The sequence below is a fragment of the Phocoena phocoena genome, chromosome X (assembly GCF_963924675.1).
Source record: "Phocoena phocoena chromosome X, mPhoPho1.1, whole genome shotgun sequence".
Taxonomy (NCBI): Eukaryota; Metazoa; Chordata; class Mammalia; order Artiodactyla; family Phocoenidae; genus Phocoena; species Phocoena phocoena.
The window spans coordinates 101509164-101581252 of NC_089240.1; the positions used below are offsets into that span (position 1 = coordinate 101509164).

General features: G+C 41.7%; 1 protein-coding gene across 3 annotated transcripts; it reads right to left on the minus strand.

Annotated features, from left to right (window-relative positions):
* Window positions 1-22709: 22709 nt before the first annotated feature.
* On the minus strand, window positions 22710-56745 carry LAMP2 (lysosomal associated membrane protein 2). Of its 3 annotated transcripts, none has more exons than XM_065900380.1 (9): window positions 56541-56745; window positions 45614-45732; window positions 44711-44924; window positions 39637-39795; window positions 38562-38749; window positions 37641-37763; window positions 34253-34316; window positions 33668-33832; window positions 22710-24112 (listed from the first exon to the last, which is right to left on the minus strand). In XM_065900380.1, exons 1-9 carry the CDS (start codon window positions 56602-56604, stop codon window positions 23973-23975), a joined length of 1236 nt encoding a protein of 411 aa, XP_065756452.1. In that variant the 5' UTR covers window positions 56605-56745; the 3' UTR covers window positions 22710-23972. The 3 variants fall into 3 exon arrangements, with proteins under 3 accessions (XP_065756452.1, XP_065756453.1, XP_065756454.1); XM_065900381.1 differs by lacking the exon at window positions 22710-24112 and adding an exon at window positions 31111-31304 and having other exon boundaries at window positions 56541-56708; XM_065900382.1 differs by lacking the exons at window positions 22710-24112; window positions 56541-56745 and adding an exon at window positions 31111-31304 and having other exon boundaries at window positions 45614-45670.
* Between the last annotated feature and the right edge of the window lie 15344 nt (window positions 56746-72089).

Here is a 72089-nt window from a genome sequence, read left to right on the forward strand (position 1 = left end):
TCTAGAGCGCAGGCTCAGTAGTTGTGGTGCACGGGATTAGTTGCTCTGCAGCATGTGGGATCTTCCCGGACCAGGGCTCGAGCCCGTGTCCCCTGCATTGGCAGGCAGATTCTTAACCACTGCGTCACCAGGGAAGTCCCCATGGTCATTTCTTGCTTGGTCAACTGCAACAGCTTCCAAATTGTTACCCCTGTTTATACACTTGATGCCTTATAGTCTATTCTATGCAACATCTGGAGTAAAACTTTTCAGAACTGAGGACACTGCCCCTAGAAACACTACAGTGTTGCCCTCTCATACCTAGAATAAAATTCAGTCTTCTTAATAATTGCTTCTGAGGTCATGCAAGATGACGCTCTTGTCTATGTTTCCAACATCATGTCGTTCACTCCCTTCCTAACTTATCATGCTCTCGCCACACTGGAATCTTTTCTATTCCTTGAAGGTTTGAAGCTTTTCTACACCAAGCCTTTTGCCTCTGGAGTTCTGGGTCTCAGTTCAAATGTCACTTTCTCATAGAGACCTTCCCTAAATTCCTTATTTATAGGGGACAACCTTAAACCCCTGTGTAGTCCCTACCTCCCACATCAACTATATATATATATATATATATATATATATATATATATATATTTTTTTTTTTTTTTTTTTTTTTTGCGATACGTGGGCCTCTCACTGTTGTGGCCTCTCCCGTTGCGGAGCACAGGCTCCGGACGCGCAGGCTCAGCGGCCATGGCTCATGGGCGCAGCCGCTCCGCGGCATGTGGGATCTTCCCGGACCAGGGCACGAACCCATGTCCCCTGCATCAGCAGGTGGACTCTCAACCACTGCACCACCGGGGGAGCCCCAACTTATATATTAACTTGATAGCACATATCAATTTATAATTACCTTGCTTATTTTTTTTTTCATTTAATATTTCATCAATGGGATACTTTTCAATATTTTTTTCACTGCTTTTTGTCAAGTGACTCTACTCTGTGTTCAATAGCTACATATGAAAGGAATAAAAACGTATGTATCTGATGTTTACGAGAGATGTCTAAGTTGGAAATACTTAGACTTGTGATAGAGGTAGTATTTAAAATTACAGGAGTGGGGGACTTCCCTGGTGGCACAATGGTTAAGAATCCACCTGCCAGTGCAGGGGACATGGGTTCGATCCCTGGTCTGGGAAGATCCCACATGCCACGGAGCAATTAAGCCCGTGAGCCACAACTACTGAGCCCACGTGCCACAACCATGGAAGTCTGTGCGCCTAGAGCCTGCGGTCCACAACAAAAGAAGCCACCACAATGAGAAGCCCACACACTGCAATGAGGAGTAGCCCCCGCTGGCTGCAACTAGAGAAAGCCCGTGCGCAGCATTGAAGACCCAACGTAGCCAAAAATAATAAAATAAAATAAAATTACGGGGGTGGGATCGGGCCAACTCACCCCTTCTCACGGGCACATCAAAATTACAATGATTTACAGGACACCTATCAATGAAAAAGACCAGAACCTACAAGAAAACATCTTCTACAACTAAAGATATAAATAAGAAACCACAAGATGGGTAGGAGGGGCAGAATCACAATATAATCAAGTCCCATACCCCCGGGTGGGTGACACACAAAAGGGAGAATAATTACAACTGCAGAGGTTCTCCCCAAGGAGCAAGAGGTCTGAGCCCCAAATTGGGCTCCCCAGCCCAGGGGTCCTGCACCAGGAAGATGAACCCCCAGAACATTTGGCTTTGAAGCCCAGTGGGGCTTACTTTCAGGAGAGCCAGAGGGCTGTGGGAAATAGAGACTCCACTCTTAAAAGGTGCACACAAAATCTCACATGCTCCAGGACCCAGGGCAGAAGCAGTAATTTGAAAGGAGCCTGGGTCAGACCTACCTGCTGATCTGAAGAATCTCCTGGAGAGGCAAGAGGCAACTACAGCTCACCCTGGGGACATAGACACTGGTGGCAGCCATTCCTGAGAGCTCTTTCTACCATGTTGACACTGGTGCTGGCAAGCACCATTTTGGAATCCTCCCTCTAGCTTATTAGCCTCAGGACCCAGTCCCGCCCATGCCCACCAGCCTGTAGGCCCAGTACTGGGACACCTCAGGCCAAGCAACTAACTGGGAGGGGACACAGCCCTACCAACTAGCAGACAGGTTGCCTTAAGATGCCCTAAGCCGACAACCACCCCTAGACAAGGCCCTGCCCACTAGAGGGCCCAGAAGCAGGCCCCACACACCAGTGCATGCAGCAGATCTGGAACCACCAGGTTCCTGTGGCCAGAGACCCTGGGACCAAGCTCCACCCAACAGTGGGCAGACACCAGCCTCAGAATCCCAGGCCCCGCCCACCAGCAAGCATGCTCTAGCCCAGGGAACAGCCTCACCCACCAGCAAGAGGACACCAGCCCCACTAAAACCAAAGCCCCACAACCTGTATACCCAAGTCACTCACCAGCAGGCCAGCTCCAGCCCTAGTACTAGCTGGGCCCTGGCCCTGCCCACTAGCAAACTTCCTCTAGCCTCAAGATAAGCCTCACCCTCCAGCAGGTGGACACTAGCCCCAGGAAAACCACAGCCCTGCAGCCTGCAGACCCAGACCAACCACCAGCAGGACAACACCAGCCCTGGGACCAGCTGGGCCCTGGTCCCACCCACAAGCAGGTCAATACAAGCTTCAGGGCACCCTGGGACCTGCTGCCAGCTCTGTCAGGAACCAGCTCTGGGACCTGAGGCCCTGCAGCCAGATGCCGGGACCTGGCTTTACCCACCAATGGGCTGGCACTAGCTCCAGGACCTTGCTTCATGCACTGGTGGGTGGGCACCAGCCCCAGGATCTCCTGGACCCCAACTCCACCCACCAGTGAGCCAGCACTAGCCCCAGGGGCCCCCAGGGTTCTGCAGCCAGCCACCTTGTGACCTAGCCCCACCAAGCAATGTCCAGCAGCCTCTACAAAAGGCAGGGTCTGGCGACCAACTGGATCAGGGGCCAGCCAAGCCTATTGGACCACCCACAGTAGCCACAACAGAAGGACCCAAGCAGCCCCACATAGGGGGCGCCCCTAGAACATATAGCTCTAGTGACCAGAGGGAAGTGTGCTGCTGGGATGCATAAGACATCTCCTATAAAAGGCCACTTCTCCAAGGTAAGGAAACATAACCAACGTAACAGGCACATAGAAATAAAAATGCAAGTTAGGCAAAATAAAGCAACAGAGGAACATGTCCCAAATGAAGGAACAAGATAAAACCCCAGAAGAAGAACTAAGTGAAGTGGAGACAGCCAATCTACCTGAGAAAGAGTTCAAGGTAATGATCATATAGATGATCAAAGAACTCAGAAGGATGGATGCACAGAGTGAGAAGTTAGAAGTTTTTAACAAAGAGTTAGAAAATATAAAGAACAACCAAACAGAGATGAAGAATACAATAACTGAAATGAAAAATACACTAGAAGGAATCAACAGTAGACTAAATGATACAGAGGAACAGATCAGCGAGCTGGAAGAGGGAGTAGTGGAAATCACTGAAGATGAACAGAAAAAAGAAAAAAAAAGAATCAAAGGAAATGAGGAGAGTTTAAGAGACCTCTGAGACAATGAGACAACATCTCTGTTTGCAGATGACATGATACTACACGTATAAAATCCTAAAGATGCCACCAAAAAATTACTAGAGCTAACCAATGAATTCAGTAAAGTTGCAGGATACAAAACTAATATACAGAAATCTGTTTCATCTCTATACACTAACAACAAACTATCAGAAAGAGAAATTAAGGAAACAATCCCATTTACAATTGCATCAAAAAGAATAAAATACCTAGGAATAAACCTACCTAAGGAGGTAAAAGACCTGTACTCAGAAAACTATAAGACACTGATGAAAAAAATTGAAGATGACACAAACAGATGGAAAGATACTATGTTCTTAGATTGGGAGAATTAATACTGTTAAAATAACCATACTACCCAAGACAATCTACAGATTCAATGTAATCCCTATCAAAATACCAAGGGCATTTTTCACAGAAAAAGAACAAAGAATTTCAAAATTTGTATGGAAACACAAAAGACCTCAAATAGCCAAAACAACCTTGAGAAAGAAGAACAGAACTGGAGGTATCATGCTCCCTGACTTCAGACTATACTACAAAGCTACAGTAATCAAAACAGCATGGTACTGGCACAAAAACAGATACCTAGATCAATGGAACAGAATAGAGAGCTCAGAAACAAACCCACAAACTTATGGCCAATTAATCTACAACAAAGGAGGCAAGAATATACAATAGAGAAAAGACAGTCTCTTCAGTAAGTGGTGCTGGGAAAACTAGACAGCTACATCTAAAACAATGAGATTAGAACATTTTCTCACACATATATAAAAATAAACTCAAAATGGATTAAAGACCTAAATGCAAGACCTACAACCATAAAACTCCTAGAAGAAAACATAGGTGGAACACTCTTTGACATAAATCATAGCATTATTTTGGATCTGTCTCCTAATGCAAAAGAACAAAAAGCAAAATAAATAAATGGGACCTAATTAAACTTAAAAGCTTTTTCACAGCAAAGGAAACCATTAACAAAATGAAAAGACAACCTACTGAATGGGAGAAAATATTTGCAAATGATATGACTGATAAGGGGTTAATACCCAAAATATATAAATAGCTCATACAACTCAATATCAAAAAAACAAACAACTTGATTTAAAAATGGGCAGAAGACCTGAACAGACATTTTTCCAGAGGAGACATACAGATGGCAAACAGGCACATGAAAAGATGTTCAACAGCACTCATCATCAGAGAAATGCAAATCAGAACAACAATGAGATATCACCTCACACCTGTCAGAATGGCCATCATCAAAAAGGCCACAAATAACAAGTGTTGGTGAGGATGTGGAGCAAAAGGAACCCTTGTACACTGTTGGTGGGAATGTAAATTGGTGCAGCCACTGTGGTAAACAGTATAGAGGTTTCTCAACTAAAAATGGAACTGCCATATGATCCAGCAACTCCACTCATTGGTATATATCTGAAGAAAATGAAAACTCTAATTTGAAAAGATACATGCACCTCAATGTTCACAGCAGCATTATTTAAAATTATTTACAATAGCCAAGATACTGTAGCAATGTAAGTGTCCATCAACAGACAAATGGATAAAGAAAATCTGAGATGGACTTCCCTGGCGGTCCAGTGGTTAAGACTTTGCCTTCCAATGCAGGGGGTGCAGGTTCAACTCCTGGTCAGGGAGCTAAGATCCCACATGCCTCGGGGCCAAAAAACCAAAACATAAAACAGAAGCAATACTGTAACTAATTCAGTAAAGACTTTAAAAATGGTCCACATCAAACAAACAAACAAAATCTTAAAAAATAAAGAAGATCTGAGATACACATACACACACACACACACACACACACACAGGAATATGAGTCACTTATAAAAAAGAATGAAATTTTGTCATCTGCAACAACATAGGTGGACCTGGAGGGTATCACGCTTAGTGAAATAAGTCAGACAGAGAAAGGCAAATACTGCATATTATCACTTATATGTGGAATCTAAAAAATAAGACAAACTAGTGAATATAACAATAAAGAAACAGACTCACAGATATAGACCACAAACTAGTGTTTACCAGTGGGGAGAGGGAAGGGGGAAAGGCAAGATACGAGTAGGGGATCAAGAGGTACAAACTACTATGTATAAAATAAGCTACAAGGATATATTGTACAGTACAGAGAACATAGCCAATATTTTATAACTATAAATGGAGTATAATCTGTAGAAATTTTGAATCACTATGTTGTATACCTGAAACTAATGTAGTTTTGTAAATTAACTCTCTCTCTACATATGTGTGTGTGTGTGTGTGTGTGTGTGTGTGTATAATATAACCAGACAGGATCTGGGGCTGTGATTGGGCACAGACTGTTAGAACTATGACTCCACACCACCACTATTATGACTTCTCTTAGCAGCAACTATCTAATCATTGCAATAAGAATTAACATATTCTAGGGCTTCCCTGGTGGTGCAGCGGTTGAGAGTCCGCCTGCCAATGCAGGGGACACGGGTTCGTGCCCTGGTCCGGGAAGATCCCACATGCCACGGAGCGGCTAGGCCCGTGAGCCATGGCCACTGAACCTGTGCGTCCGCAGCCTCTGCTCCGCAACAGGAGAGGCCACAACAGTGAAAGGCCGGTGTACAGCAAAAAAAAAAAAAAAAAAAAAGAATTAACATATTCTAAACACTTTATATAGATTACCATATTTAATCTTCACAACCCTATAAGGTAGGTCCTATATTCCCATTTTACAGCTGATGGAATTGAAGCCCAGAGGAAAAAAGTAAAAGTAAAATAAAATTATAGGAGTGAATAAGCTCATCCAAGGAGAACATATAGAATGAAAAGAGGAGAGGTCTGAAGACAAAACTGGGAAAATACTAACTTTGGAGCTGTGGGAAGAAGAAGAATAAATAGTTCAAAGAAACAGAAAGATAAGCCAGAGGAATAGGAGGAACATCAGAAGAATTTGATGTCACAGAAACCAAGACAGTATTGAGTGTCAAGGACGGAATGGGAAAGAGAATCAAACCCTACTGAAAAATCACGTGAAAACTAACTTTCAAAGTATCCACTCGCTTTTGTTCTGAGGTAGGGACTGCTGGTGACCTTATCAGAGAATTTTCACAAAAGTTTTGGGGGATGAAAACCAAAGTGCAGCAGGTTGAAGGGTTAAGGGAGCACAGTGAAGTGGACATAGTGTAGACTATTCTCTAATGAGAAAAGAGAAAGGCCAGGACTTGGGTTAGAGGGAGGAAATTATTCCAAGTACAGAGGGAACTTGAACAGGTTTACCCTCTGGGAGAAAAATATCCAGTAGCACAGGAGGGGGGAGGGGCGGCGGAGAGGCAGGAAATACAGGGGAAATAAGATGTAGTGAAGTCCCTGAGGAAATGGAATAGGAGGGACTGGGATCTAGAGCATGAAGGTAGGGTTTAGCAAGGAAAACCGAGGGGCTTCATGGCTCAGCCACTTGATTTTCTTGATGAGACGAACTCCAAGGTTGTCTGCCTCAGGATGAGGTAAGAGAGCAGACAGCTTGAGACCATATAGAAAGTTTGAGATAGCAGCTGACAGTTAAGCGAGAGGGAGCTGAACCAAAAGAACCCCCCCACGCCCACTCACCTGACTTCCGGGTTTGAAATTTGTTGCGCCGTATCCAGGTGCCGTCCTTCAGAAGCTCTTGGAAATGAGAATCATTGTGAGGTGCACTGCGGTCCCTGGGAGCACAGTCACCAGCCAGCCTGCCCTGTAGGAGGTGCTGTGCCAAGGAGAGCGCGTCCCAGGTGGACCCTGGAGCAGTCACCCAACTTGCCTGCCCAACAGGGGCTGCTGGGTAGAGTACAGCGGTTCCCAACATGCTTTGCGGCGTGAGTCGGAGCCCACATCTCAGAAGTGCTAGCTCGTCGCCCTGAGGGGGTTTGGTATGGCGAGTGGGTGGCTTCACTCTTTGTTAGGAGAACGCACGGATGAGAGGGGAAGGAGGCTGAGGAGGAGGCCAGGACGGAGCTAGGGCTGAAGGAGGACTGAGTGAGGAGCGGAGAGGCGGATCGGTTGAGGGCCACCGCTCACCACAGAGGCAGTGGCTCTGCCGACGAGGCCGCGGCGGCCATGGCCATGGACTTCAGAGACCCCAGCAGCGGTTTCCGCCACTACGAGGTAGTTATGTTCATCAACGAAGAGGTGCTCAGTAATGGAGGCTGCCCAGACTTCTACTTGACCTTCCGCTCACGGCCCTGGAACGAGATCGAGGACGAGCTGCAGTCCATCCTGGCCAACCTGTAGGTACCACTGGCCATCAAGAGGGCCTGCGCCTGGAGTGTGCTGGCCTTGAGCGTGTGTGTGGCCACGAGGCACCAGGACCAGCAGGCCCGCCAGGTCCAGCGGCTGCAGGAGCAGGTGAGGCAGCAGGAGACGGCCACCTGGGCTCTGACCTCGCAGCTGCAGCGCCTGCGCGAGGAGCGCGAGGAGCGCGAGGAGATTGTCAGGCGGTTGCGTTGCACCCGCAACTACCTGCAGCAGGTGCTGAAAGAGCACGAGGCCCTGCGTAAGCAGCTGCTCCAGGCCGAGATGCAGTCTCAGGAGTTCATATCCCGATCTGAAGCCCAGCAGCTCTGGGCTGACATGTGGCCCCTGACCCCAGAGGAGCGAAACACGTTGCTGGTCTCGACGTCGCAGCGCAGGCAGATGGAGGAGGCCCAGAATGCCTCGGTAGGCGGTGTGCTTTACGTGCCGCTACCCCCGAGTTCCTGGCCCCACGTTGTTCAACCCCCTCCTCCCATGCCGTTACACATGCCATTTCCATACCCACCGCCTCCCGCACCTAGGGTAGTCTCAAAAGCAGAAGCAGCAGCCGCAGCAGCAGCATTCCCACCCCAGATGCCTGCTGGGGGGATCTACCAACCTGGCATGCAGCCTGCAGTCGTGTCCCAGGAGGAGGTAACCCTGCAGTGGGACCCGAGGATCCAAGGCCAAGAGGAAGGTCCTGTGAGGCCCCCACTTCGTAAATCCCTCGGGGCACAGCTGGAGCCAAGAAGACCCAATGAAGCAACAACCTCAGGAACAGACGCCCAGGCCACCAGAGGTAAGAAAGCCTTTAAACCCCAGCAAGAGGAGAAACCTGCCCCAGACCTCAGGAGGAGGGATTGGGACTGCCTAAGGTATAGAGTGGGATTAATTTTTCCTGATACTTGCCTTGCAATAAATGCCAGAAAATCTAGATACTAAGTGAGGTGGAAAGTCTTGGCCAAAACAAGCTCCTCATTAAATTCAGGGATGGGATGTAGAAAAAGAATGGACACATAGTCTAAAGAGAAATCAATTTCTGGAGGCCCTCTTCTGCTCAAAAACTAACTCTTTTATTTACATCATAAAAAATTTGAAAATCCATCAAACAAAAATTTTCATTATCCTACCATCAAGCAATAACAGATATAACATATCTGTTTTTACATATGGATCTCTTTCTCCCACTTTCATATTATACATGTATATGTATACGTGTGTATACAATGTGTATTGTTTTAAAGGAAGATGAGATTCTATTGAATATGTTAATCCTTTAAAGGAAAATTTCTCCAATTGCATTTAAGTTCACAGGTTGGTGGACTTTGGATGGCTGCTACCGATTGGTTGACACCCTCGAGAGGCTGATGTGATTAAACCTCTTTTTCTCCTTTCTGTATTCTTCTAACTTCCTCTCTCCCATAATACCAGGTCTTTGGCTGAGAATAACCATGCTCTTAGAACATAAGATACACTTTATTCTAGGAACACTGCTTTTCCTTGAGAATGCTATTGTTATGCTGTATTCTGCGGCAGTGTTCATATTTGTTTCTTGATTTGTTTTTATAACATTCATTGGTTTGGGCCTGTTCTTTGTGTCTCTAAGCTCCAGGAACTTCGTGTGAAGCTGAAGGAGGTCCAGCTCCCAGTGTGTGAATCCTTAGGAAATACCCTTCTGGCTCTCAGCAACCTTCACCTCAGTGAGATCTCAACTGGCTGGAGGTGAAGAGTATCAGAGAAAAGGAAACATTCTGGCACACATCTTGCAACAAGGGAGGGCAGACAAATTTTGTTAAACTTAATGCTTCTGTTGGGGACAAGAGATAGACATAGCAGAGTTTCAAAGGGGCGGGAGGGTAGTATTAAACTGTAGGGGTTACAGAAAATTTGTCAAATTGCATTCATTAATTCATTGAACAAATAGTGATTGATTGTCTATTATGTGCTAGGAACTACTATTGTATGTTATTATCTGGTACACACATTTTAACTCAATTGGATAAGTTTGGTTAGATGACAGGAGAGAGCCTACTTTGGTGTACAAATTATATCAGGAGTGACTTCTTTGCCTTACACATAGTATGGCTTTAGGGTAAACCCAATTGAAATAAAGTCAAGATCCATTTCTACGATTCTGGGGGCAATGTCAAAGAGACTTTCATGGAAGGATTTGAATGACTGAACTGCTCATCACATTAATCCCAGTGGAAATGAATAAGCAGGGGCATATATTGGGAATGTAGCCTCACAAAAGTACAGGCAGGACTTTTCTCATACTCCTGCTGATTTTCCCCCTTGAGAGGGACAGCTATTTTCCCAGTTGTCTGAAAGACGACTGCATTGTCTTTAAGAAAGACAATGCTTTGGGAGAGTGTTGGCTACACACTCGAACCCTCAGCTTCAGGCTGCCTCCATCCCGAGCCCCTTTCCAATCAAGAGTAGATGAAGAATAAAATGGATTCCAAGGACAGGCATTATTCTATGGATGGTGCTTCCCTTGGGAGTACCTACTGGATTAAAAATAGAACTGGACTGGGATAAGCACCCTAAGTCTTGACAATGCCCCTGGGCCTTTCTCTTCCACTTGGTGTGTTCTCTGCAGGCTCTCTGCTCCCCTGAGGCAGCTGCTGCAAGCCACGGGGAGCCAGGGTCGAGCCCAGGGGCTGGGAAGTTAGGTCAGTCTCCAGTCTGAGCAAAACGTGTCCTCGAGTTCCCCCAGGAGATTCCAGCTCACCAAGCTCAACCTTTGTCAGAGGTTTCCTGATTCTAGCTAGTAATAAAGAGTGTGCACTTACTTGCTGTGTCTTCTGTGTAGTGTGTACCTCGGGGCAGGTTTGCTCAGAAACGGCAGTTTGAATATGCATCTTCCCTCTATCCCACTGAGGTGACAGAAAATCCAATCTCATTCACTATTGAAGGGGCCCTCCTCTTCCTGTGAGTTACTCAAGAATGGGAGGGCAGAGGGTATTCTGCAGGGTCTTCAATCCATTGTGATTGTCCCTGCTCCGCTCACTGTCCAAGTCCCCACGGTTCCTTGAAGGTGGGCATCTCTGCTACTCCTGGGCCCGTGGGGCACGAGAGGTGAGGTGAGGAGGGGGCTTCTGCCTAGGCTGGGAGCCCTAATGCCTGGTGTCCAGCCTCCCTACAGGCACCGAGAAGCCATTTCCCTGAGGCCCTGTATCCCAGAGGTCCCTTGAGCAGAAATTTCCCCCCTGCATTTCTGCCCTGCAAGGCACTGCCCCCTCCCTCCTATGCATAATCCCATCAAGGTGCTCAGGATTCTGGAGAACAGCCAGGCTTAGACAGTCAGCTAACAAGACAAATGTTCCCTGAGGCAAAGGGGGGTAGAGTCTGGCTACCTGCTTGGTGTAGAGACAGGGAAGGGGCAGAGAACAGACGTGAACCTGACCCACCAGCATTCTCTCTTCCCTCGGAGTCCTGATTACCAGGAGGCCTGGGTAACTCGGGAGGGCGCTGGGGAGGAAGGGGACCATCAGGGACTTCAACCCAAAGCTAGGCTTTCTGGGTTGGAGAATGGCTTTGTGATACACTTGTGTATGCTGATAGCTCCCTGGAATTTTGGGAGGATGGGACACAGATGAGACTTGGGAATATTATAGTACATTTTAATCTGGCAGTTCTCAATGCATGGTTTCTGAGCCAGCAGCATCAGGATCACCTGGAAACTTATTACAAATGCAAATTCTCAAGCTCCACCTCAGACCTCCTGACTCGGGAAGTTGTGGGAGGTGAGGCCTAACAGGTGTTTCTGGTGCTTACTAAAGTTTGAGAACCTTTGTAACCCCTAGTGTAGTGTGAACAAATCACCCTGGATCTCGTTATGGTTGGTTCATTTAGGGCTTCACAACACACTCTGATGTCCATTGGAACGTCTGTAGACCTGTATGAAAGCAGACAGCCCAGGCACAACTCTTCCATAGCTCAGTGTGATCACCTAGTATTTCAGGGCTGACTTTTTTCATAGCAACCTGCATGAATGGCCAGAATCACTGAGGTTGGCTGTCAGTCAGTCATCCCTTTGTTCTAGGCTGGGCACATGCAGGTAAAGGCAGCAAGTTGTTTAAGAGCCTGGGCTTTGGAGCCAGAGAGACTGGCTTCATACATCTGCTCTACCATTCACTAGCTGTGTGACCGAAAACAAACTAGTGAATTTCTCGGATTCCCCAAAAGTATTGGCTCCCTTCCCCCACCGTTAGGGTTCTTCTCTGTGATGATGGGGTAATGGGTATAAAGGATGCCCACTGTGTGCCTTCTCATACCACTGAGTATGTACTATGTGACACTGTATGGCCATTATCCCATTGGTGACCATCACAGCTCCGGAAAGTATAATAGATAGCTCTATCAATAGTTCTTCAAGGAGGATATTTTACTCCCATTTTTACAAATGTGGCAACTCAATAAGTTACCCAGAGTCATTCAGTTGGGAGTTGGTGAAGCCTGGGTTCTAACCCCAGTCTGCCTGGCACCAAACTCCATGCCCTTTCTACTATATCACAGAGCCTCAACCTTGTACCCTTACCAATTAATAGCAGTTAACAGGGTCTGTCAATACCTTGATGGATATAATTGATGATGATGGAAGGACTCTGAATCATAGGCCGTCTGGCGGAGAGGGAAGTGAGTGGAGATGGCAAAAGAGTCAGGCTTGGTCGCTGTGGAGTGTTGGTGCTAGAAAAGAAGGTGCTGGAAGGAGTGTGGACATGGCTTCTAGGGGTGTCAGCCTGGTGAAAGCTGCAGAGACAGAGATGCAGAAGGCTGAGGCAGCATGCGGTGGCTGCCACGTTCCCTGCCCCACCTCCACCGAGCCCCTTGCCATCAACACTTCCACTCGCATTTGTCTCACTCAGCTGCAGAAGTAGTGGGCTCCAAGCTGACCCTTCCTGCGGGGGCCTCTGCAGGCAGCAAGTGTAAAGTTTAGGGATTGGGAGAAGCACCTCAGGTGTCACAGGAGGCAACAAAAGACCGATCGATAATAGGTGTGCCTCTGCATCCCTCTGTGGGTGAGAGAGCTGTGCCTGATGCATGGCAAAGGGCAGCTAACCAGACTAATGAGCAGTGTCAAATAAAAAGTTTTCTTTGATAAAAACAAGTTTCAAATGAGGGCAGAGCCCTGATATATGGTAGGAGTGGAGGCTTTGTCTTCTCACAGAGCCAACTCTTATTTATAAGCAGGATGCAAGAGAGAACCAAGGAGATTAAAACCCACTCTCTTGGGAAATCATTTTCCTGAGGGTCTTTCTGACAAAGTAAACTAGATTCACCAAAACAAGAAGTAGGAAAAGCAATTAAAACCATGCACAATCCCAAAACCTGGAGGCGACTGCTGTTTATATTTTAATGTATTTACTTTATACACACACATATGCATATATATACCCACATACATATATACCAAGACACGATATGGTACATACTTTTTTGTAGCCTCCTCAACTGTGAAAGTAATGGCTCAAATCTGGATCCTTTCTGTGGTGGGCTCCGCACCCCGCATGGGGGAAAGTATAGGGATTGGGAGAAGCACTTCTTGGATGGCAGAGGAGCAGTTATAGATACAGATACATAGATATAGATTTATTTACCAAAACAGAAAAATGGTACATACTTCTTTCCTACATTTGTTTCTCACTTAACAGTAAGACACGAACATTGTCTCATATTTGAATTATTTGAGAATGTGACTTTAAATGGCCATGTAACGTGCTGTCATGTCAATGTTTCAATTTATTTAAGCTGTTCTATCTCATTGGGCATTTAGATTGTTTCCAAATTTTCATTTCACTCTCAACACTGGGTTAGTGTGCAGAGTTTTCTGTACTGTGCCCAAGAGTAAATATAATCATTTAAAATATCTTTAACCAATTTGAAAGATATCTTGTTTTGATTTATATCTCTTTGATTATTAGAAAGATGGAGTATTTTTTCAAATTGCTTATCCATTTGTATTTCTTCTGTCATGACTTAGCTATTCATGTCCTTATTCCAGTGTACTCATGGAATATTCATCTTCTTTTGTATTTATTTGATAGTAACGATATTAACCTAACCCTTTGTCATACTTAAGATGCAAGTATTTTCCCTTGTTTGTTGTTTATCTTTAAATTTGTGTGTGGTGGCACTTTGATAGTCAGAAGTATTAACTTCTTATATATTGAAATATTTTCCCTGTCATTTCTTCTTTTTCTTTTATTAGGAAGGCCTTTATTCTGAGATAAGATACAACCATCTATATTTGATTCTGTGTCTTTTACAGTTTTTAAAAATTTAACTCCTTAATCATCCTTGAATTTATTTTGGTACTTATGAGGTAGGTCTCAATGTATTTTTTCCCCTAAATAATCAACCTAGTATCTCAGCATCATTTTTCAATGTTCCATTCTTTCCCCATTGATCTGAAAAGAACATCTTTATCAAATACCAAATACACACACAGTGTGTGTGTGTGTGTGTGTGTTGTCCATTAAATTGTTGGTCTATTATTATATCCATCCAACATTTGATCCTAGCTTTATAGCACATCTTAATAAATGCAGTACAAGTTATCACTCATTTATTTTTTTCTAAACTTTCTTGGTAGTTTTCACCTGTGTATTCTCAGTTGAAGCTTTATAATTTAACTCTACTCCTTTGAGTCCCAGGTGTACTTCCTTCAGTTGGATTCTGTGAGGCTTATCCAATCACTTCATAATTCATTCCTTTTTTTAAAATAAATTTACTTATTTATTTTTGGCTGCATTGGGTCTTCGTTGCTGCACGCGGGCTTTCTCTAATTGTGGCGAGCGAGGGCTACTCTTCGTTGCGGTGCACAGGCTCCTCATTGCGGTGGCTTCTCTTGTGAGCACCGGCTCCTGGCACGCGGCTTCAGCAGTTGTGGCACGTGGGCTCAGTAGTTGTGGCTCTCGGGCTCTAGAGCGCAGGCTCAGTAGTTGTGGCGCACGGGCTTAGTTGCTCTGTGGCATGTGGGATCTTCCCGGACCAGGGATCAAACCCATGTCCCCTGCATTGGCAGGTGGATTCTTAACCACTGTGCCACCAGGGAAGTCCCATTCCTCTTTTTTATTTTAACCTACTTTGAGTAGGTTTCTGTTCCTTAAGTCTTTAATCTCAGCCCCATTCTTTCTCTTCACTTCCTCCTTCCATGATCTTATCTAAACATTTGACACCTATCATCTTTAGGAAGAAGATTCCAATCTATATAATAAAAAAAAGCTCACGCTTATTGCTTACTATGTATATTTGGTGGCATTATCTTATTTAATTCCCTTTAAAACCCTACAAGATAGGTAGTAGTACCACCTTCATCTTACAGATGTAGAAACCTAGACTTAGAGAAGTTAAGTAACTTGTGCTGCGTGTTAAGAGCCAGGATTCAAATTCTTTTCTGATATACCTGCCATCCTAAGCTATGTAGCATTTAAAAGAAGGAAACATGAATATTAAAAATTCTGTCTGCTTTAAAACTGAAAATCATAGCCACCACAGATACAGACTTCTGTTTTTGGAATTGAAAATGACACAAGAAGCAGTATGTCATACTAAAAGGAGGTTGTAATGGTAGCGTGCTGAAAGGCATTGGCTCTGACCACTTGGGTCTGAATCCCAGATGCATTCCATGGATTAATGGTGTTATAATCCACATACAGCACTCTCCACAGTGCCTGGTACATATCAACTCTAAGACGTACATTTTTGGGAGTTCCCTGGTGGCCTAGTGGTTAGGATTCCGGGCTTTCACTGCTGTGGCCCGGGTTCAATCCCTGGCTGGGGAACTGAGATGCTGCGTGGTGTGGCCAAAAAAGAAAAAAAAAAAAAGATGTACTTTTTTCACATTTTTGAAACCAGTAGGTCTCTCACAGTTTAATTGGCAGTATTTATCTTACAACTGATGGCATCTTAGATTTGATGAAATAAGGTAGAAAGTGCTTAATAAGTGTTTAGCTATTACACAAGATGACCACTCATCCATCAGCAAATATTTCTTCAGTGTGAACTATGTGCCAGGCACTGTTCTACGGACTGGGACGGACTAGTAAACACAGCAAAGATTCTTGCTCTCATGAAGTTTACCTTCTAGTGGGAGACAAACATGAAATACAGATTAACAAGTATATAGTATGTCAGATGGTAAGAGGTGGTAAGTAACAGAAGTGAAACAGAGTAAGGGGGATGGGAAGTGGCGGGGGCAGGGAATGCTCTATTAGACAGAGTGCACAGGGAATGCTGCCCTGACTAGGTGACATTTGAAGAGACCTGCATGGGATTAGAGGGTGAGCCATGAGGATAGCTGGGGGAATATCTTTCCAGGTAGAAGGCAGAGCAAGCGCAAGGGCCTTGAAGTGAGGGCACCCTTAGGGTCTTTGAGGGGTAGCAAGAGGGCCATTATGGCTGGAGAGAAGTGAGTACAGGAGGGTAAATGAGGTGGGAGGGGGAAGTGCTGCAGATTATAGTTGGAAACTTTAAGTATGTGGATAAAGATTTCTTGAAATCCTCTCAAAAAGGCTCTAGATCTAAGAGTAGGAACTGCGTATTGGGGCTCACAACCACCTAGCAAGGATTGCCGAGTGTCATGGCTACAATGCACTTAAGGCTGGGGGACGGCTGGGTGGTAGAGATGGCATTAATTTAGGTAAAGTGAGGAGAGAGAGAGTTCCATTTAGTCTCTTAAACACACTAATGCACAGTCAAAATGATTCATGGTGCAGAACAGTTTGAGGGCAGAATGATAATGATACGTGATCAGAATAACTAGATGAAGCTACTCTGAAAAAAAAAGTGACATTCAGGGCTTAACATTACTAATGAGGTACAGCACAAACTGGCCTTGGTTTGATCTTTCAAAAGGCATGCTGCCACAGCATCCATCCTTGCTTCAAGTGGGCTGGACAAAACTAAAGTTATTTTAAGAATACGGAAGAACATTTACAGGGTAACTACACGTAGGACAGAAGAGTACAGAAGTCAGATTTCTGTAACCATTTAATGTAAGGTACACGGTTTTTTAAAAATCTTTTGCTTCTTAGCAGCCAGGATGCATAGTGGTTAAGAGTATGGTCTTTGAAGGCAGACGGAGCTGGGCTCAAATGTCAGTTTTGTTACTCTTTGTGGGACTTTTGTTAAGTAACCAACTCAAGCCTCAGTTACCTCCTCTGTAAACTGGGAATGATACTGCCCAACCTCAGAGAGTTGCTATGAGGATTAAATGAAATGTGTGTAAAGTGCACAGCATTGTAACTGCTCAATAAAACTATAGGGCTTCCCTGGTGGCACAGTGGTTAAGAATCCGCCTGCCAATGCAGGGGACAAGGGTTCGAGCCCTGGTCCGGGAAGATCCCTCAAGCTGCGGAGCAACTAAGCCCGTGCGCCACAACTACTGAGACTGCACTCTAGAGCCCGCGAGCCACAAATACTGAAGCCCGCACACCTAGAGCCCGTGCTCCGCAACAAGAGAAGCCACTGCAATGAGAAGCCCGCGCACCGCAACAAAGAGTAGGCCCCGCTCGCCGCAGCTAGAGAAAGTCCGTGCGCAGCAACGAAGACCCAACGCAGCCAAAGATAATAATAAATAAAAAATTATAAAATAAACAAATAAAACTATAGCTGCATTTTCCTACTAAAAATGTACTGTATACCAAGATTTCTCCTGTTCATTATCTCTTGAAAGAGAGGGACTCAAATTTACAACTGCCATCAAAATACATACAGACAATAAAAGCAAAGAGAAAGCACAACGTTTCCTTAGAATTAGGCAGTTCTAGCATTACAGTGTACACACTGAATTTAAAAAGATGGACCTCCAAGTTGACTTTTTAGATACATGGCAACATACATAGAACCCCTCTACTTGCTATCAATAATCTTAAAGTGCTTCTTTCAGAGGCTCTATGAGGTGCAGAGTTGTGCAATATATTCAGCAAAGCTGAGACAAGACAGGTTCTATTGAGAACCCCCTCCCCAGCCCCACAAACGCAAGGTAAGGCCATTTTTTGACTGAATTAGAAGCCATTAAACATTTATCAGAAAATGAAACCCCGTTACTCAGGAACTGTGGAGAGAGCCAAAGTTCAATTCCTTCTCCCACCAAAAATGTCTCTTATGTAAAAAGGAATGTATGTCATTTAATCCAATCATATAACATTTAAGCATTAGGCTGGGTTATAAGGAATTTTCAGAAAATGGATAGCTCCTTCTCAGCCCCTGTCATATCCCTGAGGTGTATCTTGCTCAGAATGGAATGAACTTCAACAGTGAGTACATTATATCAATGCAGACATAATATGCTCAAAGTACATTTATTATGAAGCTCTTAAATTTGATTTCCATATTTTATTTTCAATACTTTCTTGTAATTTTCATGACTACGTAGGCCCCCATATTTGAAATGTCTGCATTAAAGGTTCTAATGCCTTCTTAATGACGGCACTTGGTTAATTTGCAGACCTATGAGATCATATGAGTCCTACTGACAATTCAAAAGACAATAATTTGAGGAACTTAGATTTTATAAATCAATCCAAGCTCTTAAGACTGAGAACATGGAATAAAAATGAAGTTATCCATAGTGATATAGATTGTATGATCTTTATTATATTTTAATCCATCAATCTAAAATTCACACACATGAGATCAAACAGGAGTACCACAGTATTTATTTTGTAGGTATTAATTAGTTTACTATATTGATATATACAAAACTTTAGGTAGCAGCAGGCATCAGTTCTTCCAAAGAAGCTTAGGTAAAAACAATTCTTTATGAGTTCAAAGTCCTACTATTTGACCCCCCTGTTGTACTGACAATAAAAATGAACTCAGTAAGCAAAGCTTATTGAACACTCAGTTCATAGATTTTGGGCTTCCTGTATTTTATTGGAGTTGAAGCAGTTATTGTTTGAACCCTCTGTTAATATTTTATATTTCAATTAATCTTAATTCTCAAAGAACTAAAACATGTTTGCTAATTATTTAAGATAAAACCATGATACCCAATGAAGAATTAGTGATGTTAGTCTCCTACCCCAAAAGTAGAAAACTTTTAAATGAACCCATAATTTTGAATGTATCTGAATTTTCCAATCCATATACCTAGCAAGGTCACAAGCTGATTTAAATAATCTGGCTTTTAGACAATCATCTCAAAAATATTTTTTGAAACAAAGCCACTGTTCTTTATGATGCCATCATTTTGACCAAATAACAAATAAGCAATTGTTTTCAAAGGAGAACATTTTAAAAGGAAACATTCTTTATATACTTAGCAAAGAGAGGAGAGCTTGAGTCTACAAGTCAGAACCAGAGAGTTCTAAGGGAAATGTAGTCTGAGCAATCTATTTCTACTCCAGTTTGGAATATATGCTTTTGAGATGCACTGCATATAAAGATAGTAAAGAAAGATGTTGATGAATTCTTTTTTTTAAAAAAACAAAAATTTCCAACTTCACTTATCAGCAAAGAGTTCTGGCATCAGTTAATGGCAGCAACACAGTGGTGAGCGTCTGCATTGTGCTAAGAGGTAGATGGGGACCTAATCCTTGGATGTAATAACTAACTTTATTTAAGGTTTAGGCTTAATTTTTTAATCCAAGGAACATTTTAAAATTTATTTATTTTTGGCTGTGTTGGGTCTTTGTTGCTGCGCACAGGCCTTCTCTAGTTGCGGTGAGCAGGAGCTACTCTTCTTGAGGTGCGGTAGCTTCTCTTGTTGCGGAGCACAGGCTCTAAGCACATGGGCTTCAGTAGTTGTGGCTCGCGGGCTCTAGAGCACAGGCTCAGTAGTTGTGGCCCACGGGCTTAGTTGCTCCGCGGCATGTGGGATCTTCCCGGACCAGGGCTCGAACCCATGTTCCCTGCATTGGCAGGCGGATTCTTAACCACTGCGCCACCAGGGAAGTCCCAATCCAAGGAACATTTTTAAAGTGAAGGAAGATCTTTGGAAAACTTTTCTTTTTTAGTTATATAGAGATAAAATAGTTTGATAAAATAAACATCTGCCTTATGCTAATAACAGGAGTGCAAAGCAGCCATTTGGACACTAGAGAAATACAACAGTGTGCTTCCAAATCAAAGGACAATTCAATAGCCTAGCCAATCAAGCAGACACTGGGAGGAGTGGCCTCTAGTACCTTACTCCAGTAGCCAGAGCCATTAGAGGTCCCTACAGGGATATAAGTCTGTATCAAGATCAACAAATTTACAGAACAATCCTGGTCCAGCTCTGGCCAGGCAGCCATCTGACTGATGATACTTCAGGGCCCACTAGCCTCTAAAGTTAGCACATGCTGCTGTGAGAAAAAAGAAACCAATACATTAAAATTATCAATTAGAACTTATTCATACAGGGGATGAGAGAGTACAGGAGGCACACAAAATAGAGAAGCTTTGTTTTGTTTTTATAGTGGAAGATGAATTAACTTTGTGAAGAAGTTAAGGCTGTAAGGGAAAAAAAATTCTAAATCATAACTCTAAAAAAAAATAACCCTTTCTGTATCAACAGCTTAAAAAAAAACACCATAGCTCTTACTTCATCCTTCAGCATAAATGGAAAGTCTGAGGTAATCAATATATTCCAAACTCCAGTAGGAAAAAAAAAAAGACATCCGTGTTTGTTTGGGGTTTTTAAAAAATATTTATTTATTTATTTTGGCTGCACCGAGTCTTAGTTGCGACATCCTTGTTAAAATATAGTAGCCACTAACAGTAATAAAGAAAACAGCCAGACTTTTGCTATTAAATACAATATTATGAAGACATTCCTTTCTTTCTTTCTTTTTAACTAGCAGGAAAATTAAATCAGAATTTAAATAATCTTGTTTAGGCGGTGGGGAATCTAAGTCTTATTACAAACCAAATTTTATGTTTGCCACCAATGAAAACGAATTCACTATGTTCTTGAGTTTATTTCCTGAAGCAAGTTAAATTCTCTAACAGCTTTGATTATGCAAATAATGTCAAAGAGGCAAAATACAAGTAACTGCAACATATAAAATTATACTTCAGTAGAAATGCTTTCATAATTGGATCCAGAGGCTTAGAATCATTATTCACTAAAAAAAACATATTCTAAGCCACAATTTTTCTTTCAATTACACTTTTACAAAGGAAGAAAAAAATAGGAAAAAAAGAAGGAATCGGCCCTAATAGTGCTACTCATGCCCAAGTTAGCTAGCAACTCACTGAGGTTAATCTGCGTATCTCAAACAATCAATTGCACTTCCTGGCTTTTTAGCCAATGGAAAACGTAACTTCTAATGGCAAAAAAAAAAACCAAAAAGCACTAGATTTAATTGATTACACAGACTGATAACCAGTACGACTTTTCCTTCTTCCAATCATATAAGAGATAAAGACAACAATTATAAGGAAGCCCAAGGCCACACCCACTGCAACAGGAATAAGAAAGTTGAGGTCAGAGTCAGCAGAACATTCTTCAGCTGTTAGAAAAGAACAGACAGAAAGCAAGGAAAGGAAATTAGTAAGGAATGCAATTAAGCAGAAACAAGAAACAAGCATTTTGAAAGAGTACATAGGTTAGTCTTTTACAGCATTACCCTTATTTTCTTATTTTCACTATGTCCACCCAAGTATTTCCAAGCACTTCATCTCAAATCACACCTAATTCCTCAGTACGAAAAGCAGAAGTTAAGGGAAGAACGGGAAAGGGTCCAAAACAAAGAATTGTGCTTGCCTAATATGGGAAGATTTTATGTTGAATTGTCTAATGGCACTGCAGGGAAAGAGCAGCACTGCGGGGAAAGGGCAGCACTGCGGGAATCTTCACTTAAAACCACTACCTGCGTATTTCCCCACTCCCTTTCTCCCCTGCCACAGCTATCGTGAAAATACAAATAAGAATTCTGTATGAGTAATAACATCTAAGTTAAAAAGGACTCATGATCAAGAAAAATGCAGTATAATTTTTTTCATACAAGCATTAGGTAGCTATCAGGTGATATGTAATTATTTTTAGCTGAGCAGTGGCCTGGAAGAATAATAGCAGAGTCCAATGGACATTGCAGTCCACTCCACTGGACCACCAGGAAGGCAGTGTGCACATGCAATGTAGCTTCTGAGCTCTGGACTGAGACAGAACTGAGTTTGAATCTTGATTCCTTCAATTACTAGCTAAAGGACCTTGGTCAAGTAATTTAAACTGGGCCTCACTTTCCTCATCTGTAAAAGGGGGAGAAGAATACCTATATTATAAGGTATCTGAGGATTAAATGATATTTCTAAAGTATATGATACACAGCAGGAGGTCAACAAGTGTTCATTCCCTTCTCTTTTCCTCGCATGTTTGTGATCCCACCCAAGGAGGTTTAGGCTTTGAAGTAGCAGAGGTCAAAATAGGAGCCATTGAAAAAGCCAATATTCAGTACTTTTAAAAATACTTAAGCAAACAAAGTTGGTATCATGTGTCATTTATTGAAATTAGTTAGTACAGAAACTCAAAGTGCCCAGTTCTGATCTCCCAGTTTCAAGTTTAAACTATTCTTACTATTGAGTGACTAGACTTCATTGGGACAATTTTTAATCAAAATGCTAATAATGGTTTTGTTGCCCGCTAGATATGTAACCTCAGTGAAGTCACTCCTCTTTCTGAAAAAATTATGGGGTTATAGTAAGGAATCTTTAAGGTCCTTTCCAGTATAAGTCTAATGCAATTAACAAAATGTGATACTTGGTGTGATTTATGATTGAATAATAACTTGCATTTTCCCTCTAATTTTATCTCTTCCTCCTCTTGCACTTTTGTCATTCATAAAAAAATGCTGCTGAGGTTCTGAGTATATAGAACAGATTTTAGTAATGACATTAGCTTTTATTAAAAAGATTTACTATATTTTGCTGAAAGCCTTCAGAGACTGATAGCTGGGTACCAAAATGCTGTAATCAGTGAATCACAAAAATTCTGAACAAGCCAACGTATACACAGAATGAATTAATAAAATAATCACTTCCATGTGAAATTCTCGAGTCTACTGATTCAGCTTCCTTCTTATTTGTCTATACATTCAATATCTGTGCTGCACTTCTAGCATGGAGCGTGCCTCAACAGGGGCTGAATATCTAGCTCATTTTCATGCCAACAGCTTCTGTCTACACCCCATCTATGCTCTGCCCCACAGGGGCCGTCTTGGAAGAGGCAGGAGCCGAGTTGCTGCTTTGCTTCGCTGCCTCCCTTCTGAGATTGCTACTGCTTACAGCTCATAAGTACCAGTCTGATGACAACACTAAATAGATTTTAATGCTCTAGAGACCAACAAGATGAGGTAGAGAAACACAACACAATCTCTCCTAATTAGTTCATAGAATATTTCTATCTTGCAATGCTAATCAGGCATCCAAGGAAGAGAAAAACATTTTTAAAAAGGCAAGTGGTTAAATATGCTTGAATCCTTTCTGTCTATTATTGCCGAAAAAGAAACCGTTTTTTGAAAACTCTAATTCTGAAGCCAGTTGAAGCTCTGTTGCAGCCTCTTGGGTCTGTTTTTTACCTAGAGAAAAATCACAAGCCAAAGATACTGACTTCATCTTCAAAGAAAGTCACATAACCTAAAAAATGCTGATGGTCCTGAGGACATTCAACTGAAAACCAAGTTTAAGCATCTGATGGGCATTTATGCCACATCAACATTTATTTAATGAACTATACGCAAAGGCACTGCGATGAGCTTAAATCAGGGTAATTCTTATACACTGAAACAGAACACCGGTAGTGAAACAATATTTATTAATTCCATTAGGCGACAACTACATATTTTATCTTCATAATAGCCATGTTAATAAGTTTAAGGCATCTTGGGTTAGAATCAAAATTTGGCCAAGGCTTCTTAAGATAGACTTTAAAACACTGCACACCGATGTTCTTTTCAACAAGTTTGTCTTCAGGACCAGTAAATACAACATTTAAAAAAAAAATTATGCTGTTCTATTAACAGTTTTAATTAATAAAGAATTATCTCAAAATGCTGGGACTGATTTAAGAATTAAAGTTTCAATATATAAATCTTAAAGAACAAAGTATTTCAAAACTGAAAGGGAAGAAAATCTTGTTATGTGCATGTATTTTTATATAATCAATCAGACTGCAGGTTCTAAAATTGCTCATATCCAGCATGATGGCGCTTGAGACCAATAAAGTAAGCCAGCAACACTAGAATAAGCACTCCTGCCAAGGCTGCTCCCACCGCTATGGGCACAAGGAAGTTGTCGTCATCTGCACTGCAGTCTTGAGCTAGATGTGGAGAAAGCACAATTGAGAACAGAAACAGTGACAAAATTTCAGATCTGTACATTTTAAGTTAAAATGACAGTACTTCCCAACACACATATTTGTTTTTTACACCAAGGCAACAAGTCACTGGAATTCATTACCAGCAAATGAGATGTTCCACAAAAGTGATTTTCCAAATAACCAAATCATATACTTTTAAGTACCCCAAAAAATGCAGTCATTTTGGATGAAAGATATATAAAATGATCACATACTTCACAGATTTTTCAAATGGAAGATAATGGATAAATATAATTAGCCTTTCCTTGATGATCAGGCTGTGAGCTTTCAGAGGCAAATTGTTATGATGTTGAAGAAGCACAGTGCCTGGAACACTGCAGATTGGGAAGTATTAATGAAATGAACCAAATGAACAACTATATAAAGCAGATGTAAGAACTCAATGCATAGGAATATGGGGCCATTTAGTAGTAAGAAAAAGTATAAACTGGCCCTGATTGCATAACTGTTTGCCTCAAGATTTCAGTCTGGTGTAGGAGTCAGATAAGAAAATCAGCGGTTATAATTTCAAAATGTGCTGTAATAGGGGCAGGGAACACACAGTGTCATCGAAATATTTCAGAGGCACACTCAACTCAGCCTTGTTACACAAGACACAGTTTGAAAGAGGTGACACCAGAGCTGAATTTTTAAGAATGAGTAGGAATTAACCATGCAGGTAATGGGTGAAGGGCGTTCCAGGTATAGAAAGCAGCACAGACAAAACTATGGAGGGTAAGAAAAACAGCACTTCGGGTGAAATGCAAGCAGGTTGGCATAGCTAGAACAATGGATTAAGAGGTACTCTTGGGGCTTCCCTGGTGGCGCAGTGGTTGAGAGTCCACCTGCCGATGCAGGGGACACGGGCTCATGCCCCGGTCCGGGAAGATCCCACATGCTGCGGAGCAGCTGGGCCCGTGAGCCATGGCCGCTGAGCCTGCGCGTCCGGAGCCTGTGCTCCGCAACGGGAGAGGCCACAACAGTGAGAGGCCCGCGTACCACAAAATAAATAAATAAATAAATAAAAGAGGTACTCTTGGAAAAGAGGTGGAAAAGGGTACTAGGATCAGCTCACAAAGGCACCGTATGCTCTAGGTAGTTTGGCCTTATACTGATGGCCCCCCAAAAAAAATTTCTGCAGAATTTTAAGCAGGATATTTGTTTCAGAAGTTATGGCAGATGGAAGACTGGAGGTACTAAATTAGGAAGCAACTCTACTGCTAGAAGCCAGATGACCAATAATATGGTCCTGAACTTGGTTAATGAAGTGCAGATGCAGAAGGGATGGACTAGAGATCCAATTAGAAGACAGAACTGACCAAACAGATGTAGGAGGAGACAATATTGTAGAATGGCTTCCAATCCCATGATTATGTAGACACTGGTGCCATTCATTGTGATAGGGAATACAGGGGGAATATATGCATTTCAGTTTTATTTGTAGTTATTTTTGTGTGGGTTTTTTTTAATTTAATTTTTAAAATTTGCGTGTCGGGGGAGGGTGGAGAGGGATATGTGGAAGAGGAAGACATTCCGTTTTAGATCTGCTGAGTTTAAGATACCTACATCCTAACCAAGTGGTTGACGTGATAGTTCAAACCAGGGACAAAGATATTTCTCAGCAAGGGCAGATAAGAGCAATAAGAGGATCAGAGACAAAACCCTTGGGAACACCAATATTTGAAGAATAAAGGAGCAGGAAAAAGTAGGAAAGGCAGGTAGAAAATGGTGCCACAGAAGCCAAGGAAGGAAACAGTTTCAATTATCATGGGAGAACAGTGTAAAATATTAGAGACGCCTGAGAAATGTCCACTGGATGTAGCAATACGGAGGGTGGGGGCTAGGAGTCAAATTGTTGCAGGTTTAGGAGTGAATGAGAAGTGATTGACTGGTTAGGAGATCAAGAACTTGGGGTGGGGAACACACAGTACTCGTTATGAGACGTTTAGAAGAAAGGTAGGTAGGTAGAAGGGGGACACAGGGTCAAGAAAGGATACCTTCAGGGTGGAAGAGACTTGTGGTTACAGGATGAGGGAAAGAGCCATGAGCATTTTACAGGTTGAAGACGATGGTACAAAGTCTCCTGGGAGGCAGGGGAAATGGGATTCCAGAAGCACTGACCAGAAGAAAACCTACTGAGACTGGAGAAGAAAGGGATAGTGCAGATGGAGATATGTTTGCAGAGCGAGGAGGTGGCTAGCGTGTTGAACCACCGCTTCTATTTTCCACTTCCTTGCCTCTTATTGCCCTAGTTCTCCTCCTAGCTTGCAATTTACCAGGGATTGATAAATCAGATAATTAAACTTATTAGAACTGTGCCGAAAATAAAAATGAATAGCTGCAAGGCACATCTGATTGTGTTTGCATGTAAGAAATGTGCCAGCCTTTTGCTAGTCTCTGGGGTAATAACTGGGAACAAGATGCAATCCTAGAGTTTATGGACTTTATGACATCAATTTTGGCTGCCAGCTCAATGATCTTTTTTACTTGCTTCTTGGTTTTGTTAAAAATCCAGATAGCTGAGGTTGCCAGATGTGACTTGTGAATATATGGTGTTAAGAGCACCCAGTTAGCTCCTCCCCTTCAATTTCCCAAATTACCACCCAGCATATAAACTATTAGGTGACATGACCATAAAGTATTATGTCTTGGATTTAATATAACTTGGTTTTTAAAAAATTCATTAGATTAATTTCTTATTCTGGCAACGAATTCATAGTCCTCTTTCCCAAATTGGGTATTTGACCTAGTACTGAAACGACTTTCATAAATACTGCCAATAAGGCTTTCTTAAGGCTTTCATGCAAGACAAATATTCCCAGAGTAGATCAAAAAGGCAATTCTGCTAATACAAAGATCTTTCTAGATGCTGTCATTTACTTAAAATGCTCTCAGTATGTGAAGTATTAATTTATAATAATTATTGATTTTTATGAATTCGGCCTTTAAAAATTCTTTAGGTAATGGAAAGAAATTTTGGTAAAACAGTAATTTTAATAAAATCACATCCAAGAAAAGAAAACCTCATTCTATAAGTCATTTTGACCTGATCTATTTGCCTAATGTACACTTGAGACCTTTCTGGGGAAAGGAAAAGTGTATTTGTAGAAGAGTTTAATAGTCACGGAAGCAATGAAGATTTTTAAAGACAAAGTTTCATTGACCATTGAAATCTCAATGGAAAGGTTCATGTAGATTTTTTAAATGCTGTTAATCTTCAATTTTCTGTTAGTTCAGAAAATTTTCAAATACAGTTTTCAGTGTGAGGGCTGAAAAGCCAAGATGTACATTTATAATAAAGTATTAAACAAACACCTCTTCAAAACCAATGTGTCAAAAATTCTCTTTGGAAGAATCAGCATTTAGAAGCACATCCTTATGTGACATCTTATCTATTATATACGTTTTAGATCTATAGTCAAACTGTTTGAAATATATTACATGAATCTGAAAAGAAACTTGAAGCCACTCTATACTAGTTTCAAAAATAAGATATGGTAATTATTGATGCAGAAAGTTATGTACCAGGGTAAAAGATCAGGAGATAGGTAGGAGAGAGCTGAGCCCAAGACAATGTAACATTATCTATCTAAATAAACAGAGGTAAAAGGCTATAATCCTAAAAAAATCTGAGTCTCATAATAATTCCTCCTAAAAAAACGCAAGAAATTTCAGATGGTGTGTTTTACACTGTATGTAAATATGTTCTTGATGCCTAAGATGTAGCTTCTAATCAGGTTCCTTCTAAAAATACTCAAATGTATATTTTTCTTCATTGAAATGAAAAACTATCACTCAAAGAAATAAGAGTAACAGGACTTAACAGCTCTCAGTCCCCAGATGAAAAAACGAGAGAGACCCCAGTTGAGTAGCTTGACCAAGTCACATGGTAGCTAGTAGAGCTGGGAGCTCTGATGAGTAACTGGCAGTCACGTGGCTTAACTGGGTAATCCAGAGGAAAGCGACTAGCCAGGCTGCTAAATTTTTGTGTGTGATATACTAAGGTGGACTGGGAAGCTATCTGGAAATTGGAAGGTTCAAGAATTTTAAGGTGATCTGAGAGAAAGATTAGGGCTTCCCTGGTGGCACAGTGGTTGAGAGTCCACCTGCCGATGCAGGGGACACGGGTTCGTGCCGAGGTCCGGGAAGATCCCACATGCCGCGGAGCGGCTGGGCCCGTGAGCCATGGCCGCTGAGCCTGTACATCCGGAGCCTGTGCTCCGCAATGGGAGAGGCCACAACAGTGAGAGGCCCGCGTACCGCAAAAAAAAAAAAAATTACACACAATCCTATTTTGGCTCGGATCAATAGGTCAGTTTGTGTGGCTGAAATGTACAGATACTAAATATCAGCCTCAATTTAGGACCTGAGAAAAGTGTACAGAGATATTCTGTCACTTTTACTATGAAATAAATATTCTAGATCACTGGTTTCCTAATTGCCTAAACATTAGATTCAGCTGGGGAGTTTACACACACATACACACACACACACACACACACACACACACACGTGCGTGCCACACACGTCTCATCCCAGACCTGATTCTTACTCTGTAGCCACTCCAACATCAGTAGGGACCTATGTATGGGACCACTCTTCCAGACAGTAACACACAGAACATTCTGGAAATAATTAATTCTACTTCTAAGCATTTCTTAAGTTTTTCCTTTTGGAAGAAATTGCCATTATGTAGTATACAAAATCTAGACTTTAGCCAATGGGAAAGAAATGTGAGCAAATTTCCTTAAGAAATAAAAGAATCTTTATTGTTTGTTTTAGAAGCAATATGTTGAGCAAATGGACAGGCAAATATCTGAAGAGAAATACCATACATCAACTAGTGGTTTAAACATCTGAGGAAAAAACATGGAAAGTATTTACATGGACCAGTTTCTTTATACAAATGCTAACCCATGAAAAACACCCAGAAACCAAATAGAGTGTTAGATCATCAAGGTGTAAATCCGTTAAAGCAAAACTACAAAAGGTACAAAGAACACATGGCTATAGGAAATGATAGTGTAAATGATAGCATATAAACTGGCCCATGTAAAATACAAAAATATTCAATTAAGTCAGATTTTCTATAAAACAGTACTAATTAGAGGTATTTTAATATAAATCAGATATATAATCTAAAGGTAGAAACTTTTAGAAACATTAACAGCATTAAGCCAGTGTGCCACCCACTTGTGCTTCCAATTTTTATTTTTTTAAAAAGCTGCTTTGTTTTGACTCATGAGAAATACCTAAGGCTCACATTCTTGCAAGCATTATCCATTCTTACAACATTAACAATCTTACACTAAAACACTATTTAAATAAAAACTATTTTTTTAAAAAATCAGATTTATATTTAGCCTTTAAAAAGTGCCTTAAGCTGGCAATGCAGCTCAATGTAGCTTTTAGAGAGGGGCTTAGTCAGGAATCTTATTCTGAGCCAGTAAGATTTTCAGGCTACTCTAAACAGAGAGCAAATTTAGGTGGGAGAAAATATTTATCATGCCAATATAACTCGAAAGGTAGTTATAGACATACACATGCTAACATGCAATTGCCTCTGTGTGTCACTAGACTACCAAATTTATTCAACGCAAACAACATTTTGGAACCCAGATATCTCATTTTCTCGTGAATGGGAGGCACACATAATCTCCCATCCCCCAAAACACGGAACCTGCCATATATTGCTGCATGTTAACAATTTTTTAATATTTGCTCAGCCATCTCAATACCAAAAAAAAAAGGAAGAAAGAAGCAGCAAGAAATACTTGATGTGCTAACTATCAGGCAGAAATGTTTTGCTTTCTCATATAAACATTAGGTGGTGCAGGTTAAATGGACAATTGGTGCAACTCCCCAGAGCACAGAACTGAACACAAAGTACATGAATTAATGATGATGCTACCATAATGAACAATAATAATGTAAGTTTTGATTAGCACAAAACTATTTAAATGTGAAAGCCAAATTAGTAAATGTTGTAGCAATCAACACAAGCTGGAAACAAAGAACAGCTTTTTCATGAACAAAGAGAAGGCCAAGACTTTTGGGTTAGGTGCAAGTTCTTTATCTAGGTTCTAGGACATACTGGCATTTCTTCTTTAAGGAAAAAAAAGAAAAGAAGAGAATAAAACAAACCATCACCAACAAGGATACTAGAAAGCTAAAGAGAAATCTACATTAATTTTAGCACTGCATGTAGAAGCCAATTTACGGGTACAAGGGACTAACACCTCAAATTGGCACTACCTAGCAATTATCTCTAAAACATCTAGAAAACGGATTGAAATGCCCAGTTGGAATAGTCTTGTGTCTTACAATTTAAAAGACGGAAATATCCAGTTTTTTTCTTAAAAAGATTAAACAATAAGATTAACACCTATTCCAAAATTTTAAAGCTTTTGTATCTTTTGTCACTACAGCCACATTAAATACAAATGGATTCAAAAGGCATTAGAAAAGCATGCATTGCTAAGAACATAATAATACTAGACCCTGCTCAAATCTATTGGCATATCTCTCATAGTCAAATACACAGCAATGCCAAAGCAGCTAAGTTAACCTGCAAACAAAATCACCAAAAAATGCAAAGGAGCAAGTACAAATCCACCATAGAATGTGTTGTCTCAAATCGACTACATGTGGAGGTGCGGTTAACCCTTTCCTAAGCTGTATATTTCTAGTCAGAATGTTTAAAGTGAGAACAATGCAATACTAATTCAAGACAATAAAATAGAATCTATAATCCACGTGATTTTGCACATGTTTTTTGTTGTAGCAATAACTTTTAAATTCCTTAGTTGGGAAAACCAAAATCATGTGACTAATTTATAGTTTATAGTTTTAGGGGTATTTTTATCTATTTTAAGTTCGAAATCCTCTGTACCACCTGTTGTTAAGATCAGAACTGCAACTATATATACCTTAAATCGAATAGTATTGCATGTTGGATCTTGGATCTTGTACTTGCTTTATTGTTTTGTAACAGAGTCACACGTGGATTAGTGTTACAGAGTCTGATATCCAGCATAACTTTTTCTTCTGCCAATTAGGTAAGCAATCACTATAACGATAATCAAGCCTGAAAGACCAGCACCAACTATAATTGGTATTAGAATGGTGTCATCATCCAGCGAACACTCTTGGGCTGTAGGTGAGAAAAAGTGTGTAACAAATAATGAGTATAATAAAAAAAAATGATGTCCAAAAGTAAAAGATGTTGATTCAAAATTCAGAAATGCTCTTATAAGATCAACTTTAAGTAATTAAGACAGGTATATTTTAGTGATAAAGCTACATAAAATTATGCAGTGTCCTAGAATTAAAATCCTAAACCTTATTTGTCCTTTCATTCATGTATGTGTATATATACAGATATATATGAATATACACTCATTTATATCTGAGTAAAACACATACATGTGTCTGTATTTCTTTGTATATATTCCAAGTGCTTTCCAAAATAGGAGTATTACTTTATCAGAAATGAAGAGAGCTAATCTAGCCAGATAGCTACATAGCAGGATTAGACTCTTAGTGGTAGAGTGAATGTCTTTTGGGAAACTCGGAGCAGATCAGGAAGGTTTAACTGTGGGATTAGAACAGCCATGCTGGCTCTGGAATCCTTTAGAGCAAAGATCGGGCAAACTATAGCCCGTGAGCCAAATCTGGCCCAAGGGCTAAAAATGCCTTTTGAACATTTCTAAATGATTGGAAAAAAAACAAAAGAAGATGATTTTGTGATTCATGAGAATTATATGAAATTCAAGTTTCAGTATCCACAAGCTTTATTGGAACACAGCCTCACTCATTTGTTTATTGCCTGTGGCTGTTTTCATGCTACAACAGCAGAGCTGAATAGTTGTGACAGAGACCACATGGCCTCCAAACCCTAACACTTACTGTCTGAGCCTTTACAGAAAAAGTTTGCAGATTCCCGACTTCAAGTATATGCTTTTAGTGGCTGCAAAAGTCAAGAAACTGGGACCTCTTACTAATTTGAGTGTGTTTACCACATTTATCAATCTGGTCAGGGCTGGCAGCCCACAGGGGCTATTTTCCCCATTTCTAGACAGTAGTCTGATCCAGTAAAATCCAATCAACACTTTTATATTACTGAAAGTCGATTTCCTCTCCTAAACAGTGAATTATTACCAGTGTGTTGTATTTATAGGTACCCACAGTCAAGAACCTAGCTCCACAAATAGATTACGCATTCATTATCAGTACTAAATGTTGTATACTCCTTTGGGTGACATTTCTAATTCTATGTACATAAAAACCAAAGTTTCAAATTAGAGAAAAACCACAGCTCATGTCTATTACAGCTGACTAGATAAACAGGCTTGAGCGGATTTTACACTGCAAATGATTTTAAGTTCTAAACACAAATTTGGACCTAAAATTAAGGTAATAATGTAGGGGAGCTCAATAAAGACTCAAAAGTAAAACTATTAAAGGATCAAAATAATTGAAGTTCGTAAACAAAACTGACAAAGGGGGAAATGAATTCTTGAAAGTACTTTTAAATTGTGATTAACCCTTCTAATCACAAGAATGGTAGGGTGAAGAGCCCAATTTATTCTGGCCTAACCAAGTCAGGCTAGGTGTTCAGTACTACTGCAAAACTGCTGAGCAGCTCACAGCACATTCACTTTAAACACAGCTTCCACATTTCCTTCTAAACCATAGAATTAATTGTTAAAAAGGATGTGGATGACTGGGATGGCTCTGCTGGGCAGAACTGTGATCCACAAACCGTCAATTTTAAGTAATTGGTTTTAAAGGACGAGTCAATTAAGGAATTTTATGTACTTTTTCCTCTTCAAGCAAATTTTAATCTTGTAATGCCAAATGCATCTTTCATATTCATATAAACACACTGTAATAAGCCCTTCACAAAGCTTTCACTAAAAATCTGATAAATACCACCATTAGCCCTGAGTAGACCTTCAAAAAGCCTCATTCACACTGGCACATGCTTTTAAAACTCTCCAGATCTTTCTGTAAAACTCTCCAGATCTTTCTGGCTGGCCAAAACATAGGTCATGATATCTGAGGCTTTCCTACTGCAATCTTTTGTCTTAAACAAAATGAGACCAAACTGCTTTAATTCTGGTATGAAAATGTTTCCAGCGAGAAGATGGCCCCAAGAAGGCAGAGGCAAAATGCTCAAAAACTGCTGCTCCCAAGTGCCACCCTTCCCACAAACTACAACCCATGGAGAAATGTCTACACCTTAAGTAAAGCTCACTTAAATCTCCTATCAGTTTTAGCTTTAAGAACTTTGTTGCAAATGGTTTTGAGATCACAAAACAAATCTAATTTGACCAAAATGATGAGCTAAATATAGTTACACAACTTGCTCAAGGCTATGAGAACTCTACAACAGTCGAGAGGTGAATTCATATTCCTGTATTTCAGTGCTTATATTCCCGTGACTCAAAGGAAAAGCCACCCAGCAGTCAACCTAAGACCATAAATTATTAATAAAACTTGCTTGATTCTTACCTGTAGAATACTTTCCTTCCATCACATTGAAAGGCTGAACCCTTAGATCAAAGGTATTTATCTGAAATGCTCCAGACACTGAAACAGTCTGCTCTTTGTTGCACATGTAAGAACTTCCCAGGGGGGCATCCCAGTAGCTGAGATTGTTATTTGCAATGCTAAAAACTTTAAGGGGAAAAAAAAACATGTTAGTAACTTCTTATCCCATCATCAACAACAACAACAAAAAATGGGACAGTCCCCAGGATTTTTCTGTGAAATATGGGGGCTTAGGGTACAGGGTCTGCCCACAAAAGGCCATTCTTAAGATCACTAGGTTCCGTATCTTTCTATAGATGTTTCTACAGTCTAAAACTCACTCACACTGTTAACTATTATCTGTCATGCTTTGAAAATATGGGATACTGCAAAAGATATAACACTCTAGTTCTAAGTTACTGATCTTAAGTTATGGTCAAAGTACAATTTTGACATAGAATCTTCTGGTCCATTAAATAAGGCACTATTTGGTAACAAGATAATTACAGTTTCTATTCCTTCAGTGTAACCCATACTCTTTTTCCCAGAGGCCAATGTTTTGCTTACCAGAGCCGTTAACCAAATACATGCTGACATTCACCTCCTTTAGATAGAATCGGTTTTCATTTTTCTGTGTGAAAAAGAGCTTCCAGTTAATCAACGCATCACAACTGTCTACAGGTACAGTTAATGTCTACAGAAAGAAAGCAATCTAATACTATTTCCCAGAAGATAAAACCATGGATTAGACCTGGACCAGTAGAATAAACTGCAACTAAGTAAAGGGACTCAAAATGTGACAGAAACCCTTTCCCTCTTCATTTTGTTTCCAACTTTTGGACCAGAGGTGTGCTCATATGGTTCTTAGACACTCAGCAATTCACTCCCTCCATTCCATTCTTTCTATCACTTTCTGAGCCCTCACCACCTCTAGCCTGGATCACAACAGCCTCTTAACGGGGCTCCTTGCCTTTCAGCCTCTCCAGCTCTAACCTTTCCTTCGCTGCTATTTTCTTTCTGAAGCACTCATCTGATTAGCCAGTCATTCTAATTATTTCAGTGCTTTTAGTATGTACAAGGTAACATATCTAAGTGTTCCAGGGAGCCATCAAAATGGACCAGATAGGGTTCCTGCCCCCACCGCGTTTGCAATCTGCCAGGTAAGAGAAGATAGGTATAAATAAATAACCATATTACAAAAAAGTGATAGGTTATGAAAATTAAAAGACGAGAAGTTACTTCCAACTAAGGGAGGAGCAAAGATAACACAAGCTTAGGGATGGGCCATTTGAATTGGGTAGGATTCAATTAGGAAACAAGCAGAAATGAGTATTCGAGAAAGCAACCACATGAGTAAAGGTAGTCAGAAAATGAGCATAATCACAAGCACACGAGCATTTGAGAACTTACAAAGTGACAAGCGCTGTTCTTAAAACTTTACATATGAGGCTTCACGGAATGGAAGAATTACAACACCCCATTTTGTAACTGAATTATGGAGGGTGTTGAGTAACTTCCACAAGGCTACACAGTAGTCGGTGAGCTGGGATTTGGCACCAGGAAGTCTCGCTTCAGAGCCTGGGATGTGCACAGGGAACAGGGTAAGGGAAGCATGAAATTCATATAAAGGGAAAGAAGGAATCATAAAGCTGGATATGCAGGTTACATTGCATGGCAGGGAGGGGAGGCGTGAACTACCCTGGCATGGAATTTAGATGTTTTCTTGTCGGCAAATCAGAACCACTGCAGGTTTCTGAGGAAGAGCTGAGCTTCAGGAAGATCAAGCTGATGCCAAAGTACATTGGGGGAGGGGAGGAAGAGATGGGACTAGTTAGGAGGCTGTGTGAAACATCCAGGTAAGAGGTAATGCAGGCCTGAATCAGTAGGGAATGAAAACCAGGGGGCAGACTAAGAGAATTTCAGGAGGAAGCATAAAGAGGACCTGAACAACCTTATCGCATCTCTCCTTGGCTTGGCATTCAAGGCTCTCTACAATTAGTCCCAAGTACTCTTCCAAACTTATCATTCACTACACATGCTACATGTCTCATTCTCCACCTGGTCTTGATTGTGTTCCTTTATCCAGGGGTAGCTTGTACTTTTTCACTTACTCCCCACCTTCTCCCCCATGTGTACAAATCTGACCCATCCTTGAAGGTCCAGCTTAAATGCCATCTCCTCTGTTAAACCCTCCTGACTCTACTCTAGCTAGAATTAATGGCTCATTCTTCTACACTCTTATAGCACTTTGTATCTTCCTCTGGTCTAGCACTCATCCCACAGCACTCTACTTGCCCAAAGAATCAATTCCAAAAGCCAGCATGACATTCAAGGCCTTCCATAAAAATGGCAATTATTTTTAAAAAAATGGTAATTATTAGTACATTGCTATCTTTACCACTAATCCATGGGCATCGAAGAATACAGGCCTTCCTCTTTGTATCCCACCATAACATCCTGCATATACACCAAATTCAATAAATTATCCTTAGAAGTAAGTGTCATGATAGGATTGAAGGTGAGATGGGCCCCACTGAACTCTGGTGACACTGCAGATGTTTCTTGATTTTTCAAAGTGCCTATATCATGGTTAAAATGTCACTATTTTGAATTACATTTTAGAATAGTCTGCTGGGCAATTAAATATTGTAATCATTAAATATTACATGTTTCCCCATGAGAGTCAGAAGAAACCATGTTCCTGTTAGGATCTTACCTCAGCTAGAAAGATCAAGCTCAATCACTCAAAAGGGAGTGAATCTAAAATATTACTTTCTTCATTCTTATTGACTATAATATAATCTCTGTGAGGTAACTTGGGAAGCCTGCTCTTATCACACTGAAGATGACAAGCTTAACTAGACATTCTTAATAGTAATTCACTGGTCATATATGTACTACAACGGAGTAATTATTTGAATGCTGGAAAAGGGAAGGTTTTTATAAACCTTTCTAAAATATAATCCTCAATTACTCAGCATGTATTCCATAGAGAAAAGAGGCTTTCGACTCAAAATACCAAGTTCAGACACAAAACAAAGACATACCTAACTTTTCATATATCAGACGTTGAGACTATTTCCCCATCCCTAGATAAGAGTAATCCGATTTGAAAGCAGAACTGTTTTTTAGGCCCTTATACAATAACTTTGGTGGTCCAACATTTTCCGTCATTGATAGCCCCTCTTCCCCATTCCAATCTGCTGTAACATGTGTACATACACACACACACACACACACACACACACACACACACACACACACACACACCCTTTGAAAAATTATGGGGATAACAACTGCTTCTGAGAAGGTAGAAATAAAGGTCCCCAATGATCAATTTATGCTACCTAGAAGCAGAACATGCATGGAAGCTTCTGCTTAGGGTTCAGCCCTTGATGCGATCATGAACAACAAAAACCTGAATGCTGCCATTATAAAATATCCTGACGTAATGCACGTAAAGTACTTGCACAGAGCCTTGTACATAGTGAGTACTCAGTAAGTGTTAGCTATCATTATTACTGATACTATTACAAATAGTATAGCCTTGAAAAAGCCTAAAATATTATAACAGACAAACATGAGAATTTTCTAACCAATAATAGAGAAAAATATTATGGAACTTACTTTGTCTTTTATAAATAAACTTTACTGTAACATACATCTATATGGATAGATTAGACTTTTTTTTTTAATATGGGTTAATTCTTACTCCTACCCTAAGGTCTACATAAAAACAGAATAGCAGAATTCGAGTCCAGCCCACAGAACATCGAAGTGACCCTGAGGGATTAACAGGGATCAATGGACTGTATACACTTTATAATTAAGTAGTGTTGAAATGGAAAATAGAGGTAATTATCCCTCTCAACAAATACACACACACACACACACACACACACCTTTTTAGACTTTCAGATGTGCTCCCCTAATTTCTGATAAACCTGTTACTCACCACAGCAAAGACAAAGTCCAGATACTTGATGCTGCTGCTGCTCAGCCTAAGTAGAGCAGTTTGAGGGTGGCAGCTGCCAGTGAAGTTGGTTGTGTTGGGATTGATGTTAATAACCGAAGCAACCTTCAGGGGAAGAAGAGGGGAGAGAGGTACAGATGAACCATAAAAATCTACAGCAAAACCTTATACTCTAATAAGACCAAGTTCGTGGAGAACAAAAAAATCCTTTTGTCTCCTAGATATGGATGCTTAAGTGTATGATACCTTACTTTCAAAGCTGGCCCAGGTCCTCAAGCTATGACTCAGAAGACTTAAAAAAAAAAAAGGAAGACAACAGGAAAGCTTCCTCAAATAATGAGCCAAATGAAAACACATTTTTTAATGGAGCACAAGAGCCATCTGTCTAGCTTGTTTAAAATCCCAGGACTCTGAAAATGGGATTGGTTTGCTGGCACGCCCTCTGTAGCCCCAGTGGAGCACTGCAACCAGAAGTGCCATCGTACACCCCTACCTCTATCTACCTATCTACCTATACCATTCAAGTCATCAAATAGCTGGAGAAACAGCTGCACCGTTCCACACCTAGTGTGGTTCAGGTAAAAGTGTGAAGGAGTTATATTTTAAACTAACTGAAATAAAGATCAACTGCTCGTATTCTGATCTACTGATGGCAAAAAAAATCTACACCCCAAAGAGTCCTTTAAACTACTAGGTTTCCTGCTGGCCAATAAAACACCTTGACAGTGACATTAACTCTTCACGGTTATAATAACTCAAATTAATCAAAACGCTACAAGTCAACACAAATCTCTATTTAAAACTGCATCGTTCTAATAACACTGCTCTTGGGGTGAAGGCTGGACCCACTACATTTGAAAGGAGATACAGAAAGAATGTATCAATAAAAACAGGCAACTATACCTTATCATGAGTAATGTTCAGCTGCAGCCCCATGGTAGCCAGAAGACATGTCCCATTGCTGTTTACAACTGAGTAGGATCCAACCTCTGGCTTTTCCTTTGGAGAGGGTGTTGTAGTAGGAGATGGCACAGTGGTGGGAACGATGGGCAGCACTGTGGTTAAAGTTTTATCTTTATCACACAAAAACTCTGAAACAAAGGACAAAATAAATTTTTTAATTCATAAGGCCAGGGAAGAGCAAAATATTTCTCACAATAAAAGTCCAAAAGGGTTATATTTAGGGTAGAGAATATCTTGATAGTATTATTTTAAACTAAATGAGGCAGAGGTCCTCAAACTGCTGCTTCATATGCAGACAGTTATGACATGGCAGACAGGCTCCAGACACATACGAATGCATTATCTACTCATGAGTGGCCACACACTCATCTTTTCATACCCTTAAGTCCCTTTGTTCCCCCAAAACTTCATCTGCCTCTGAGGTGAAAATCAGAGGTTTAAGTTTGAAAACAGTTTGCCCCTACCTAGGCCTGCCCTCTTCTTTTCCACATATAACCACTATAAGGAAAAATACTGTTTTTAACTGAAAAAAGTTTAAAAATCATTGAAGGATTTAAATACAAATGAACCTTTTATTTCAACCTCTTCTTAGGAAGTGTTGGTAGTTTTCCAGAACTGGTACACGAGAAATTATTGTATTGCCAATAAAGTCACATAAAAGTTACAAAATCAATTTATAAAAGTCAAGATTGGAACACAGAAATCCCATTTCTCAGCCTTCGTCTTGGATCTATCTGAGGATTTGTTCAAACAAAGATTAGGTTTTATCCACTGAAAACACTGCAGGTAGCACATTTTAAAAGACCATTCCACAACATGTACATCAGAAACTTAAAAGTGCAAGTTCCACAAGAATAAGAATTGCTGTTATTTATAAAAACTTTACAGTGCAGTGTAAGGTGTAAGTCTTAACATATAAATGCTTTAAGATAACGACTTCAACTAAAGCTACCTGGTATACTCTAATCTTAAGTTAGGACCCAAGTATAGTAATATATATATTTTAAGTGCTCACCTTTTGTGCTCACTGTGCCATTTTGGACAAAAGCTTGTACATGAACATCCCAATAGTGCTGGACAACATCATTCTTTCCTAAGGTTAATAAACTACTGCATCTAAAGATGTCATTCAATGGAACTCTGAATGCCACATGGTCAGAAACAGTAAAAACTCCTGTAAAAGAAGATTAACAATAGCTATTTCCAAGAAGGTAGGAGGAAAGTGATCATATAAATACACATTAGACTTTCATGTCTTCTGTCTGCCTGCCCCACCCCATTCCTGAAGTGACAAAAGACAAGGCCTGTTCAGGAACTGACAAATTCACTGTGGCTGAAACACAAGGAGTAAGAGGAAAGACGTGATGGGGATTAGGAAGGAAAGGTAAGTTGCAGGTGGTCACACTTTGAAGCATCTTCTATGGTCTAAGGACAGGTTGGGCTTTATTTTGTTAGCAATAGCAGGTCAGCTTCAGTTTTTAAAGCTGGGAATAACAAATGTATCATTTATTTTAAGGAACATAGCAAAACTGTAGAGGTTAGGCAGAGCAGAAAACTTTTAAGGAAAGTCATTTAAGAGGGAAACTAGTTAGAAGGCCAATGAGCTGGTTAAGGGGAAAGGCGAGGAGGAGTTGCCTAAACCAAGATAGTGAGGGGCAGTAAGAAGAGAGTAAAGAGGCCAAATTGAAGACACAGAGCTATGGTAGAATCAACAGGACTTAGTGACGAAACAAAGAAGAGAGATGGAATAATCAACGATTATTTTTGTGCTACTATCCCAAAGTAAGTTATAGTAACTAAAATGAGTTTTCGAAACCTTTTCCTGGATAGGATTTAAAGACTATTCCATTTCAGGAAAATTTCAGAATATGAAAGCAATAAGTTACCAACTTTCTGTGCAGAGTTATTATAATGCCTATATGGTGAAACTTCAAAAGACTATGATCACACTTATCCACCCAAATGGCTTAGCTTCTTTTGGAGAAGCAAGGAAGGAAGGTATTCAAGGCCCTTAACATAGGCTGCCTTCTGTGCCTCTCCGTCACATAGCAAGGCAGGACTTATGCTGCCTTGGCACCCCCTAACGGCCAAAGGAAAAAAAAATTTAAACCAATGAACCAGAACATTTTTCTCCAAAACTGTTTCCCACTGTTAACATCAGTGAATAGATGTATGAACTAGCTGTATGTAGATAGACCTCAAAAACAAAACGAGTGCAAAAACAAGCTGTAGATATACTGGAGTTACACTATAAAACTATGTCATTTTTAGGGCTTCCTTGGTGGCGCAGCGGTTGAGGATCTGCCTGCCAATGCAGGGAACATGGGTTCGATCCCTGGTCCGGGAGGATCCCACATGCCGCAGGGCAACTAGGCCCGTGCACCACAACTGCCGAGCTTGCGCTCTAGAGCCTGCAAGCCTGCAGCCTGTGCTCTGTAACAAGGGGGCAGGACACCTCCATGAGGAGCCCGCACACCGCAACCGGGAGTAGCCCCCTGATCACCGCAACTAGGGAAAGCCCGTGTACAGCAATGAAGACCCAACGCAGCCAAAAATAAATCAACAAAAATAAATAAATTTTTAAAAATAAAACTATGTCATTTTAAAAATGATGTATTATTTATGAACATATATTGACATATATATTAGTCAAACACAAACACGTGGAGCTTCCCTGGTGGTGCAGGGGTTACGAATCCCCCTGCCAATGCAGGGGACATGGGCTCTATCCCTGGTCCGGGAAGATCTCACATGCCGCGGACCAACTAAGCCCGTGCGCCACAACTACTGAGCCTGCGCTCTAGAGCCTGCAAGCCACAACTACTGAAGCCCGCACACCTAGAGCCCAAGCTCCACCACCGCAATGAGAAGCCTGTGCACTACAATGAAGAGTAGCCCCCGCTCACCACAACTAGAGAAAGCTGCACGCAGCAACAAAGACCCAATGCACCCAAAAATAAATATTAAGTAAATTTATTTAAAAAAAGAAAAAAAACATCATCAACAGTCTATTTAAGGAAGCCATTTAAAATCTCAAATAGTTGCAAATATTACACAGAAGCTAGCAATAAAAATTGCATCTTCCCCTGTTTAAAATAAAAGGGATGAGGGAATTCCCTGATGGTCTAGTGGTTACGACTCCATGCTTTCACTGCTGAGGGCACAGGTTCAATCCCTGGTCAGGGAACTAAGATCCCACAAGCTGCACGGCATGGCCAAAAAAAATAAAATTAAAATAAATAAATAAATAAAGGGGGGAGAGACTGGCATTAACCTTTCAGAGTCCACAGTTTTTCTATCAAATCTGTCAAATTAAACCCCATCTGCTTTTAGTGCCACCCCCCCTTGGTCTGGCTACTCATTACATCATCACTTGATTCCTATAACAGCCTCTTAAACTGGAATCTCTGTCTGTAGTCTCCTCACTTCCAATTAATCCTGCAGAACATTCTTTATAAACTACTGTCTCTGCTTTTGTTACATCATTCTCCTGCTTAAAAACCTAAAATGGTTCCCCAGTGCCTACCCCATCAAGCTATAAATGCCTTTCCTTGGCTTCCAAGGCCCCCTATAATTTAGACTCACTGCACCTAGCCAACTTGATTTTCCTTCTACTACACACACAGCCTCTATTTTAATCAGGCAGCTCTCCAATTACTGCTGTGCATACTATGCTTCCCCCTGCTGGAAATATTCTGCTCAAAATTCTCCACTTATTCAAAATCTACCATTAGGCTGAGTTTCAGCTCAGGCCCTCCTTCTCTACACCAAGCTTTCTCACTCCTTCAATGCACGCTGACCTCTGCTCCTCATCAGGACCTCTTGTCCACAGGCATCCACTGATGGGCTCAGGGACTGTGTACCATATGCAAAGTCTACTCTGTACTTTGAGAGGGTCTAGAGCTTTCCTCACATTGTCAGAAAAGATTTATGAACCCTCCATGCCCAAAACACAAACAATAACAAATTCACAAGGATCTCAATGCTTTCCAATTTATCCATGTAACTTGGGTAAACAACTTCACTTTGTCTCTCCAACTAGTTTTTAAGCTCGGTGAAAGTTAGGGGCAAATCCTAATACTAGTTCTGAAAGACAATATATGGCAGAAAGCTAAATACCAAGATACTCAATAATAAACTTTCTTTAGTTATCCTCTCAATCGAAGACATCAGTAAAAAGAAAACTAGGATTTAATTTCCAAGGTCTCAGTTAGTGATACCTCCCAAGTTTTACACGAGCTCATTCCCTTCTGGATCTTTAAAATATGATCTTTTGATATCCCATAAATCCAAATGAATCACTCATCCCCAAGTCCAGGAAACTAAAGCCCACCTACCTGTGCTTCTGGGGTCAGGATGAAATACAATCTGTGAGAAATGCTAAGCTACTACAAACACCGTGTTAATATCCCAATCTCAGTGGAGGGGGGAGAAAGGAGAGAATTATATCCCTAACAAGACTGAAATCTCTGGGGGCTTCCCTGGTGGCGCAGTGGTTGAGAGTCCGCCTGCCGATGCAAGGGACACGGGTTTGTGCCCTGGTCCGGGAAGATCCCACATGCCGCGGAGCGGCTGGGCCCATGAGCCATGGCCGCTGAGCCTGTGCATCCGCAACGGGAGAGGCCACAACAGTGAGAGGCCCGCGTAATGCAAAAAAAAAAAAAAAAAAAAAAAAAAGACTGAAATCTCCATTATCCATGCCTTCAAAATATTTTAACACACATTTCAGTTCTAGTAGTCACAACAATGGCCTAATTCCCAATGCCTTCCCAAGTTCATTTTGACCTAAAATTCTCTCAAAATAGCAGCAAATGTTGATTTCAGTCATCTTACATTTTTAAAAAACTTTTTTCCCTTACCTTTTTTACTTTTCAGTCAAAATCCTACCTAAATGGTAAAAAAGATTTGAAGATGAAATATTTCTGCTGGTCTCAGGTTACTAAACTTGTACACATTTAAAATAGTTGCAGCTCTATTTACAATAGCCCAGAGATGGAAACAACCTAAGTGCCCATCACCAGATGAATGGATAAAGAAGATGTGGCACATATATACAATGGAATATTACTCAGCCATAAAAAGAAACGAAATTGAGCTATTTGTAATGAGGTGGATAGACCTAGAGTCTGTCAAACAGAGTGAAGTAAGTCAGAAAGAGAAAGACAAATACCGTATGCTAACACATATATATGGAATTTAAGAAAAAAAATGTCATGAAGAACCTAGGGGTAAGACAGGAATGAAGACACAGACCTACTGGAGAACGGACTTGAGGATATGGCGAGGGGGAAGGGTGAGCTGTGACAAAGCGAGAGAGAGTAATGGACATATATACACTACCAAACGTAACGTAGATAGCTAGTGGGAAGCAGCCGCATAGCACAGGGCATAGCACAGGGATATCAGCTCAGTGCTATGTGACCGCCTGGAGGGGTGGGATAGGGAGGGTGGGAGGGAGGGAGACACAAGAGGGAAGAGCTATGGGAACATATGTATAACTGATTCACTTTGTTATAAAGCAGAAACTAACACACCATTGTAAAGCAATTATACCCCAATAAAGATGTTAAAAAGAAAAAAATAAAATAAAATAGTTATTAGTAAAGGATTTTCTCATTCATTCAACACTTGTTGAGTGCCCACTACTGAATGAAATAAATAATAGTAGTTAAGTGCATGGACTCTGTAAGCTCAACACACTTTGGTTCAAACACCAGCTCATGCACTTACTAGCTTGTGTGACCTTTGGGAAAGACATCTAATCTCATCAAGCCTCATTCCCTTTACCTGTAAAATTGAGATAACATCTACTTCCCAGGGTTGCTGTTAAAGATTAAGTGAGATGCTGCTGGCAACACACTTAGGATACTATTGATACATGGTACATAGTAAAGCACCAAGCAATGACAGCAAATATCCTTACTGTGTCAAACACTATGCCATGCAAGGGAATACAAAGACATGATGTTTCCATTACAAACAGGAGGACAGACTTGCATTGCATAAGGATGGCTTTTAAATTATTTACATTTCTTTTTATTATTAATCAAGAGCAAGAGAACACAACACAATCCAATTCTTAAGGTTACCTTTTTCTTTCGCATCAGGAAATGTTGTGTTATCATTCGTGTTGTAGGAAAATGAGATATTGTCGATTGAATAAAAAGATGTCTCCTCTGTAAAATTCACAATCCAGGAAAAACCAGATCCAAACTGCACTGCGATTTTGGGACCATTCTGGTCATCCCCACAAGAGCTTCCACTGTACGTTGCAGGACCAAGGTCTGAAATGGTTACAGTTTTCTAAAAGAAAAAAAAATCTGGGAGTTAGGCCCAAACAGGCAGCAAAGAGCACAAGCATTTCCAAGCGGGGTGCCACTGCAGTTGACTTCACACCCCCCGTGGCCAGCCTGGCCCATCTGTGCTGACCAGTCTCATATTCTTCAGCTACACACCAGTCCCTCTGGACAAATCCACGCAAGTCTAAAAGGAAAAGGAAAACCGGCCTGAACCTCTGTTATTAAGTTGAATTTTTTAAAAAAATCAGATTGTAAGCAGGCAAGACCTTAACCAAAAGAAATAAGAAGGCAAAAAGGATTGAGAGGATATCCCACCCTCCCAAAGGAGACTTTAATAGCAAGCTATTAAAAAAAGGACAAGCTTTGATGTTAGTACATGTTACAAACACAATAGAAGTAGTTAGACCTGAAACACCATACAGTCTTCAGATTATTTGCCCTTAACCAACTCCAAAATACCTCTGAAGAACTGATGAATTAAAATATTCATTCCTAAATAAATAAATAAAATAAAAAATATTCATTCCAACACTAAATAGAATACCTTCAAGTTTACATGCTAAAATAGCTCCACAGAATTTACACGTTAAGTCAGTTAACATATGAAATCTTATTTGTATAAATGAATACAAAGGCTAAAAAAAGAGAAGTAAATTCCTACTATAAAACTCAAAGACAAATAAAAATACTTACATTATGTTTGTCTGTGGTCTCATAGCGTATTGTGAAATTCATCTGCCATTTTGCATAAAGGCAAGTGGCGTTTTCTGAATCTCTCAAATTAAGTTCCAATGCATAAGACGAGACAGCTCCTAGATTTATTAAAAAGAGTAAGATTTTTAAATTGGACTATAAAAACATACATAAAATAAAAACAAGCTCTATCCAGCACTGAAGTTCAACCAGCTCTAAAATGAAACAAAGTATTTTTAATATATATGGTAACTTGGCGATTATCTTTTTATCGAAATCCTGTTGATAAAGTTAGCAATACCCCTTCCCCCAAAAGTTTACTCAACATAGGATGCTCAGGTAATGGCACAGACTGGTAACGTTTGCCTTTTGCCTTTTACCTCCTAATAATCGTTTCCACACTCCGTGCCTTGCTAGTTTTGTTTTGGGCAATTATAGTTTACTTGTTAGGACTTTTGTTTTTTAAGGTAAATGAGGTGAAGGGGAAGCGTGGGAGGGGTGTTAAACTCCTGCTTTTCTCAAACCAGCTGGTGGAACTTTCTCTACATAAATAATGATAGATCTGATTTCTGTGGTCTTGCTGCTTTAAATCCTGTCACAAGCTATGTGACAGGACTTCACTTAGAAGCCTTGGCAAACTATTTTATTCCAATGTGAAAAAATGATGATGTGGGCCAGGGCTAAGCGTGTGTACCACATGACCAAAGGAACAGTACTGCAAAGGTTGTTAGATCCATAAGCAAAAGGTTAATTTTTATAAATGCAGCGTTCATCATTTTTGTTTCATAATAAAATCCAATTGATTAGAAAGCCTAATTAATCTTTTGACATGGGACTTCCCTGGTGGCACAGTGGTTCAGAAATCCACCTGCCAATGCAGGGGACATGGGTTTGAGCCCTGGTCCAGGAAGATCCCACATGCCACGGAGCAACTATGCCTGTGCGTCACAACTACTGAGCCTGCGCTCTACAGCCGGCAAACCACAACTACTGAGCCCGTGCTCCGCAACAAGAGAAGCCACCGCAATAAGAAGCTCGTGCACCACAACAAAGAGTAGCCCCCTCTCGCCGCAACTAGAGAAAGCCCGCGCGCAGCAATGAAGACTCAACACAGCCAAAACTAATAAATAAATAAATTAATTAATTAAAAAAAATCTTTTGACACGGACTTAAAGTCCCTTCCTACATTCTCTACCTGCTACCTCTCTTTTAGCAGAGAAACCTTTCAGGGACAAAAGAGCCTTGGGGCTTTTCAGCTAACTTGACTCTGATCTTCTACATTAGGTTAAACATGGGGACATTACCTATTACACTGAAGAGCCCAAGGACTCAAAATACGATACGCCAGCACACTTACCAGCAGCAGAAATGATGGGCCATCATCTAAGGATTTTCTTCACTGTCTCACACATATACCCAAGGGGTGAGCTGTTTCCTGTTAAGATAGCTGCATAGCCTTGAATGATACCTGAGCACACCAGCGTCACCTACAAGTGGGGACATGCTATAGACTACAGAGAATAAAGTCCTAAGAGGAATACCAAGAAGGCATGCCTCAGCAACAGCTTTCAAGCTGTACACAAAGCTCCCGTCATGCTCTGCATGCTCTGGAGACCGGGCTGCCTCACCAAGCCTGAATCTGATATGCTAAAGTTTGTGGTTGCTGACAATGCCTAAATGTATTGGCTAAGGCTCCAATAAGACCTTGTGAGGCCCAAGTAGGTTTTACAGGCTTTCTTTTCTCAGAACAATCTGGAATGGAGCTGGCATCAATGATCCAAGGCTACCCTGCAGTGGTGTTGAGAACTGCAGCTTAGAATTCTTCTAATCACCTGGAGGCCTGCTTTCCATACACAATCTCTCTTGGTCTTGTTTAAAGTCCCTCGTTTTAACATATCCCCCTTGTGAATATTCAAAGCATTCAAATATATCAGAAACGACCAAGAAAAGCCTGGCACGTATTAATCATTTTCTTTCCAAAGATATTAGAGTAACAAACAAAACAGTGTAAAACAATGATTAGTATCAACGTGTGCTGGGGTGGAGAACTCCACGCTATGGAGCAGAAGGCACAGGTTGTGGTTCACATTTGCCACTACATTAATATCAAAACAGCCTATCTGCCAACCCATAAATGAGAACTGAGAAATGCTCCGAGGGTCCAAAACATTCTGTTCTCATGCCTTCATAGTCCTTGTCGCTGTGAGAGCTATGCCTTCACAGGGCTTCCTTGGCATCCCAGTCTACATCTCCAGCTGCACAGGCATTTTACTCAATGCCTATCACCTCAAACTCAACAATTCCACAATGAAAATCTACTCTTCGACTTCCTCCAATCGGAGCCCGCCTTCTCAGCCTCACTGGCTTGAAAGGAAAGGCAGGACCTTGTCCCGACGCTCAGGCTCAAAAGGTTTTGGGAATTAGCTTCTACTTCATTCTCTTTGTTAAGTCCCATTGATTTTTTTCCCTTCAAATCCCCTCTGAAATCCAATCCCTTGCCTTTTATTTCTATTCCAACTCCACCACCACACCCTAACTTACTATAGATACCTCCTAGCTACCCCTAGAACTGCTGTCAGATTAATGGTCCTTAAATACCTCTTCCTGGGGCTTCCCTGGTGGCGCAGTAGTTAGGAATCCGCCTGCCAATGCAGGGGACAGGGGTTCGAGCCCTAGTCCGGGAAGATCCCACATGCCACGAAGCAACTAAGCCCATGCGCCACAACTACTGAGCCTGTGCTCTAGAGCCCACGAGCCACAACTACTGAGATCTGCATGCCTGGAGCCTGTGCTCCACAACAAGAGAGGCCACTGCAATAAGAAGCCTGCGCATCGCAACGAACCGCAACTAGAGAAAGCCCGCGCATAGCAACGAAGACCCAACACAGCCAAAAATAAATAAAATAAAAACTTTTTTTAAGATTAAATACCTCTTCTCTCAGGATACTTTCTCGATCAAAACCTTTTACTGGCTCCAAAATTCCCACATTAAATTTAAATTCCTCTGCCTGACTTTCAAAGTAATCTTTAATCTTGTCCCACCCTATTCATTCAACTTCTCTCAAGCTATGTTCCCAGAACACACCCTTTAATTTGCCTGAACTTGTTCCACTGGACCCATTCGCCATGCTCTAGTCAACCTCCCAGGCTTCTACTGCTCCTAACATTTGAAATCTACTTGTTCACCTCAGGAGGGATTTCACTCTTTCTCACTGTCCCAAAATCTGAAACACCCGCCACCCTGCCTTTTTGTTACAATTTCTGGCAAATATCCCCACCCAATACAACAGCTGAAAATGTTAGATACTTGCTTTCCCAGCCTCCCTTGTGGTAAGGATGGCACTTACTTATACTAGGCTCCATCCAGCAAAGGCATCCACCCCAGATTCTGAATAAGAGGGCGGTGAAATGCAGCCAGGAAGGGAACTATCACACTCAGATGGAAGTAGCTACAGCAGGATCAGGGTCCCAGGCAACAAGGCCAGAACAGCTAATGGCCGTGGCCAGCAGTGCAAGCTGCAGGTTAATGCTTGGTGATGGCAATGCAGTTCAGTGGCATGAGTTAGGGTACTGAATAGACTTTGGGGTATATAGTCAAGAGCTCCAGTAATTCTGAGTTACCTAATGAACATTTTTTTATAAAGTAAAAATTTACTGATGTGTTACATACAGAAAAGTACACAGCATACATTCAGAAGGGATTTAAAGTGCGCAAAGTATACAGCTCCAAGAATTTTCACAAACTGAACCCGCCTGTGTCAGGAAACATTGTCTCAGGAACATTCCAAGTACTCCTCAAAGTCCCCCAGTTCCCCCTTCCAGTTACAATTTCCCTCCCAAGGGCAGCTGCCATCCTGTCTTCTAACAGTATAGTTTACTTTTGCCTGTTTTTCAACTTGGTGTAAATGAAATCATTCACTATGCTCTCTTTTGTATCTGGCTTCTTTCACTGAATATTATGTCTGTGAGATTCACCCATGCTGTTGTGTGTAACTGCAGTTTGTCATTTCTCTCTGTGTATAGCCTTCTTTCACTACTTGTCTATGCTACTGCTGATGGGCATTTGGATAGTTTCCAGTTTGGTTCTATTACAAATGGACACATCGGTGAACACAGGTGAACACAGGTGTATGTGTGTCTATTGGGTATGTGTCTAGGAATGAAATTGCAGGGTCAGAGGGTTTGCACATGTCCCAATATCTCTTTAATAAATTCCTTTTATGCTTAAAAAAAAAACAACGAGATTTTATTTCTGTTTCTTACAATTAAGAACCCAAACTGATATGCTGTCCACTTTTCAGCAGCCATTTTCTCCATAAAGATTTCCTTGACTACAAAAGCCCTCAAGGAGCAGTCATAGTGCATAGCCCCACACCTGAGTGTATTTTACACTATCATGAATTATTCATTTATTTTATGCCTGTAAATCCTGTCTCCCCTACAGTCATAAGCTCCAAAACAACAGTTTTCAACTGTTACTTCGCAACAAACTGATGTGCCATGGTAAGTTATAGTATACAGCAAGTAATTTGTTAACTAATAAAAAAGTAACAAAGTCCATGAATGAATGATATACATGGGTAGATTCAAGATTCCCTTTTGATAAGGTCTCTGCCACTCATTTGAATTTCAATATGCTCCCTTAAACAGATGATCTTATCTATGCCACAGCCCCCAGGAGTGTGTATTTTATATGAATGTCATCCATCACAAGTGTCATGGTGGGGGAGACCATGTTTATTACTTCCCTCTATCTCCTATCATTCCTAGCAGTGCAGAATACGTATTAGATTCTCAATAAATACTGATTGATTAGATCAAGGTGAAAATACCATGCAATAACGACCCAGAACACAGCTTAATCTAATTACAGGAAGAGCCTTTAGCTCTTCCAAATCATGAACCCAACCTATCAGGCTTCTGGGTACTCCCTCAACCCCCATGTCCATTTTTCGCAATAAATTTTGACATGGATTTCAAGCTAGGAATAATCCTTTTCCCATAAGTTAAGTTTATAGTTGAAACATTTACACTTTGGTAAAAAAATCTTCAGCAAGCCATTTCCATCCTTATTGAAATGTTTGATTTTTGAATAGCTAAGCCATTTTTGTCTAAAAGGCTTTGACATTAAAAAACCACAGCTGAGGGCTTCCCTGGTGGCGCAGTGGTTAAGAATCCGCCTGCCGATGCAGGGGACACGGGTTCATGCCCCGGTCCGGGAAGATCCCACATGCCGTGGAGCGGCTGGGCCTGTGAGCCATGGCCACTGAGCCTGCGCGTCTGGAGCCTGTGCTCCACAACGGGAAAGGCCACAACAGTGAGAGGCCCGCGTACCGCAAAAAAAAAAAAAAAAACCACAGCTGAATATATCCTAGAGTGTGTAATTATAGAGCTGACAGTTTAGTCTCCAAAGAGAAGAAAAAGGCAAAATCAACTTTCTCAAATTCAAATATCCTCTTAATCTTGTTTCCAAAGAGATCATTTATAGGTTCTTTTAGAACTCAGAACAAACTGTTCTCCAAGCACGGCGCACTGCAAAAAGTGGCTAGGTTTTTATAAGTCTATTTGACCCAAAGTGTAGTTGAAAAATATACATTTGTAAACAATATGGGGGTGGGGTGGGAACACAACACTAGTGGTAAAACAAAACCAATAAAAAACAATGATCTAAGAGGCAATATAATGGGACGATTAGGAGTCCCATCACTGACATTGAAGAGCTAGAATTCAAATCAGGCAGTCCAATTTACTAGCTGTGAGACTCTGGGCAAGTTAACCTTGCTAAGAATTGTAGTGTGTACTTCACTTCTCCAATACATTCTTCGAAAGCATGAAAGCCCTTCAGAGCTAAGAGAACTTTGCCAAGCAAGTTAGAGATTCCAGCTTAAAAGTTTCCCTTCTAGGGGCTTCCCTGGTGGCGCAGTGGTTGAGAGTCCGCCTGCCGATGCAGGGGACACGGGTTTGTGCCCCGGTCCGGGAGGATCCCACATGCCGTGGAGCGGCTGGGCCCGTGAGCCATGGACGCTGGGCCTGCGCATCCGGAGCCTGTGCTCCACGATGGGAGAGGCCACAGCAGCGAGAGGCCCGCGTACCGCAAAAAAAAAAAAAGTTTCCCTTCTAGTAAACACAGCACCTAAAGGGATCCTTCCCAAATTTTAGGTATGTCTACTTTCATCATACTTAGTTATGGACTCTTGTCCTCAAACTCATCAATTCAGAATGAGGTTGAGCAAAGGGTCTTAAAAACAAAACAAGCCAAAAAAAAAAAATCAGGACATAGGCAACAATATCTATTTACTCTTTCTTTTCAACTCATAGGTCTGTTAAGTCAAATTGACCGTTCCTCAATTCCTAATATAAGTATGATTACCGTTTCACTTTCTGATACTCTGGATTTCTGGTAAATCTCTTAAAAATAAAAGTAATAATAGATTTTAAGCTATGAAATAATTTTTTTAAGGTCAGAGAGTGGGTAAGGAAATAAGACTCAACACCATTCAACTAATGGAAAGGGCTTATTGCTGAGTGCTGTTTGGCAGACCTCCAGAATTCTTTTGCAATGCACAGCAGGATACCAACAAGTACTTACAAAGTACACTTTTGGATCTGATGGGATCTCTGATCATTTTAATCTGAAATTATGACTGGAATGCTTTTGTCACTACAGGAGGAAGAGCAGTCTTCCTGCACCATGGAGCACTGAAGTCAGCTATAATGCTGTGAAATAATCCTTGATCACAAATTCCACTCAATGATATAGGGGAAGAAAGCTGCACTCATGGGGAATATGTGAATATCTATAAATCCTATCAGATGTGATAACCAACGACTAATGGATGAATAATAAGCCTGTCCTTTCAAGTATCTTTATTAAAGCTAGAATAATTTCAGCAGAATCTTGAAATCAAAGTTATCAGTGGTAAGGCTACAGAAAAATCTCAGCGCTTACTTTCTTGCTTTTTGATCACCTCCAAAAGATAGAGATTGGTTCTTTGTGGAAACCTTATTCTCCTTTTCACCTAGGACTTCCTAGCTCCCCAGGTGAACCTCCACTACTATGTAGGTGTATGCGAAGGGGTGCAGGTAAGATACTAGCATTACTGTATGGGATTATAGTTTAGTAAGTTGCTATCTGTACTGCTTAGCACTGATCTTGAAGTTCTCCAACGGAAAACACACACAAAATATCTTGCAAGACCTAATTGAAGGTTCACGGAAGAAAGAGGAGACCGAGTTGGTCTAGTTCACCGTCATATCCCCAGTGCCCACCAATGAAGACCCTCAACAAAAATTTACCGAGAGGTAACCATGTGCCACCTGGCCCTGTGCTAGGGAGGCAATGGGAAGTAACAGTACAGAAGACAGTCTCCACTCTCAGAGACTAAGACCACAGGGGAGACTTGACTATTACTGGGGGAAAAAAAGAGTGGAAAATAGGCTAGCCTAATAACCTAAGAGTTTGGGAAAGACAAGATTTACTCCTATTCCTCCAAATAAGTCACCTGGCTGGCCTCCTTCCAACACTCAGGTCTCTGCTCAAATGTCAGCCAACAGTGAAGGCCTTCTGACCACAAAATGTCAAGGAGGGTCAACCCCACCACGCACTCCCTATCGTCTGCTCTTCTTCCTCATTACCTGCCTCATTTTCTTCACAGTGCTTATCACTGAAATTCTATTATTTACCTGTTGGGCTGTCTTCCCCCACTAAAGTGTAAGCTCCGTGAGAGCAGGAACCTGGTCTGTCTTCTCCACTGCTCTATCTATCCCTTTCACCTAGTGGCTGGTACACAAAAGTCATTCCTTAAACAACTGTGGAAAGGAGGGACTCCTACCAGTGAAGTACACACTCAGGACACTTATATCAGGTTTTTTTCCCACCCAGAAAAGCCTCAACCCTATAAAAACCAGATGTCAGACTAGTTACAGCAATCAATAACCACAGAAATCTGAAATCTATGTCACAAAGGGAACATAAGCAGCGATGCTACGAAAAGTTTTTCATCCACTACTCTCTTTGTAATGCCTCTATACAGCTTTTCTTCATAAAGGTCTCTAGTCAGTTATAATTCATTCAAATAAATACCAGCATAACTTAATCTCTGTGAAAAAGACAAATACATAGGCTCTGAGAATTCTTTTCTATATTTACTCTAGAGCAACTATTTTTAAAAGCTACCTGCTGCAGCTGGGATAGTGTTATAAAGTTACAAAGTGAAAACGGCCCAGCTGGAAGCGAATGAGACCATAAATTCAGGAACAGATCCTCCTTCGTTGGTACCCTCTGCAGTAGTCAGGAACAGCATGAAATTCATAGCAGGTACTTTACAAATATTCCTTGACTTTTCAAAAAACTATTCTTGGTATCCATTTTGATATACAAAAGTAACATGCAAAACCCACCAAGCAACTGAAGAATTGCTAAATTCTTAAGGAAAAAAAGAACACATGGAAGGAGTTTGAGCTCCACATTGAACCAACAGCTGGGAGCACGAGCAGCTGTAGAGAAAAGGGAGTTTCCATTTCATCCTGGTACCTCTGAAACATCTGACCTACCTACATTATTAACTTTTACTTCTCCAAACCCTGTTCTGAACTTGAAAGTGGAGGGAATCAATCTTGGAAATCTTCCAAGAGAATGAATCTAGTTAGTCCCAATCAATAAATGGCAAACTATCAGATGAGCTGATGGGTTCTTTTATGTGCTTCTTTTTGCCTGTTTATTTTCTGCAATGAGCAAGCACTGCTTTTGTAAAAACAAAACAAAAAAAAGCTTTCATTAAAAAAAATTTAATGACATGAAAGCCAACAAGACAATGATTATTTTTTTTCACTTTCTCTAAACAATAACAGTGTTGTTTGTGCAGATCCAATTGGCAGTGAACTACTGATTACCAGATGCCTTGGTCAGATGTGTTCTAGTCAGTGATAAGGTGCTTTTCGTTGTAAACAATCCTCTCTTAGGGTCGCTTGGCCCTCACTGAGTACTTCACAGGGGATTTAAGGCTTCGAACTGTGTTTGAGCAAAGCCTCTGTGGCCCACTTTCAAGAAGGGCTACAGAAGAGTTTCCTGCACTGTGTGCACAGCTGGACTCTATTTTGGCATCAGGACCCCTTTACTCTATCCACTGAAGACCTCAAAGAGCTTTGGTTTATGTGAGTTACATCTATTGGTATTTGCTGTACTAGAAATTAAAACTAAGAAGTGAATAAAACACATCAGACCCATGAGAGTGGTGATGTCATCACACATTCATTCTATAGCCTCTGGAAAACTCCACTGTACTGATGAGAAGATGAAAGTGAACAAATGTCTTAATATTATTCTAGAAATAGTTTTGATCTGACAGAACCCGCTCCCCCGGAAAGATCCTTGAGAATCACTAGATTAGATCATCAAGACCCCTTCCAATGCCATGGCTCTGGAGCGAGATTTCTCATCTTTTGGCACTACTGACGTTTTGAGGTGGATAATACTTTGTCGGGGGTGGGGGAGTGCTGTCCTGTGCATTGTGGGATGTTTAGAAGCACCCCTGGCCTCTTCCCACTAGATGCCAAAAGCAATCCCCAATTGTGACAACCAAAAATGTCTCCAGATATTGCCAAATGTCCCCTGGTTGAGAATCCACCATTCCAGGGTGTTGATTTTATTCTACTGAAATGTGAACTACAAAATGTGCACCTCTCACTGCCTTCTCAAGCCCCTAATATATCTACTTTCTCTCTACTCCCACCGGGATCTATTCCTTCTGATCTTTTATTAGGTCACAAACAGCAAGAGTCAGTGGTAGCAACAAGCACAGGATTTATCAGTTCAGGAAGAGATATTCTGGTCAAAGTTCACCTTTCAGGCATTAAAAGGCCTCGGGGACCCAATGCTTGGGGGTGGGGTGCATCATAGCACCATCAGCCAACATTCAGCCAGTCATTCTTAGGACCTGGTAACAACCCAATCCTTAGGAAATTACCTACCCTCCTCCTCCTCCGAAAACGAGGTAATAGGCCAGTTGTGTGAGAGGGAAGAAGAAATGGAGCTTCTGAAGGCAAAGAGGCAGTATACAAGACTCAGATATAGCATCCCTCTAAAACCTCAACATCTGGGGACATTTTTGTCAGGGTCTAGCTGGGAGGAAGTAACAAAACTGGTAAAAAAAAAAAAAAAAAAAAGGAAGAAGAAAAAAAACCCCACGATGTCTTCAGCACCTCCAAGTCAGATATTCACTCCCCACCAAAGTTCCTACTCATCCCTTTTAGTCTCCAGAGGTTGGGTCCAAGTTTTCTCCCCTGGAAACTGCCCCAGCCACCTTAGATCCCTTCCCCATCAAAACCCCAAGTACCAAACTCCAATCCATCATCATTCTTCACCTCTTTAATCACCCTTCCTCCACAGCGTCAAATTCCTACCCCCCGCCACCCAAGCCTCTCACTGCCTCTCAGAATCTACTCGTATCTGTTCCCCCCACTTACCCCAAGCTTTTCTCCACGCAGGCAGTCTCTTCCCTCAGTTTTCTCTCCCGCCCCAGTTTTCCACCATCTTCAAAACTCTTGCCTGATACTAGGACCAAGACTCTAAATGTCTATGCCACCCAGAATCTGCACGTACCGCCCTCCTATGCTCATCACTCCTTAGTATCTCCCCCAAGTTACTCTTTCTAACCCGATGTGCTCCACTCCTCTCTCTTTCCTACCTACTCCCTCGGCGTCCACCCCCCCCCTTACTTGCCCCGTTATGGGCCCTTCTCCCCTGCCATCCCTCGGTCGGGCCTTCTCTAGGTCATCGCTCGTCACCTCGGGCCAAGCGCCAAGGCCCAGTGTCAGTCGTTCAGCTTCTCAACGCTCTCTCCCCGGACCAGTCTTTCAGGTTTTGGCCTCTGAACTGGGCGCCCCGGGCCCAGGCTCAGGGACTAAGCAGGAGGGCCCGACAACTCACCCAGGACGAGGCAGAGCAGAAGGAGCCCGGATCCCGGAACCGGGGCGAGGCGGAAGCACACCATGATCCCGCAGAGCAGGCTGCTGCGGCGAGAAGTGCAGCGACAGCAGAGAAAAGCCTCGCGGAACCGGGTCAAGAGCGCCGCTGACCACCGACCACAACGCTGCAAAACCCAGGACTCGGCGCTTCAGCACCGGTCATAAGACCAGGGGCGGGACTCTTTCTTGCCTTCAGCCAGTCACCGCGCTTGAAGGCGGCCAGAGGGGTGGTGATGCATGGCCCGGTGGGCGGGGTGACCACGCCCTGGCTTTTTGGTTCACACTCATTCTTGCGCTCCTAGGAGATGGGCGCGGACGGTCGTTTCTAAGGCTAAAGAGAAACGAACTTTTTTGGGGGGGCAGGGGGGCTAGATAGCAGAGATTATTTCAGTTCCGACTCCTTGAGGAAGGAGAGAATACTTTTGCTGGAGTAAAAATGGTTGCTAGGCATCGCAACGGAATACCTACAAAAATAATACATGATTATTCTCCAAACACTGATGCCCATGCAGTTCATGTCATTAAAAGGACAAGGGAGCTAGAGGGTGATACAGAGTCACTGAACGCCAGAGCAGGGCTTGGCCTTGAAGTTCACCTAGTTACAACACCCTGTTTTTCAGATGGGGAAACTGAACTCAGAAAGAGGAAGAGTCTTATTTAAATATAGAAAGAAAGAAAGAGAAAGAGAGAAATAAAATAGAAGTACAAAGGGAAAAAAACAAAGATCATCCATATTCCTACTACACAGAAAGACACTGTTATCTATCTTTCTGTCCATCCTTCAGGTTGTTTTTCCTCTGCCTATACACATGTAAATATTCTTTAATTAGAATTCATACTAAACATACTACTCAGTATAGTTGACAATTGGACGGATGAAACCTAAAATATTCAACAAACGAAAGCATTCAAAAACTATAAAAATCTCAAGTTGGGATAAAGCACTGATTCTCAAATATTAGTTTCCAAAAGAATTATATGGGGATTTTTAATAACATATTAACTCCTCAACCTCATTCCCCAGAGATTCTGAAACAGTAGATCTTTGCCAGTCCTAGGAATCTGTTTTTATTTTTTTAACAGGAACTCCAAGTAATTCTGATTCCTATGGTCCCCAGACTACATTTTGAGCAACACTAAAATAGAGCTTCAAAATCATCTAGTCCAGGAGATCTTAATCTGGTTCCAATGGATGACCTTGGGGTCGGGGGATGTCTGTGAATCCCCAAAAATTACATGCAAGGTTTCTGTATGTGTATTTTTCTGGGGAAGTTTATAGCTTTTACTGGTTCTTAAGTGGGACCTGTGACTCCTCACCCTAACACCCGCCCCTGCTCAAATATTAAGATCTACCCCCCACTGTCTTTTGCTTTAATGTGATTAATTCCTGAAAGTGAGAACACTTAGCAATGGATGTGTTCTGTCATGGGTGAAACTGAGTCATGAGCAAGTGACTTCCTCTAAGAGGGACTGACATACACCACAGTATTAGGCACTGCCTTTAGCAAAACAAGGTCATCTGACTGCCCCACCATCAATAAGCCTAGGCAGCAGCTATGTCCTGAAGAACCCGCAATTGAGTTGAGCACTCAGAAGTTGCCCCCCCATTCTTAATGAAGCAACTCTCTCCCTTCTCCCTCAGCTGTAAACTGCCTAACTTTAATGTTCAGTGAAATTCTAAGTTCCAGGAGAAGAGACAAAAGAGGATGATGGAAAGAACATTGGATAGGCAGTCAGAAGAGTTGGGTATGAGATACCACTTACTGGCAGCATGACCTTGGGTGAGTCAGTTCATCTCTTTGAACTTCTATATCTTTATCCAAAAATAACATAGTGTGACTAGAGCTGTTTCTCAATCCTGGCTGCACATTGGGATCACTTGTAGGGCTTAAAAACTAGAGATGCCCCTTGGTCCCGCCCCTTGAGATTCTGATTCAGTTGATATGGAGTGGGGCCTGGGCATTATGTTTTTCTCAAAACTCCCCAAGGCAATATTAATGGGCCAGACATGATCTCTCCAAAGTAGCCCCAGCTTTACAATTCTAGGATTCTATGAGAGTAAAAAGAAAACAAAGTGTCCCAATGAGTCAAACATTCCATTTAACAAATTGTTGTCCTGAACTTCTTGCAGATGTCATCAAATGAAAGCATGGAACACAGAGAGATATCAGCGGCCTTACAAGCGAAATCCACCACCATCACCACCTTTTCCCCTGACAAAAACAAATGCTCATTCCTTGACTGGGACAGCCTCCTTCAGGAGACAGAACAATGTTTTGGGGGTGGTGAGTAAAGGTTGGGTTATTTTGTCAGAAGAAACAAGCCAAAAATTCTCAAACCTTTGTTTGGTCTGAGTGTCCATACTTGCAGTTGTTTAATGTCCCCTCCTCCAACACTGTGAGAACTACTCCTTTTTTTGTGCACTGTCTCCCATCACCCCCACCCAGTTGAAGGAACTTGACCAGAGCTCTTCTGCAGGAGAGGCAGATCCGTATGTGGGACTAGGGTCCATGGTTTGAGGAACTTTGTGAGATCCCCTGGAATCTGAGCTTCACATCTGTGGACTTGATTATTGATACTGCTGTAAATAGAGCGCTTTTATATGCACTTCCTCTCCTACCGGACCTCGTACCCCCACCTAGAGTAAAACTCCTCAGTCCCCCACCACCATAGGTAGATTCTGACTCTTTGGAGCAGCTCTGAGAGCTCATGACTTTTTAGCCAGGCAGCGGGAGTCACCGGCAAACACTGCCCTAAATGTGAACACACTGAATGGTGGCAGAAATAATGACCCTCTCAGAGTTGGTAAATGACAAAACAATGAGATGTGTGGGTCCGAGGGAGGAAATGAACAAAAAGATACAGATTTAGAATGGAAAAAATGACAAATGCTTATTAAATAAACGAGCGACCCTGAGGTACTGGTGCCATCTACCTGCCATCTGTTGAACGAAGAAAAACCCACTGTCTAAAAGTTGGGAGTTCTGTTTTATTGGGGGAGTTTACTGAGCACTATAGCCCGCACCCGAGACAGCCTCTCAGAGAGCTCCGAGGAAGTGTTCCAAAGAGGCAAGGGAGGAGCCGCGATATAGAGGAGTTTTTTGCTGGAAAAAAAAAATGTGGTCGAACATGAAAAATTACTGCTAATCACAAAAAAAACCAGACATCTCAAGTTAATGATTTTAGTGCTTTTCTCTGTATGGGAAGATGCAAGAATCTGGGCTCATTGCAATTATTCCTTAGATATGCATCTTCCCTATCTAGGGCCACTATCCTGTTTTCCTCCATCCTGAATGCCCCTGGGGCGCACTGTCGGGGGTGGCTGCCGCAGCTGCTGGCTTGGTGGCCGGCGACATTCTTTGTTTACTGAAATGGCAGGCTACATTTTTTTCTCCCCACATCATGCAATTATTTTATTTGCATTCTTTCTCTGCCATTTTTCCTTTCCCTACTCATTTTTTTTTAGTTTCTCCTACACTCCTTTTTCCTTTCCCCTCTGGCATGGCCCCCTTTTCTGGGTAAGCCTCCAAACTGTGACTGTACGGTCATCACTCAGCCCCAACGGAAAGGTCACAGTGGGCTCAAAGGGCTGCCAGCCTTGAGCTAGAGTGCGCTGGGTGAGTGGAAACAGGCCATTGGAGTTATTTGTTTCCCCCAGCAGGATTCTTCTCGACCTGTCCCCCAAAGATCTGGTCTAACCTGCTAATGATTCTCAACTTGCAGCATGCATCACAATCACCAAAAAGGCTTCTGAAAACACAGATTACTGGGCCCTACTGTGGAGTTTGAGCCAGTCTGGGGTGGGGCACGAGAATCTGCATTTCTGGCAACTTCCCAGGTTATCCTGATGTTGCCATTCTGGAAACCACACTCTGAGTAAAGAGACCCCAAACCGAGGTCACCTGTCCTCTGGGGAATGGGGTTAAGAGGTGGGGGAGAAGAGACTTTCATTAACTTCTACAGTATTTCAATTTTTACAGCGATCAGATTTTTTTTGTAATAATGGTTTTTAAATTAATGAGCGCAAGTCATTTTAAAAAATCAAATAATTTTTTAAAGTATGAAATCTAAAGGAAACACACTTTCTAAAAAAATTTTTAACATCTTTATTGGAGTATAATTGCTTTACAATGGTGTGTTAGTTTCTGCTTTATAACAAAGTGAATCAGTTATACATATACACATATCCCCATATCTCTTCCCTCTTGCGTCTACCTCCCACCCTCCCTATCCCACCCCTCTAGGTGGTCAGAGAGCACCGGGCTGATCTCCCTGTGCTATGCGGCTGCCTCCCACTAGCTCCTGGACTCCAGTCCCACTCCTCAAAGTAATAACTGGTAACAATCTCTTTTTCTCAACTCTCGGGAAAAAATTATGCATGTACCTGCATATATATTTACATTTTTAAAATTAGATAAATACAAGCATGCTCTACATATTGTTTACTGACTTGCTTTTCTCACTTAGTGGCATATCTTGAAGATGGTCTTTAAAAGTCCTATAGCTTTGCCTCATTCTTCTAACTAGCTTTCATTGCGTAGCTGTGCCATAATTTATATTTATTTATTTTATTTTGTCTGTGTTGGGTTTTTGTTGCTGCATGTGGGCTTTCTCTAGTTGCAGCGAGTGGGGGCTACACTTCATTGAGGTGCGCGGGCGTCTCATTGCGGTGGCTTCTCTTTGTTGTGGTGCACGGGCTCTACGTGCACAGGCTTCAGTAGTAGTGGCACGCAGGCTCAGTAGTTGTGGCACACAGGCTCAGTAGTTGTGGCTTGTGGGCTCTAGAGCGCAGGCTCAGTAGTTGTGGTGAATGGGCTTAGTTGCTCCGCGACACGTGGGATCTTCACGGACCAGGGCTCGAGCCCATGTACCCTGCATTGGCAGGCGTATTCTTAACCACTGCGCCCCCAGGGAAGTTCCTGTACCATAATTTATAAAACGCAAATATTCTTAAACCCCTCTTCCCCAAACAAATCCCTAGATCTGTCTGCAGCATCACCCTGTGGTTAACATAGGAATTGCATCACATAACAACACCATTAATAATAAGGGAATTTTAATAAATTACTTAGACTTATGTCACTGTTTTGAAAAGTGGAAACTTGCCACAAGGTAAGCACCGCTGGTGTGGCCGGAGCAGAGTGAGGTCCAGCCATTGTGATGCTGAAGTGGTTCTTTGGAACCCATTCAGCCATCTGATTATCATGCAACATTAGGAAGGTCATTCCATGCTCCGTGTGCATCTGAAATTCCTCGCCACACACACCCCTCCCGACTTGGAGGAGAAGGGACATAGCTGATGGAAGGAAGTTACTTCTTAGAAGAGGGACAACTTTAAACACTAGTTGGTCTCGTGTGTGTGTGTGTGTGTGTGTGTGTGTGTGTTTCACTTTAATCATTTAAAGAGGGGTGGTATAGTGCAGTAGTTGAGAGCGGGGCTCTGGCATTGTACTGTCTCGATTTGACTCCTGCCTCTACTACTTACTAATTGTGTGACCTCTGGGCCTCAGTTTCCTCATCCATAAAATGGAGATAATAATAGTAGTACCTATGACGTAGGATTATGGCAAGGATTGAATGAGGTACATGAAAAACGCTGACAAGTAGTAAGCACTTGACAAACATTCCTGTTACTGTTATTAGTCGTAGTAATTGTAGGGTTCCCTTCTCTCTGCCAGTGTGTCATAGACCTAATGACTTCTCACTGGTGCTCACTGATTAAGGAAGGGCCATTGCTATCCTTCATATTTAAAACTTTTTTCTATATAAATGCATACATGTCCAATGAAGAACGCTTGTAAAACATTGCTAAACACCAAGAGGAAGATTAAAATAACCTGTGGTCCTACTTCTGCCTAGAACATTCCTTCTCCTCCCGCCTCCTCCAACACCAGGCTGGCTTCTGCTTCTCCTTCAGGTGACATGACTCTCTCCCAAGAAATCTTCTTTAACCAGTCAAGGCTGAGTTAAGGGGGTTTCACCAACGTGCTCCCCTAAAGCTCTGGACTTCCCTCATCATGGCGTTCAGCACACTGTAATTGTCTGTTCACTGGCCCAGACCCCACCGGAGCCTGTGAGCTTCTTTAGGGCAGAGGACATGGCCATTTCTTATTTAATTTATTTTTTATTGAAATATAGTTGATTTACAATGTCGCAATAATTTATGCTGTACAGCAAGTGGGACATGGCCATTTTTTTCACCGATCTATGCTCATAGTAAGTGCTCAGTAAATGCTCATCAAATTCACGAATGAATGGCAAGTTTCAGAATAGGTTCTCGCTTTTGGAGATCATATGGCCTAAGTGCTGAGCTGGCGGAATGGTCTCCCCAGCAGAATATTTCCCAAGTTTTTTCCATCTGTGTCACATCAGGGAAAGTGGCAAGATACATGCCTTCTTTCCACTAGACCAGCCAGCTGACCGAGGACAAACTGCTAACTTCCGCTTCTACCACTTTCTCTTCCTCTATATGTCTCTGTGTCGCACTCTCTCTCTCTTTCTTTCTTTCTTTCTGTCTCTCTGTCTCTCTCTCACACACACACACACACCCCTCCCTTAGCTCTTCACGGGAATCTCCACATTCTCTTTCAACTGAATAGATTATGAAGGAGAGGGATCCCAGGACATTAGGACCCACAAAACCGTGAGACTGTGTGTTGCTTAGGCAACAATGTCATATCATTCCCTTCCTTTGCAGTTGGGGTTTGGAGGAGAGGGTTCAGAGTCAGAGGTTCTTACCTCCCCACTTTATGACATTGTTGATGGTGACAATAACCTGAGGCTTCAAGTGTAACTGAGAAGGCTGCTGCCAGCTCTTTGGAGTAAGATGGCAGCCACTTACTGCAGGCTCCTGATAGGGAATGATAGACATTTAAGATCAGAAGAGCTCTTGTCTGCTTCAACCCCTTCATTTTGCCCAGGGAGGTCAAGTTACTTGGCCAAGTAGGCAGCAGAGCTGGGAATAGAACTCTTACCTCTGTATTTGTTGCCTAGTGCTCTATTCTCAGTTAGCTCAGACCCTGTGCTCTAAAAGGCCCCCTTCATTAAAGTTTCATGTCATTGAGAAAGGCCAGGAAAACACTGAGGGCCCTGTTCAGTTCCGGAATTTATTACATGGAGACCTTAGCGCTCTTATGAATTGAAATGTGTAAGTTTCCTAGCAACTTCACTCTTCCAGATGTTATTTATTCCCTTTTCCGGCTGACTGTTCATGGAAGTCCTTGTTGGCTTTACAATGGGCTTTGAGGAAGACAGTCCATCTGGTCAACTCCTTCATTAGAAATGTAATAGGAGGCACGAACAATAAGTACACTTCACTTGATTCTATCCCTTTCCTTCCATCCATATTCCCCCCCCCCCCCCCCCCCGCTTTCTCTCCAGACACAGTGATTTCTGAGAGCCAGGGTGGCTTCCAGGGTAGACACAGCCACCTGCAGACCTGTGAAACCAGGAATCAGATACCAACCTTCCTGCCGCATCCAGCACAGGGCTCGCACCTAACACTTGCTCACGTTCCTCAGCATAAAACCCAGGAAAGCTGGTTTCTGAGCCCAGTTTGGCCACTACTCACTCCGTGGCCTGTTCAGGTCACTTAATCTCTTTAGCCACTTAATCACAACTTCCTCTACTGTCTAAGGGTTTGGACAACAGCAGTGTTTCTCAAAGTGTGTTCCAGGGAGTCCATGGGCTCAGAGGAGGTTTCTCAGAGCAGATGGGCAGGACGTCCTGACTTTCACTCCACACCAACAAGAATGGCTCCAGTTTTCTCTGTTTTATGTATTTTTTTAAATTACTGCTAGATCTTTACTTATTTATCTTATTAATTTTTGGCTGTGTTGGGTCTTCATTGCTGCACGCAGACTTTCTCTAGTTGCGGCGAGCGGGGGTTACTCTTCGTTGCAGTGCGTGGGCTTCTCATTGCAGTGGATTCTCTTGTTGCAGAGCACGGGCTCTAGGCATGCAGGCTTCAATAGTTGTGGCACGTGGGCTCAGTAGTTGTGGCGCATGGGCTTAGTTGCTCCAGCATGTGGGATCTTCCCGGACCAGGGCTTGAACCTGTGTCCCCTGCATTGGCAGGTAGATTCTTAACCACCACGCCACCAGGGAAGTCCCCAGTTTTCTCTGTTTTAGATCGTGGGTTTTTGTGGGAAATTTTGCTTGAACAAAGGGCTCTGTGGCTAAAAAAAACTGCAAGAAACTTTGGACTAGAAAATCGCCGTGGTCACTTTCAGCTGTAACAGTCTAAAATCCTAGCTTCTTTCTGGGTTTCCAAGATAGGCCTGTCTGATAATGAAGGATTCTGGTATCTTTTGTTCTAAAAAGAGCAGCTAAAATGAGAAGACTTGAAGAGCACATCCATGGCAGGCCTCTAGGGTCACCTCTAAGCTGGTGGCACCAAAAAGATAGTAATAGCTACACATGTCCTATATGCCAGGGATTGTTGTAAGCCTTTCACATGGAATTCTCACAACAACTCTATAAAGTAGGTATTGTTGTCTCTGTTTTACAAATTAGGAAACAGAAGCACAGAAAGGTTAAATAACCTGCCTGTCTTTGTCAGCTCGGGCTGCTATAACAAATTACCATAGACTGGGTGGCGTAAGCAACAAATATTTATTTCTCATAATTCTGGAGGCTGGGAAGTCCAAGATCAAGGTGCTGGCAGATTCAGTGTCTGGTGAGAGCCAGAGCTGGTTGACAGACAGCTACCTTCTTTCTGTGTCCCCGCATGGTGGAGACATCATCTCTCTCATGTTTCTTCTCATAAGGGCACTAATCCACCCTCATGACCTAATTACCTCCCCTAGGCCCCACCTCCAAACATCATTACGTTGGGCATTAGGGCTTCAACATATGAATTTAGGGGGGTCACAAACATTTAATCATAGCACTGCCCATGGTCACATGTCTATTAAGTGCAAACCCTGGCAGTCTAGCTCCAGTGTCCATGTTCCTAACCATTACCCTGGTTGTACAAAGTCTCTAGCACCAGGTGCTGTTTCTAATCTCTGAAAATCCATCTGCCCATTGGACATACCCACTCAAACAGCTCATTGTCACCTCAAACTTAATTTCTCCTAAACCAAACTCATCATTTCTCTTGTTCCCCAAGCCAGGTGACCCTTCCCATTTCCTTTGTCCTCATAAAGATTTCTAGACTTTGTTTTTAATGTCTTAACATTATCTTTAATCCAGCTCCTCCATACCCAAACTAGCCACTCACCAAATGCTGTTGATGTTTCTTTTACTATTTCTCTTGAATCTATCCTTAGCACTCTATTCCCACCCTAGACCAGGCCGTCATTGTCTAGCTGCTCTCCTTGACTCTAATCCTTCTTACACACCAATGTCACATTGATCTCTCTCAGATATTGCTCTTACCACATCCTCTTACTACTCAAAACCCTTTCACTAGCTCTCTCTTTCTGACTATATTAACTCTAGATTTTTCTGCTTGTCTTTTAAGGCCTCCACAATCCAGTTCCTCTCTACCAAGCCAATCTTATCTTCACATTATACATTCTCTTCTCTAACTTTTTTGGTCTCCTTATTGCTACATAAGTTTTCATTGACATTACATCTGTGGCAGACATGACTTGTTGCTTACCAAAGAGTCATTCCCCCTACTTCCTTAGTGACAGAACCTTGATTATGTTACAGGTGAAAATGTGCACAGCTCCAAGAGATGAGTCACAATTGCTCTAAACCACTCATGCAAGCCTTTGGTAGTGATGGATATAGGAATGACCAAGTGACCTAGTTCTGGCTAATGAGACATGAGGAGGACTCTGAGGGAGCTTCTGGGAGAGATTTTTCCTCTCACAAAATGAGATGAATTGGAAAAACACTCCATCAACCTCTTGCTTGAGGTACTAGAATTAGGATGTGATGTTTGGTGCTGTGGCAGCTATCTTGGAACCACGAGGGGAGACATCATTGTTGCACTGAGGATGTCAGAGCAAAAAGACAAAAATGTCGATGATATGGTTGAGTTGCTACACAAACCCTGGGACTGCCCACCTCACAACTTCTTGTTAGTGGGATAATAAAAGTCAGTATAACCTTAAGTCACTGTTAGTTGGGGAACTTTGTTGCTTGCACTTGAAGTCATCAGAACTAATATCCTTCGTCCATGAAGCTGTCCATTTGTTCCACCAACAATTCAAATCCTGAAATGCTTTCAAGATGCAGTTCAAACCCTCCTTCTCTGGTGAGCTTATAAACTAGCATTTAACATGTGTCCTACAGTTCGGTACTTCATTACGATGTTTTGTATAGCTTTTCACTCTAGCTTCTCCGAGGTCCATTTTGACTTTCCAACTAGACTAAGTTCCTTGAGGAGCATGCCTTCTACTAGCATATTTTTCCCCAGCGCTGCCAGCAGTGCTTAACATGGTGCTGCAGTCATCAACCTTCCTTGTCTGAATAATAATGGTGTCTGTAAACTATTGGAATGTTTAGTGCTGAATAAGAGGCACCTTATGTCTCTCCTCTCAATAAGTTCTTTTTTTTTTTTGCAATAAGTTCTTTTTTTTACTCCAGCACAAATAATACAAAGTCCAAAGTAAGCAGGTGACATTTTATGAGCTCAAAGGGTTTTTTTTGAGATTTGACACGTTGTTAAATATTATTTAACCCCGAAATCTATACTGTGGAACGAAACAGACTCATAGACATAGAGAACAGACTCGTGGTTGCCAAGGGAGAGGGGTGTGGGGGAGGGATGGATGGGGAGTTTGGCATTAGCTGATGCAAACTAGTATATATAGGATGGATAAACAACAAGGTCCTACTGTATAGCAAAAAACTATATTCAATACCCTGTGATAAACCATAATGGAAAAGAATATGAAAAAGAAGGTATATCTATGTATAACTGAATCATTTTGCTGTACAGTGAAAATTAACACACATTGTAAATCAACTATACTTCAATAAAATTTTTAAAAAAGAAAACAGAACTTTAGGTATACAATTTTGTATATAAAATATAGATTTTACCTAAAGATGTGAAAAAAATCTATATTGTGGAACATATAAATTCGTGTTTCTCAGTCAACTATACTTCAAAAAAATCTGTGTTTCTCAATAATGACTGCACAGTAGAATCACCTGAGGAACTTTTTAAAACATACAGATGTCAGGATCCCACCTCCAGAGGTTCTGACTTAATGCCAGGTGTGGTCTGTTTGTCAGAGGTTTTAGAAGGTCTCTGTGTGATTCTCCTGTACAGTCAGGGTTCAGACCCACTGCTATAGATCACTGTGTGGAAGTCCTAAAGCAGGGTTCTTAAACTCTAGTGTCCATAAGAATAACCTGTGCTTTATGTCAAATGATAATTTCTGAGACTCACTACCAGAGAATCTGAGAGTCTGGTTGGGGCCCAGGGATCTGCATTTTTAGAAAATAGCCAGGTGATTCAGATGTATTTGGTCTGTGGGATACATTTTGAGAAACTCTATCCTAAATGAAAACATATCTAGAAAAGTCTGTGGTCCATTTACTTGCTTAAAAATATAGTTTTGGCAGAAAATTAATCTGTCGCTGTTGTAAGTCAGATATGGGAAAAGCAATTATGGTTCTCTGCTCTAAAGAAAAAAAAAACCCAAGATTTGTTCAGTGTTTAATGAATCACACCGAAGGACAATGCTAATTTCCAATGCGTTAGAAGTGAGTATAAGTATGGAAAAGAAAAAAGAAAATTGTGTTTTAAATGATAGGAATGTTTTCCTTAAAATTAAGCGGTCATAAACTTTGCAAATGATCCAAATCTAGGAGATTGAGCTATTCTGATGATTCAGATTCAAATGCATCAAGATTTCTAGCAATGTGGAACAGACTGGTACAGTGGGTCCAAACCAGTGAGATAAAACTAAACAGAGATCAACATAAAGTCTGCTTTCACTTTTTTGTTTGTTTGTTTTTAGTGTTTCACAGGTACAGGATGGAAGAGACCATACTTGGCGAAAAAGATCTGCAGGTGCTTATTACTGACAAACTCAATGTGAGTCAACAGAGTGACTCTTAAAAAAAAAAAAAAGGTGTAAAGTGCAAGCTTGGACCACTTAGGTAGAAAACTCGAGTCAAAAGAGGTGATATCCCCATGGACTCTGCCCCAGAGTCATAGATCCAGTTCTGGGTGGGTTACCACAGTTTTGGGACATTAAACCAGAAAGCCTCCAGGAAAGGGAGACCAGAATGGAGAGGAACTGCGAGATCTCCCCACGGGGACTTGCTCATGCTGGAGAACAGAAGTCCTAACGGGGTAGCTGTCTTGAAAGTCCTACAGGTTGAACTGGAGAGGACATAGGAAGATTAGTTTGAAGTCAGCAGCCAAGATTCAGTTCAGTAGGAAGGAAGAGTTTCTAACCATAAGATCTTAAAAAGTAAGAACTTGCACTGACTTGTTCTGAGTCACTTAAAGTGTATTACAAAGAAGCTGAAGGAGCATTTATCCAGAAAATGCAAAATGCATTTCAGCACTAAAAGAAAAGTTAGATAAGATGACTTCTAAGCACTCTATCAACTTAGATCCCACAGCTTTCTGAAATTCCTCGTGCCTCAGTAGTTGTTAAAGGAGGGAATTTACAGTGAATGAAAATACAAAGGACGGCGATGTTATAAAAGGAAAGGGACCACGTGATAAAGAATGCAAGCAGCCTATAGAAACTGGAAAAAGCAAGGAAACTCACCTCCCCCCAGAGCCTCCGGAAGGAATGCAGCCCTGCTGACACCTCGATTTTCGGACTTCTGACCTCCATAACTGTAAGATAATAAGTTTGTGTTGTTTTAAGTCACCAAGTTTGTGGTGATCTGTTAAAGCAGCAACAGAAAACTAATACAACAACCCCTGTATGAAAGACTAGCAAGTTTTAGGGACTAAGAGCCCTGAGCATTTTGCCCCCAAAGTTGGCATTTATAAGATTTTGATGGAAAATGTTGTTTTTGTTTTTTTGGTTGGTTTGCTTGCTTCCTTTGCCACTTAAAAGTCCCAGAATAAGAGCACATGCCAGTTTTCAATGGTCTCAATAAAGAGTTTGGTTTCTCATCTAGCCCTCTAGAAACCTGCACATCTGGACAACAATTGTGGGGCAGTGTGAGGCCCCGTCTCCGTTTTCTGTGCCCTCCCCACCCTTCCCTCGCCTCTGCCACTCAAGTTCCAGGAAATCTACCTAGAACCATCTTCATCTGATGACTTCTTTCCAACTCAGGGGCTGCTCAAGCACTCATACCTTCAACTTGCATCCTTGCTAACATCTTGCTTTGTAATCTAGTATCGAGCCATTTACTCACTTAAGCAAGATGCTCTGCCCCTCTCCATCCGCATTAGCGGCCTTTCTGTTCTTCATGTACAGTCACACCCCAAGGCCTTAACACTGGCTGTTTTCTCTGCCTGGAACAGTCTTTTTTTTTTTTTTTAATCGAAGTACAGTTGATTGACAATGTTTCAGGTGTACAGCAAAGTGATTCATATATATATATTTTTTTCTTTTTCAGATTCTTTTCCATTATAGGTTATTACAAGATATTGAATATTGTTCCCTGTGCTATACAGTAGGTCCCTGTTGTTTATTTATTTTATATAGAGTAGTGTGTATCTGCTAATCCCAAACTCCTAATTTATCCCTCCCCCACCCTGCCCCGAATAGTCTTCCTTCAGATATCCAGATGGCTCTCTCACTTCTTCCAAGTCTTTGCTTACCTGTCACTTTCTTAATGGAGCCTGTCTTGACTACTCTATTTAATACTGAAACACCCCCCTACACCCACACACACCCACACACACATACCCACACGCAAACACTTTCAAACTCCCTTTTCCTGCCCATTTTTTTCACAGCCCCTATCTCCTCCTAACATAAAATATAATTTATTAATTATTATGTTTATTGTTTAGGGTCTGTCTTCCCCCACTAAAATGCTAATGACACAAAGTGCAGGATTTGTGCCTTTGCTGTTCACTGATAGATCCTAAGCATCAGGTACAGTGCCGGGTACATAAAAGATACTCAGTAACCATTGTTGAAGGAATGGATTTATTCTCCTCCCTGTGCTGACACTAGGCCAGATCAGAGGGTACAGCTATGAAAGAATAAGACGTTGTGTGACCTAGAATCGGCCTGCCCAATATTACACACAGTTTTGATTTTTTTAAAAAATTAATTAATTAATTAATTAATTTTTGGCTGCGTTGGGTCTTCATTGCCGTGCGCGGGCTTTCTCTAGTTGCGGAGAGCGGGGGCTACTCTTTGTTGCAGAGCACGGGCTCTTGGCGCACAGGCTTAAGTAGTTGTGGCACGCGCAGGCTTTGTTGCTCCGAGGCATGTGGGATCCTCCCGGACCAGGGCTCGAACCCGTGTCCCCTGCATTGGCCACTGCAACACCAGGGAAGTCCCAGGTTTGATTTAGTTTGACCCGCCAGGCTATAAACACCTGGGGACAAGTACACTCTTACTTTCCTCTAGTCCCCAGGCGCTCAGTCCCTATCTCCCCCTCCTCCCCACGCCTAATCACTGTGCTGGTGCTTGCCTACTCTCTCCAAGTTTCTCTCCTCTACTCAGTGGAAAAGAGTGGGAAGGGAGTCACATCACTCCTGTCCCTGATCTAGATAATTATGGATATACATGGTGTTGAAGCGCTGTGGATAAAACACAAAGGATGCTTAGAACAATAGTTTTGGGGTTTTTTCCAAACATATATTTGTAGGAAAACCTCAAACAACTCCCAAACTAAAAAAAAAAAAAAAAAGTTCAGGTGTGTATTACTTTAAGCAAACCCAATAAATGAGAACTCAAAAACTGCTGAGGGGCAGCAGAACAGATCAGCTCAAGATGTAACACTTTGCCATGTGTATTGTTTTGAGATGAAGGCAATTAAACCCCAGCAGACTCAAGAAAAGCTTTTTACCTCCCCCTTAACTGCCTAGAAGAATTGAGGTAGGGGGCCAATACGAGGAAGAGAGCTATTCCCAGAGAGAACTTTTATATCACAAAGACTCCCTTGCAAGGCATGGCAAACATTTGTTTACTAAACATTTCCTCTTCCCATCTTCCTGTGAATTGTTTTCCTCCCCTTTGAAGCCCCAGACCCCTACCCCCTTCTCCTTAGCTCAGGAAGGTACAGAAGCCTCAAGTACCTGACTGCCAGGGACTCGTCATTTTCTTTGTGGGGCTTCTATACATACGTAATTAAATATAATTAAAATTGTTTTTCTCCTGTTAATCTGCCTTATGTCAATTTAATTATTAGATCAGCCAAAGAATCTAGAAGGGTAAGAAAAGTTTTCAGCCCTTACACTTATAAAGGTAGATTTGATCTGGGAGTGGTTATTTGCATTTCAAAGGATGCCTCACTTCACAGAAAGAATTTACCACAGGGCTATTTCAAATAGTTTACTCAATTGAAAATACTGAAACTGAATGTCTCAAAATGGAGGATTAAGTGAAGCATGTTACATTCATACAATGGACTATCAAAGGGTCATTAAAAGTTATACAATGTGAAAATGCAA

What these genes read in the sequence shown, in the direction of transcription:
- LAMP2 (XM_065900380.1), bottom strand. Translation starts at nt 56,604, where the DNA reads ATGGTGTGCTTCCGCCTCGCCCCGGTTCCGGGATCCGGGCTCCTTCTG. An exon ending in TCCTGATGCGAAAGAAAAAG is followed by an intron (nt 39,796 to 44,710) that starts GTAACCTTAAGA and finishes CTTCTTTTACAG; the next exon opens with GAGTTTTTACTGTTTCTGAC. An exon ending in TGAACATTACTCATGATAAG is followed by an intron (nt 37,764 to 38,561) that starts GTATAGTTGCCT and finishes CTTCCCCTGAAG; the next exon opens with GTTGCTTCGGTTATTAACAT.